Genomic DNA, 72089 nt, shown 5'->3' with positions numbered 1-72089 from the left:
TGAACCATGACACCCAGGTCTCATTGCACCTCCCCCTTTCCTAATCTGCCGCCATTCAGATAATATTCTGCCTTCGTGTTTTTGCCCCCAAAGTGGATAACCTCACATTTAGCCACATTATACTGCATCTGCCATGCATTTGCCCACTCACCTAACCTGTCCAAGTCCCCCTATAGCCTTTTAGCATTCTCCTCACAGCTCACATCGCAACCCAGTTTGGTGTCATCTGCAAACTTGGAGATATTGCACTCAATTCCTTCATCTAAATCATTAATGTGTATTGTAAATAGCTGGTGTCCCATCACTGAGCCCTGCGGCACTCCGCTAGTCACTGCCTGCCATTCTGAAAAGGACCCGTTTATCCCGACTCTCTGCTTCCTGTCTGCCAACCAGTTCTCTCTCCAAGTCAGTACATTACCCCCAATACCATGTGCTTTGATTTTGCACACCAATCTCTTGTGTGGGACCTTGTCAAAAGCCTTTTGAAAGTCCAAATACACCACATCCACTGGTTCTCCCTTGTCCACTCTATTAGTTACATCATCACCTACAAACTCCTGAAAGCAAAATCTCTGCACAAAATAGTGTCAGCAAGAGCCTTTCCCTTAGCCAAGGAAGCTGGTGTACAATGTGTGTATTTATGTGCTTTTATTCAGCTGTCATTTAATGAAATAGTACAATGGCCACTGAGCTCCCACCTTGCCTTCACAGGCGAGCTTCCCGAGGTCCGTGAATCCCATACGCAACCAGTTAAGGTTGAAACCACACATTCAAAAGTCTGTTAAAGGTCTCTCAACGAGCAGTTAAGTACTTGAATGAGGTTGCCTTCCTCTCCTGAATGTGTCTGTGACGCGTTTCGAAACGCTCCGTCGTTAAATGCGGAAGTTGGTGTGGTGACGGTGTGTTCCTGACGTGCTGTCAATTTCAGCGCTTCTAACTGCCGACCCACTCCCAAATCCGCATGCTTTGCAATGTGAAAATTCTAGCCATGGGTGTAAGGTAACCACGGTTGGGAACTAAATATTCCAGGGTACTTGATGTTTCTAAAAGACAGGCAGAATGGAACAGGGGTGGGGGCGAGAAGGGGGGCTGGGTAGCCCTGATAATAAAGCTTGACATAAGGACAGTAATGAAAATGTATCCCAGCTCAGACTAGGAAGTAGAATCAGTTTGGGTGGAGATAAGAACTAACAAGGGGAAGAAGACACTGATAGGAGTAGTTTATAGGTTCAGAGTATTAATCAAGTAATAATAGGAGTTTGGAACAAAGGTAATGCATTAATCATGGGGATTTTAAATTTCATATAGACTCAGCAAATCAAATTGGCAAAGGTAGTCTGGAGGACAATTTCATGGAATGTATTCAAGACAGTTTTCTAGAACAATACGTTGCAGAACCAACCAGGGAACAGGCTATTTTCGATTTTGTATTGTGTAATGGACATGGTTAATTAGTAATCTCATAGTAACGGGTCCTCTGGGGAATAGTGACCAATTCTGAGAGTAACATACTTCAGTCCAAAACAAGAGTCTTAAACTTATATGAAGCCAATTATATAGATATGAGGGGTGAGTTGGAGAAGGTAGATTGGGAAATTAGATTGAAAGATATGACAGTAGATAAGCAGTAGAGAAGTGGACGACGAGGTTCAACACCGCCTCCAGTGCGTCAGCGCAGCCTTCGGCCACTTGAGGAAAAGACTGTTCGAAGATCAGGCTCTCAAATCTGCCACCAAGCTCATGGTCTACAGGGCTGTAGTGATACCCGCGCTCCTGTATGGCTCAGAGACATGGACCATGTACAGTAGACACCTCAAAGCGCTGGAGAAATACCACCAACGATGTCTCCGCAAGACCCTGCAAATCCCCTGGGAGGACAGCCGCACCAATGTTAGCATCCTTGATCAGGCTAACATCCCCAGCATCGAAGCACTGACCACACTCGACCAGCTCCATTGGGCGGGCCACATTGTTTGCATGCTTGACACAAGATTCCCAAAGCAAGCGCTCTACTCGGAACTCCTACACGGCAAGTGAACCCAAGGTGGGCAGAGGAAACATTTCAAGGACCCCCTCAAAGCCTCCTTGATAAAATGCAACATTCCCACCACCACCTGGGAGTCCCTGGCCAAAGACTGCCCTAGGTGGAGGAGGTGCATCCAGGAGGATGCTGAGCACCTCGAGTCTCATCGCCAAGAGCCTGCAGAAAACAGGTGCAGGCAGCGGAAAGAGTGTGTGGAAAACCAGTCCCACCCACCCTTTCCTTCAACGACTGTCGGTCCCACCTGTGACAGAGACCGTGTTCCCCGTATTGGACTGTTCAGTAACCTGAGAACTCACTTTTAGAGTGGAAGCAAGTCTTCCTCGATTTCGAGGGACTGCCTATGATGATGAAATAAGCAGTGGTAAACATTTAAAGGAATATTCCAAAATTTTCAATGAATCTACATTACATTGAGAAAGGAAAACTCCTCAGTAAAAGTGATCCATCCGTACCTAACTAAAGAAGCTAAGGATAGTATTAGATTAAAAGAGGCTTATAATGTTGCAAAAAATAGTAGTAAGCCTGAGGATTGGGCGAGCTTTAGAAATCAGCAAATGATGACTCAAAAACTGATTTAAAAGGGAGAAAATAGAATATGAGAGTAAACCACCAAGAAATGCCTCAGCTGGCGACATTTGCGGTATATCTCAGCATGCCACACATTGCTGCATTAGACAGGTCACTGAAGCTCTGTACGCACACAGGAAGGACTTTATCAGCTTCCCTATGACCAGGGAGGCTCAGACTGAGAGGGCTCTAGGGGCTAGACTTTCCACTTCACATCGCCCATCTAAGGCCTATGGACCTCGATCACCCATTTTGAGGAAAAAGTGGAAGCTCGGCCCAAAACATCGCCGAAAGCCCAAGTTTCAGCTCACATCGCCGAAATGATCGCCGAAATGATCGCCCACACAAGGCCCATCCCAAGTTTTGGCACCTAGCATGCACTTCACTGGGCTGATGCAAGGCCCAAAAGATTGCTGAGAAATAGTTGCTTTTACTGGGCTTAACAGAAGGAAATGGGCACTACTGGCGCCATTTTAAAGATTGGAGGAAGGGTGGAGGCAAGAGAAAAGAAGGAGCTAAATAGTTGTGAGTTATTTAGAGAGTTATTTAAAGATAATTCTACTCAGAATATTAGATCAGTGTATATGTAATATATTAGGTATTGTATAGTTATTTTGAAAAGTGCTTTTATATAGTGAAATTATTTACTGATATTGTTGGGGCCTATTAGACTGACAGGTATACAGCGTAGAGAGTACAGAGAGTACAGAGAGTACAGTGATTAGAGAGTAGAGAGATTAGTTTCATTTAGTGAAAGTAATTATTGATAGTGATGGGGCCTATGCTTTCCCTGCCATTACTCGTAACTGCTCACAAACTGGTTATCGAAAGGATCAATCGAAGAGGTGGCAGAGTAATGCGTAGACGGAGACAAAGAGAGAGGAGGCGACCGTACAGCCAACGAAGGTACTTGGAAAAGCAATCTTACCTAAACTTGTCTGAAAACACTTGCCTTAGGAGGCTGCGATTCCAGAAGGAGGTCATCGATGAGATATGCCAACTCGTCAAGGGTGATCTGCAGCCTTCCAGCACCATCAGAACCGCACTGTCCGTTTAGGTGAAGGTTACTGCTGCCCTAGCCTTCTACGCATCGGGATCTTTTCAGGCTTCAGCTGGCGACATCTGCCATATCTCTCAGCATGCTACACACTGCTGCATTCGACAGGTGACTGAAGCCCTTTACGCTCGCAGGATGGACTTCATAAGCTTCCCAATGACTAGGGAGGCACAGACCGTGAGGGCTTTGGGTTTCTACAGGATATCACACTTCCCCAAGGTACAGAGAGCAATAGACTGCATGCACATTGCCCTGAAAGCACCCTTAAAGAACGCGGAGGTGTTTCGTAACAGAATGTGCAGCTTCTTGTTGACCACAATCAAGCAATCATGACAGTAAATGCTACATTTCCTGGCAGCATCCCTGATGCGCACATCCTACATGAAAGTGCTATCCCTGACCTGTTTGTCAACCAGCCAGAAGGTCACAGTTGGATGCTGGGTGATAAAGAATATGGCCTTGCCAGTTGGCTGATGACCCCTCTGCATAATCCCATCACTGAAGCAGAAATGTTATAATGAAAGTCACATAGCGACACGCAACATCGTTGAAAAGACAATTGGAGTCCTAAAGCAGCGCTTCAGATGCCTGGATTATTCTAGAGGCAGCCTACAGTACCACCCTGACCAGGCTGCTGAGTTTATTGTGGTGTGTTGCATGCTGCATAAACTAGCTATAAGGAGAGGACAAATAATGCCAGATCAGGCTGCATGTTCACCTCCAGAAGGAGGGGAGACAGAAGAGCCAGCCAGTGAGGATGAGAAGGAGGAAGAGGCGGGTGGACGCAGGCGAGGACCTAGGGGAGCGCAATCAGTCTGGCGATCTAGCACCGGACCACCACCCCCCTCCCGAAGACCAGTAGCCAGGGGCAGTTACACGGCTGCTAAACTGTTGCGTCAGCAGCTCATTAATGAACGCTTTGCATGAACTATCATTGTGGATATTCAAATGTTCATTTACAGTTAGGGTTAATCAAAAGTTTCATTTGCATGGGGTTTCATTTTTGTCTTGTCTGCACTGGCCTGGCATTAGCATTAATGCTTACTTTAAGTAAAGTTTAAGTAAAGTACGGCTATAATAAAAGACTGAACAAATAAGGGTGAACAACTGTAAATATGTTATTTAAAATGTTATCCTTAATGTAACTAATGTAACTAAGAGAGAAGGCACAACAATTGAAGCATTAAATATTTTTTTTAATTAACAAACAAACGCATTAATTAAAAAAAATTAGTGAACAACACCCTCTCTCCCCCCGCCCCCAACCCACCCTTCCCCCGAACCCCAAACAACCATGAACAAAATGTAAAACAATTTTCAAACAACAAAACACAATTTAACAATGAAAAACACACACCCCTCCCTACCTGCAGCCACATTTCCCTCCAGGTCCTGTCCCACTCCGTGTTCTTACCCCACCGGCCCGCTTTGGTCTACGCAGACCCACATGAACACGTTGTGCAGTGTGGGACGGCAAGACTTCCTGCCGTGGTGGAGATGAAGGAGTGGAAGTAGAAGCCTGAGGCTCCACTTCCGAGTCAGGAGGAACTGTGTGCTCCGTACTGGCTTGCATGCTAGGGGTCTCGCTGCGAGCTGACACGACACCTTGGGGTGCAGCGCCATGTGCAGCCAGCAATGCATGCCGAAGGGCATTGGTTGCAGCGGTCTGCTCACGTATCGCCTCCAACGTCTCCCGTGCTGTCTGGGTTTGCACGGAAGACCAGTTGGAGAAGTTTGTGCTGAACTCGCTCCAGGTTGTTGGAAACTGGCTCCAGTTCATGGAGAACTGGCTCCAGTTTGTGGAGAAACCCGCGAACCCCTGGATAAGATCGCGACCGATCGCAACTGTCTCCCTGCACAGGGATATCAAGCACTCTGTCTGCCCCTCTGAGGTAGGCGATTGTTCACCCTGCTGACCCGACCTCCATGGGGTCGGTGTTTGCAAAATTTTGCGTCTTGGCATTTTCACCTGCACACCGCTTGGTCCCGGTGCCTCATCCATCTCAATAGAGATGGCCGCAGGTTGTTCCCCCCTCCACAAAAATAACTTCCTTCTCTTCCTCCTCCTCCTCCTCCTCCTGCTCTTGCTCCACACTATCTCTTGCCACTTGTTCCTCCTCTTCCTCCTCTGAGGTAGTTGGTGGTGCAGGAGGAGTGGATGGCTCAACTGACTCCACTGACACAACCTTTTCAGGTTGACCTTAAAAAGACGAATGACATTTCTAAACAACTTATTAGGACATTAACGGTGCTCATTAATAGTAAACATACATCAATATTTTTCAATAACCAATAACATAGCAATACTTTTCAATACCCCATATGCACAAGGGTTCATCACGGCTGCCATGACATCATTCATTCATCAAGAGTACATCAAAACTATATATCATATTGCATTATAATTGCAGGACATTACATTCGTAACTAAGATATATTTTTAAGATGTCTTTAGTAATGTTTGCCACATTGCACAATTCCCCTTACTCGCGAGACTCAAGGGTGGGTTCGGGTTGTGACCGAACGGCTGTCAGGCCCCACTAAGGCGACCGCAAGCTCCTCATATTCTTAGAGCGTCAGTCCCAGAGCAGAGCCGCTGCCCGTCCTCCTCTGCTCTGCCCAATTGATAGATATCTTCTTCTGTAAATTATAAGATAACATGGCATGGCATAAGCTAATGGACTTGGTAATAAACATTTAAGAATGACAGATTTAAATGTTCGATTAGAAATTTGCATTTCATTGCATATGAATAATATTTCATAATATAAAATTCAACTTAGTGTTAGGATGCATAAATTAATTCATAATTTAATTAATTAATTAATACTATAAAGAAATGACATTCACGATTCCAATTAAAATTGGCATGCATCATTAAAATATTACATATGTAACATTTAAAATATAACATGCAACTTACTCTGGCTGCTGCCAACAAGCTGTTTCACCTTTTCCTGCACTGGTCAGGTGTCCGTACTTCATTAGATGCCGATGTAATGACATCGGCAATCTCCGCCCATATTTTGCGATACGCACGGGGTGGAGGTTTCCCATGTCCACCATGTGTCAAGTCATCCCACCTGTCACTCACTGACAATATTCACGAGTGCCTCGTTGACCTCCTCGCTGAAGAGTTTAGCCCTCTTCTTCTCGCTATCACCCTCCATTTTATATTGTCAATATATATCACTATATTTTAATACCAGAAATAATTAGAATTATTTTCAGTTCAAAAAAATAATGCAAAGTAATATAAGATTAATTATTAACTCCAAATACTCAAAACACTGCAACCAGCCACGAAAATATCCTCGTCCTTTCTTCCTTCCTCTCTCTCTCTCTCTCTGACCATCCCTGTGCTTCTGAGCATGTGTGATGACCCCTGACCTCTCAAAACGAGGCAAAGAAACGCAATCACAAAAAAAATCCTACACATGCGCAGAATAGCATTGCTAGGGAAGTTTTTTTTTACTTCCGTTTTCGGTGGGCGATCGTGAGATCGTCGAAAAATCACATCGCCCATTTGACATCGCCGAGGTAAGGCTGAGTGGAAAATCACAAAAAAAAATGGGCCTTATACCAGTGATCAGCAAGGCCAAGACGTCCCACATTGCTGGAACAAGGAACATTTTTTGGGGCCTTAGCCATCTAGTGGAAAGTCTAGCCCTAGGAGTCTACCGAATTGCTAACTTCGCCAAGGTGCAGGGAGCAATAGACTGTCTGCACATCGCGATGTGGGCACCTTTTCAGGACGCTAAAATGGACATTAAGTGGGCGTTATGCATGGCAAAATATTGGAAAATCTAGCCCTTAGAAACTAATGGGACTAAAACTGACAAAATCTCGTGGACCTGATGGCCGACTTGCTAGGATTCTAAAAGAGTGGCTGCAGAGATAGTGGATGCATTGGTTGTGATCTTTCAGAATTCCCTAGATTCTAGAATGGTCCCAGTGGATTGGAAGGTAGCAAATGTAACCCTGCTATTCAAGAAAGGAGGGAGAGAGAACAGGGAACTACAGGCCAGTTAGCCTGACATCTGTCATCAAGAAATGTTAGAATCTATTATTAAGGAAGGGGTAACAGGGTACTTAGGAAATTATAATATGATCAGGCAGAGTGAACATAGTTTTGTGGAAGGGAAATTGTGTTTGACAAATTTATTAGTTTTTTTGAGGATATAACTAGCAGGGTAGATAAAGGGGAACCAGTGGATGTAGTATACTTGTATTTCCAAAAGGCTTTGGATAAGGTGCCACATAAAAGGTTGTTATGCAAGATAAAAGTTCATGGGGTTGGGGGTAATATATTAGCATGGATAGAGGATTGGTTAACAGACAGAAAACAGAGACAAGGGATAAATGGCTCATTTTCCGCTTGGCAAGCTATAATTAGTGGGATGTTGCAAGGATCAGTGCTTGGGTCTCAGCTATTTACAATGGTGGAGAAATTCGGTATCGCCCCATTTGGGGGCCAGTAACAGTCAGGAGGTGCGAGACTTAGCGCCAGGCTAATTCAGGTTACCGCCCCCAGAAGGAAGTGGAGTGTTAAATCAAGCGCTCCACTTTGTTCCTGGGGTGCGAACTGGGCGGACACTTCAGCAGTACTGTACACTGGGCCTTGCAGCACTGCCTCGTCCGAGGGGTCCTTCCCTCATTTAAAGGGAAGGGCCCACACTGCCGACTCTGCAGCAGACATAGGGACCAACTTGGAGCACTATGGAGCGGGAGTGCTGCACGCTCAGCCTAGCACTCAGTGTGCTGGGCTGAGCGATCGCGGCCAAGACTCTGCAAAGAAACCGCATCAGGCGTGGCAACATAAAGATATGGGTTTTTTTTCACTCGACCACCTCGGCTTTAATTTTCATCCCAGTAGCGGCCAGCCGGTAGATACATGTCCCCTGCATCATTATCGGAGCGAAAGACAATTTCGGGGCCAGTGCACTAATGGGGTGATGCGCTCAGCGATGATGTCATGATCTCCAGGTGCAGGAGATCGGGGTGCAATGCTGTAGAGCCACCGCTAAACACCTGCCCAATATGGCGGGAATCGTTAACAGCATTGCACCAGGTCGTTAAGTCATTAGGGCCCCATTAGCTAACGGGAGGCGCAAAGGAGCCCAATCTAGATGAAGGCACCGAATGTAATGTTTGCAGGTTTGCCGATGACACAATGCTTGGTGGGAATGTAAGCAGTGAGGAGTACACAAAGCACCTGCAAAGAGATATAGTCAGGTTAAGTGAGTCGGCAACAAAGTAGCAGATGGAGTGTAATGTGGGGAACTGTGAGGTTATAGTAACTTTGGTAGGAAGAATAGAAAAACAGAGAAATTGGGTGCATTTGCATTTCCTATGGGAAGCTAACAGGACACAAATGCCTTTGCGACCGTGCGCGTGCTGACATCGAATCCCGCCATATTTGGTGGGAGTTTAGTGGCGGCACTACGGCGTTGCGCCCCGATCTTCTCCGCCCGGAGATCATGACGTCATTACTGTGTGCATCGCCCAGACCCGAAATTCACTTCCACCCCCTGCAGCAGTGCTGGGCGAATGCACTGACAGCTACAGGAGGAGTGGATCGGACAGCCGACTGCTTACCGGGGCAATGATTAAAGGCGAGGTGACCGAGGTAAGTAAAAAAAACTTACCTTTCTTGTTCTTTTTTTCGTGGGTTCCTGGCCGCAGTATTTCAGTCTGGCACTCTACTTGTGTGCCGGGCTGATCACGCGGGTTCGCCACTCCCTTGGTGGTCCAGGTAGGTCCCCTTCATATTGCAGAGCCTGCAGCGATGGCCCTGCCTTTTAAAGGAGGGAAGGGCTCTTTGAACGCGGCAGTGCTGCACGGCCCAGTGTGCAGCGCTGCTGAGGTCTCCTACTGTTAGTGCTCCAAGAAGGAAGTGGTGCGCTTGATTTAGAGCTCCAATTCCTTCTTGGAGCACAAATGTTAATTTTTTTAAAGTTTGAAATCGATAGTTCCTGGCGCTAATTTTTCACTTTTATAAATTAATGCCCCAAACGGGAGGATAGTGAACTTATCTCCCAGAATATTTTTTAAATGGTGAGAAACTATTACATGTTGGTGTTCAGAGAGATTTAGGTGTCCTCATACAGGAAACACAGAGAGGTAACGTGAAGGTACAGCAAGCAATTAGGAAGGCAAATGGCATGTTGGCCTTTATTGCAAGGGGGTTGGAGTCATGAATAAGGAAGTCTTGCTACAATTGTACAGGGCTTTGGTGAGACAATGCCTGGAATACTGTGCGCAGTTTTGGTCTCCTTATCTGAGGAAGGAGATACTTGTCTTAGAGGCAGTGCAACAAATGTTCACTAGATTGATTGCTGGGATGAAAGGGTTGTCCTATGAGGAGATATTGAGTAGATTGGGCCTATACTCTCACATTTAGAAGAATGAGAGGGGATCTCATTTAAACATACAAGATTCTGAGGTGGATTGACAAGGTAGATGCTAAGAGGTTGCTTCTCCTGGCTGGAGAGTCTAGAACTAAGGGGCATAGTCTCAGGATAAGGGATTGGCCATTTAAGGCTGAGAGGAGGGAGAATTTATTCATTCAGATGGTTGTGAATTTTTGGAATTCTCTACCCCAAACGGTTAATGATGCTGAATCATTGTATATATTCAAGTCTGAGATAAACAGATTTTTGGACTCTCGGGGAATCAGGGGATATGGAGAGTAGAGTTTAGGTCGAAGATCAGCCATGATCTTATTGAATGGCGGAGCAGGCTCAAGGGGCCAAATGGCCTACTCCTGCTTCTAATTCTTATCCATTCTAGTACTAAGTCTACTTTCTTCTACAACATTGTCATCAAAACCCTTGTTCATATCTGACGAAGGGTCATCAATCCGAAACGTTACTTCTGCTGCCTCTCCACAGATGCTACCTGACCTGCTGAGATTTCCAGCATTTTCTGTTTTTATTCCAGATTCCAGCATCCACAGTGTTTTGCTTTTGTCTTGTTCATATCTTCTTCATTTTGACATCTCTAACATTCGCAAGCCTCTTTGCCTTAAACGTTCACAAGTTACAATTCAGTTGAACGAAGTCCTGCATTTTCATCTCATCCTCTCCAAACTCCACTGGCTCCCCACGTCAGTGAGTTGACTGCAGAATTCATATCCTTGTTTCAAATCCTTCCATGATCTTGTCTCACCCTTACATTAACAATCCCCTTCAGCCTGTGTGTCTGTATAAATATTCCATTCTTTTGTGACCAGGTTTATCCTGGTTTTCAATCAACTATTGGTGGCCACCTATTTTGCCATTACACTTCTGCCCTCTGGATCTCACTCCCTAGCTCTCTTCCCACTTCTCTTCCTGCTTTCAGAAATCGCTTCAAAACCCTTCTCTTCTACTGTGAATTCAGCTCCCCACCCAATCCCTCTCCACTTTCCCTTTTCCCTCCTGCTTGATGTCCATTGTTTATCCTCTATGATGTAAAGTGCTTTGTGACATCTCCTCGCATGTGAGGAATGCAATAGAAGTGCAGGTTGTTGGTGACGTAGTCATCAATAAAAAGACACAGCTCTTCCAGATCTACTCATTCTCCAAACAAAAGAAAATGTCCGTTGCTTACCTCGATACCTCACAATGGAAATAGCATTTAAATACAGGCAACTCTAGATTGTCCGGGGCCCTCAGGGATCGGGCTATTCCGGGTAAGCGATTTTGCCGCTAGGGCGAGTGCATGTACTTGCCGAGAAATTTATACGTTGATGCTTTTCTGCTTCTGTGCACTCCAGGATGGGATTGTCCACCTATTCATTTTAATATAAAGTGAAGAAACCCATGTTATACTGTGTCTACTTTTTCTTAAAATGGCCAGTCTAAATGAATAGAGTTGCAGAGGTGTCAGAAAACGGAAAGACGGCAGAGAAGGGAGGAAGAGTTGGATAAATCCTTTGCCCCTCTGAACTTGCTTCCAGCGTGATGATAAAAGAGCGGGGTTGGGAGCAATGTCTTTGATCTGATAACGTGAGGATGGGTCGCAGGGTATGAGCGGACAGACTGTCCAGGAATCGGAATTAAGAAGGGACCCGTGTGCATAGGCTTGATTCCCGAACTGCGTGCCATCCCTAGTCGTATTTCATTACTGGTTGGATCCATGCTTACAGTTCACAGTTCACAGAATAAGGCAAATATTGCTCTACAAGGATTCCTTTAAGGTCGAGACAGCATTAAACTTTATTATAAAATAAAGGCCTTCCTCTGCGTGTAGTGATAATGCTGTGTGTCAGCGCAGGACTGTGTGTGGGGTGTGTTTAATGGTCGTGTGCAGCTGTACACGGGACAGAATCACAGTTTTTAAAAGTGCCGTTGTAGCGGGTTCTCCGTTAGATCCGTGTACGGATAATCGAGAGTTGCCTGTAGAAGAAAATGAGAAAAGTGTCAAAATTAATTGTAATTATTCGCATTTTGCACCCACCCGCCTGTACCATCATGCCCACAGAGAGCAAATACAAGCTGGGAGAGAAGACCCAATAATATTTATAACTAAATGCCTGACTAATCGTAATGCTGAATGCTTCCTTGGAAGCACCCCAATCACAGTGTTTTCAGCTGTCGGTAGTACTGCCTAACAAACGGCAAGCCAAGGTGATCAACAGCCATGGTAACCTGATTCAGTGCACCCACCAAAATTTCATCAACTGTAACTGCAAGCAGTTCTGCATCTACCATTGGAATGAATTCATGGCTCAAGGTCAAATGAGAGGCCAATGCAGAGCCAGAGCGGAGAGTTTTAAAAGCGCGGGAGCCGGAGCCAGAGCGGAGTTTAAAAAGCACGGGAGCTGGAGCCAGAGCCAGAGCAGAGAGTTTAAAAAGCGCAGGAGCCGGAGCCAGAGCCAGAGCAGAGAGTTTAAAAAGCACGGGAGCTGGAGCCAGAGCCAGAGCAGAGAGTTTAAAAAGCGCGGGAGCTGGAGCCAGAGCCAGAGCCAGAGCAGAGTTTAAAAAGCGCGGGAGCTGGAGCCAGAGCCAGAGCAGAGTTTAAAAAGCGCGGGAGCCAGAGCAGAGAGTTTAAAAAGCGCGGGAGCTGGAGCCAGAGCAGAGTTTAAAAAGCGCGGGAGCCAGAGCCAGAGCAGAGAGTTTAAAAAGCGCGGAAGCTGGAGCCAGAGCCAGAGCAGAGAGGAGTTGAAGAAAGAACGTGGCGGGAAAAAAAAATCAAAGCATGACATCATAGGAGAGCAGGTAGGTGATTGGTTGGGATGTATGACAGCTTGTATTTGCTCTCTAAATTAGGGAAGGGGTTTAAATTAAGAGCTGAGAAACTGTAACTTGCTAGTACTCATTAAATTAATAACTTAGAACAGATAAAATAATTAAACAATAAAACTAAAATATCGATTGACTAAAAGCTTTAACTAATTAATTCATAAATAAAACAAGGTTCGAGATGGCAGGGCAGGTGGTGTATCATAACTGCAGCATGTGGGAGTTGGTGGAGAGCATCGCGATTCCGAGCAACCACATCTGCAGTAAGTGCCTGCAACTTGAGGAACTTCGACTCAGAGTTGTTGAGCTGGAGTACGAGCTACAGACATTATGATGCATCAGGGATGGGGAGTTACCTGGATACTTTCATCCAGGAGACAGTCACACCCCTTAGGTTAGACAGTGCTACAGGTCTGGTTAGTGGTGAGGGACAGGTGGGTATGACTGCAACTCTGGCAGGTAAGGGGAATCCAGGTGCAGTGCTGGAGGAGCCTTGGCCTTTGTCTTTATCCAACAGATATGAGGTTTTTGCTGCCTGTGTGGATGAGAGAAAAGCCTGCAGGGTGAATGAGCAGATTGACAATGGCACTATGGTGCAGGAGGCCATTCAAGTGGGGGAAGTGAAAGGGAATGTATTTGTAGTAGGGGACAGTATAGTCAGAGGGATAGATACAGTTCTCTGCAGCCACGACCTGGAGTTCTGAAGGTTGTGTTGCCTGCCCGGTGCCAGGGTTAAAGACATCTCCTCACAGCTGGAGAAAAACTTGGAGTGGGAAGGGAGGATCCAGTTGTCGTTGTCCACGTAGGAACCAACAATATAGGTAGAACTAGGAATGAGGTTCTGTTGAGAGAGTTTGAGGAGTTGGGGTCCAAATTAAAAAGCAGAACTTGAAAGATAATAATTTCTGGATTGTTACCTGAGCCACGCGCCAATGGATATGGGGATGAGCAGATTAGAAAATTAAATGCGTGGCTCAAAGAGTGGTGTGGGAGGCAGGGGTTTTGCTTCATGGGACACTGGCACCAGTGTTGAGGAAAGAGGGAGCTGTTCCATTGGGACGGGCTCCACTTGAACCAGGCTGGAACCAGTGTCCTGGCGAATCGAATATCTAGGGCCGTAGACAGGGCTTTAAATTTAAACTAATGACGGGGGAGGGCGGTGGGGGGAGGATTCAGGAAAGAGTCAATTTAAAAGCAGCAAGAGAAATGTCAAGGCTCGACAGCAAAGCAGAGTTTGGGGTAAAAATAAGCAGAGTGAGTCAAGATGGGACAGAGAAAGTAACAAAGGTAATAGAGCATCACGAACTAAGGTAACATCACGGAAAAATTTAAAAAAGTCAAAGTTAAAGGCACGATCTGAATGAGAGAAGCAGTCACAACAAAATAGATGAATTAATAGCACAGATAGAAATGAATAGGTTTGATTTAATATCCATTACGGAGACATGGTTGCAAAGTGACCAAAGTTGGGAACTAAGTATTCCAGGATACTTAACCTTTAGAAGAGATAGGCAAAATGTAAAAGGAGGAGGGATAGCCCTAATAATAAAGGATGGGATAAAGACAGTAGAGAGAAAGGATCTTAGCTCGGAAAATCAAGAAGTAAAATCAGTTTGGGTAAAGCAAGGGGCAGAAAATATTGGTGGGAGTTGTTTATAGGCCTCCAAACAGTAGTGGTAATGTAGGGCACAGTATAAATCAGGAAATTAGAGGTCCATGTAACATCATAGGCAGTCCCTCGGAATCGAGTACTTAAGTGGCTGTACAGCCCAATACGAGAGCCACAGTCTCTGTCACAGGTGGGACAAATAGTCGTTGAGGGAAAGGTTGGGCAGAGAGCCTGGTTTGCCGCATGCTCCTTCTGCTGCCTACGCTTGATTTCTGCATGCTCTCGGCGACGATACTCGAGGAGTTCACCGCCCTCCCTAATGCACTTCCTCCACTTAGGGCGGTCTATGGCCAGGGACTCCCAGGTGTCAGTGGGGATGTCGCACTTTATCAGGGAGGCTTTGAGCGTGTCCTTGTAACGTTTCCTCTGCGCGCCCTTGGCTCGTTTGCCGTGGACGAGTTCCAAGTAGAGCGCTTGCTTTGGGAGTCTCGTGTCTGGCATGCGAACTATGTGGCCTGCCCTGCGGAGCTGATCAAGTGTGATTAGTGCTTCAATGCTGGGGCTGTTGGCCTGGCCGAGGACGCTAATGTTTGTGCGTCTGTTCTCCCAGAGGATTTTCAGGTTCTTGCGGCGACATCGCTGGTGGTATTTCTCCAGCAACTTGAGGTGTCTATTGTACATGGTCCACGACTCTGAGCCATACAGGAGGGCGGGTATTACTATGGCCCTGTAGACCATAAGCTTGGTGACAGTTTTGAGGGACTGGTCTTCAAACGCTCTTTTCCTCAGGCGGCCGAAGGCTGCACTGGTGCATTGGTGTTGTATCTTGGCGTCAATGCCTGCTCTTGTTGATATGAGGCTCCCAAGGATCTTGATGTCTGGGGGGCAGTGCTGTGCAGCGAGGACAGGCTGGTGGAGGACCTTTGTCTTACTGATGTTTAGCGTAAGGCCCATGCTTTCATACGCCTCGGTAAATACGTCGACTCTGTCCTGGAGTTCAGCCTCTGTGTGTGCACAGACACAGGCGTTGCCCGCGTACGGTAGCTCGACGACAGAGGTTGGAGTGGTCTTGGACCTGGCCTGGAGACGGTGAAGTTTGAACAGCTTCCCACTTGTTCTGTAGTTTAGTTCCACTCCAGCCGGGAGTTTATCAACTGTGAGGTGGAGCATGGCAGCAAGGAAGATTGAGAAGAGGGTTGGGGCGATAACGCAGCATGTAACAAGGGTAATACAGTTATCATGGGGGACTTTAATCTACATATAGACTGGGCAAACCAAATATGCAGTCATAGTATGGAGGACGAATTCATAGAATATATACCAGTTGGTTTTCTCGATCAGTATGTTGAGGAACCAACTAGGGAACAAGCTATTTTAGAACTAGTATTGTGCAATGAGACAGGGTTAATTAATAACCTTGTAGTAAAGGGGCCTTTAGGGAAGAATGACCATAATATGTCAGAATTTTATATTGAGTTTGAAAGTGATTTAGTTAAATCCAAAACTATGGTCTTAAATCTAAACAAAGCCAACTATGTAGGTATGAGGGGAGAGTTGGCTAAGGTAGATTGGGAAACTACATTGAAAGGTATGACAGTAGACAAGCAATGGTGAGCATTTAAAGAATTAATACATAATTTTCATCAAACATACATTCCCTTCAGACCCAAAAACCCCACAGGTAAAGTGGTCCAACTGTGGCTTATAATGTTGCCAAGCATGGATTGAGGATTGGTTAATGTACAGAAAACAGAGAGTAGGAATAAAGGGGTCATTTTCGGGTTTGTAGTCTGTAACTAGTGGGGTGCCGCAAGGATTGGTACTTGGGCCCCAGCTATTCACAATCTATATCAATGATTTGGATGAGGGGACCAAATGTAATACATCCAAGTTTGCTGATGATATAAAGCTAGGTGGGAATGTAAGTTGTGAGGAAGATGCAAAGGGACTTCAGGGGGATATAGACAGGCTAAGTGAATGGGCAAGAACATGGCAAATGGAGAAATGTGAAGTTGTCCACTTTGGTAGGAAAAATAGAAAAGCAGAATATTTTTTAAATGGTGAGAGATTAGGAAATGTTGGTGTTAACATGAATTACTGAAGGTTAACATGCAGGTACAGCAAGCAATTAAGAAAGCAAATGGTATGTTGGCCTTTAATACAAGAGGATTTTAGTATAAGAGTAAAGATATCTTACTGCAATTATAAAGTGCCCTGGTGTGACCAACCTGGAGTATTGTGTACAGTTTTACCAAAGAGGGAGTGCAACGATGGTTCACCAGACTGATTCCTGGGATGGGGCGATTGTCCTATGAGGAGGGATTGAGTAGACTAGGACTATATTCTCAAGAGTTTAGAAGAATGAGAGGTGATCTCATTGAAACATACACAATTCTTACAGGGCTTGACAGGGTAGGTGCAGGAAGGATGTTTCCTCTGGCTGAGGAGTCTCGAACCAGGGGTCACACTCTCAGAATAAGGGGTTGGACATTTCGGACTGAGCTGAGGAGAAACCTCTTCACTCAGAGGGTGGTGAATCTTTGGAATTCTCTACCCCAAGGGCTGAGGAGACTCAGTCTTTGAGTCCAGACAGAGATCGATAGATTTTTGGATATTAAGGGAATCAATGTGATATGGGGACAGTGCAGGAAAGTGTAGTTGAGGTAGAAGATTAGCCATGATCTTATTGAATGGTGGAGCAGACTCAAGGGGCCGAATGGCCTACTCCTGTTCCTAATTCTTATGTTCTTATGTTCTATACCCTATGCTACAGTGACATGTGCAGTAGAGGGCTTGCAGGATGACAGCACCAGTCAGGTAAGGTCTCATAACAACCTTCAACTCTTTCCAGGCATCCTGCAATGCTGATCTATGAAGGTGTTGTCATGGCTTGGCAAACAGACCTTCCTCATAATCACCTCATGCAGCACCTCCTCCATTCCAGTACTTATCAAACTGGGAATAAAGCGCTCTTGTATCTTTAAAGATATATGCACTAGAATGCCCAAATCTCTTTCTATCTCTACCTTTTTAATACTTTCCCCTAAAGGGTGCATGAATGTTGAGCATTTGCCCTGACCACTTATCTAAGTTAGACATCATTTGTCCAATCTCCCAACACATTAAGATCTGCCTGTCACTTATCGACTGACTCCTGTCTACATTTTTGCTTTCCTTTTCTTTCATTTAGGCCTGTCAAGTTTGTGCCCTGCATCTCTTCAGTCTTGGAAAAGCCTGCAAGAAGATTGAGATGCTTTTTGAGCCTTTCCAAAGGTAATAAGATTTTTTATCCTCCTATTTTGTTATTCTTCATTGAATTGTCCATATCTCTTTAAGTTTCAGCAATGCACAATTTTCCCTCCTATTGCTTGGAGAGCTGTAAATATTGACGCGTATATGTTGACTCATGAAAGTTGAGTGCTATTAACACATTACCATTCTGGAAAGCTTTTCATCAATTCTTAACCATTTAGAACTGACTTGAACAGGTACATAAACATTAGCTCCCTCATGTTCTTAACATTGTTTCATTATTTGCAATGACATTGTCATAAAGTGACGCTTAACTCTTCTCCAATTCTCCAAAAGAGCGATGATTCATCAATGCTATATGTTTATTGCATATGTCCTCCAGGACTGGGAAAATTCCAGTCACCAATTCATCCTGGGAAGTTAATTTCCACCTCTACTGAGCTGAGCAATAGAGACACTCACTGGCTGGCTAGCAACCTTCATATTGTTAAACTGGATTATTCATGGTTGTTGATGTTCTTCCATAACCTAGTAACTAGCTTTTCATTTTCACCAAATTAATACTTTGTTCCTCTTTAGATTTAATGCCTTGTGGTCAAAGTTCAAGAATAGATCTGAGGGAGTAAAATGTTAGATGAAATCAAAATGCGTTCTGCATGCCAAGTGCTGAGTAACATTGAAAACATTTTCCAGCACTGACATCCACAACGTGCACGGACACATTTGATATTCTTATCTCCATATTAGGTAATGATAACCAACATTACCTACACTACTTACACTGAGAATTTTACAAGGTAGTAAGTTGGACATATGGTGAATATTGTTTTACTTTAAAGGAGCCACATGCCTTAATTTGGTGTTGTGAGCAAGGGAATCATTTACGTTGTGATTCTATTCCTAACAATCTGTCAAGTAAAAATGTGCATATGTAAAACATTAATAAGCAAATGCTCTAAGTTAACACAGATTTAATTTCCTGTGATGTGAAAATAACCCCAAACTGACATCTTGTAAAGAAAAAAAAAGTCACAGTTAACATGTTTTTGTTCTTGGGATCTAAGTGTTCCTGGCAAGGTTCATATCACATTTTGGGAATTTTTTTGAGCAATTTTACACAGAAAGGATTTGGAAATGAATTACTTTTGATGTTGTGTTTTTAAAAGACATAGGAGGTTCTGTGGGATCTGCCACTCATTCAACTTTAGCAGACGAGCTGAGGAAACCCTGACTTGACTCTAATTCACCCTCCTTCTCTGTCGTTCCTCAATTCCTTTCTCAATCCTTAAATCTCCACCTTTTTAATACTTTTCCCTGAAGGGTGTATAAATGTTGAGCATTTGCCCTGCCCACACTGCACTTATCTAAGTTATACATCATTTGCCCAATCTAAGATCTGCCTGTCACTTATCTGCTTTGTGCAGCAACATCTAAGGTCGGTTAAAGAGATACATTGTTAGTCCCATTGTTCACTGAGGTCCGAGATACCCTGTTGCCCTCAGAGCACCATTATAAGCTCACACTTCCAGAAATTACGGTGCAAAAAAAATTTGAGCTGAAGGGTGTAGGAAAAAGTCTGACTACGGTGTATGCTACAAGATACCCCGCACCAGCAAAATCTGGGCCAATATATCCAAAGTAATATGCAAGCTGTTTTTTAAAAGAAATAATAATATGAGGAGGATGAACCTGCCGAAGAGTCACTGCGCAAAGGGGAGCAAATAGAAGGAAATGACATTGGGGAAATAAACACTGAGTTAGTGGAATACAAGATCAACTCCTAATCCTGATAATCCAAGCATCAAACAGTATTGTATATTATTTTCCAAAACAAACTGGCTGACATTACTGCTGTCTGTATTTATGCCAATAAATTTGTATAATGAAGATGTCAATTTGAGTGATGTTTATATGTTGTTAATTTCTGAGTTAGACATGGGTTTTCTGAATTTCCAGGATTTCCTCAGATCGCTGCTGTTGCTAATTGGCCAAGTAATAAAGCCAATGCTCTGAAATGCATTATATATCCATGGTCTGCCCTATCCTCAAATGCTCAGAATAGAACTCTGTGAAGCTAGCTCTGATAAATGGCCCTTGTCACTTTTTAAGATGTGGCCTAACTGTTGTCTTTGGCTTGTTTTACTGTCTGCAATGTCCTCCTTGAGTTTCATGATTTGAACAACATCTTTTAGATCAGCGAGCTCAAAGAGAAGTTGTTTCTCTATTCACCCTGATGTTACATTTGTAAAGGACAGAAAGCACAGAATAATTTGAGTAGAGTGGACATTAGTCTTGTTGTGTATGGAGAAAGAGTCAGACTGAACACTGTGAGCTCAAAGTAAAGTGTGACCTTAGTCTTTTATTGCAGATCTCCAGCGTGCCTCTCCAACCTTCTTAAATACCTGTGCTCCCAAGGGATTATGGGATCCCTTGGGACTCTGGAGAATGAGCCCTCTGGAGACTGTACAGAGTAAATACAAGTCCACATATATAACAACATGCCCCCCAAAGTCAATAGTGTAACTATTTACAATGCGAGTCGATCTGGGGCCCTTCTTGCCCTGGTTGATCGTCTCGGTGTGAAAGCTGGTGTTGTTGAATCATTTGTTGGGTCCACGCTGGGCTGCTGTGCAGCAGGCCTTGCTGGGCAGCCTGGTGTGTTGGGCCCTGCAGGGCTGCTGTGGATGATGGGTTCTGCTTCGGTTGCCACTGGTGTGTGTGTTGGGGAATCAAAAAAGGTAAGGTCCAAGGTGGGTTGCTCAGGGTAGTCCGTTAATCTGAGTTTGATTTGGTCCAAGTGTTTCCGGTGAATGAGTCCATTTGAAAGTTTGACCCGGAACACCCTGCTCCCCTCTTTGGCCATGACAGTGCCGGGAAGCCACTTATGACCTTGTCCATAATTTTATATAAATACAGGATCATTGACTTCAATCTCGCGTGACACGTTTGTGCTATCATGGTATGCACTTTGTTGAAGCAGCCTGCTCTCTACCTGTTCATGTAGATCAGGGTGAACTAACGAGAGCCTTGTCTTAAGTGCTCTTTTCATGAGCAGTTCAGCAAGTGGGATCCCAGTGAGTGAGTGTGGTCTCGTGCGGTAGCTAAGCAGGACTTGGGATAGGTGAGTCTGCAGTGAGCCTTGCTTGATGGTTTGCACTGCTCTCTCTGCCTGACCATTGGACGCTGGTTTAAACGGGGCAGATGTGACATGTTTGATCCCGCTACAGGTCATGAATTCTTTCAATTCAGCACTGGTAAAACATGGCCCGTTGTCGCTCACCAGGGCATCGGATCATCATCATCATCATCATCATAGGCTGTCCCTCGAAGTGAGGATGACTTGCTTCCACGCCCAAAAGGGATGAGTTCACAGGTGTTTCAATGAAGGACCTAATATTCCAGATCCCGAACTGAATCGTGTAGGGTGGAAGATGCCTGTGCTTGGATTTTTTTAATGTGTGGTGGCCGTTGCACACCAGCCACCACACGGGCTTGTCAGAGCTAGATCTTGGTCCAGTGGCAAGGATTAACCAAGACTAACTGGAGACCAGCTCTGCTGCACAGACCGAGCGGGCACACATATCGCAGTGTGGGCTGGCCCGCGCAGCCCCTGGGCCCTCGCCTCTTCTGGGCCCCAGATTCACACCTCTCCTGGGCCCCGGTCACTTCCCTCTACAAACTCTTGCCGCTCCTTCGCCCCTCCTGCTGTGCCTGCCCGCACTGCAATCAGCAACCTCGGGTAGGCCGTGTGTGGCAAACATGGCCCGCAGGCTTTCAGTGGTGGCAGCGGATGTGCTAGCCGGCATTATCTCACATTCAATCCACTTGGAGTACGCGTCTACAACCACAAGGAACATTTTACCCAAGAACGGGCCTGCATTGTCGACGTGTACCCGAGACCATGGTTTGGAGGGCCAAGACCATAAAACTTAGCGGCACCTCCCTGGGTACATTGCTTAACTGCGAGCATGTATTACACCTTGAACGCAGGTCTCTAAGTCCGCATCGACACCGGGCCACCACACATGGGATCTGGCTATCACTTTCATCATTATAATGCCTGGGTGGGTATTGTGGAGGTCATTGATGAAGGTGTCTCTGCCCTGTGATATGTCCTTATTATACAGTATAAATGCACACGAGGCCCATACTTGAGAGAAGGTCACTCTGTGACCAGTTACCTTTATTACCAAGACCTCAAGTGATGAAGGTGCGTGGAGGTTCCCCTTTTATACCTGAAAGTCCAGGTTAGGAGTGTCTCCCACAAGTTCACACCCTTGTGATCAATGTTCTCAAGGTGTACAACTTAGGTCAGCTTATACATGGGTTACAATGACAGTTGAATACATGACACCCTGCTTGGGGACCATTACTCGATTGCCCCACAGAAGGCCGTCTGCTTGTATAGACATTTCATTTTTGTGCCGCTGGAATGGCTTTAGCTCTCCCTGCATTTCCACTGGGACATTGGACCAGCTCCCGTGAAGCACACAGCTTTTGACTAAAGATAATAAGGGGTCCTGGCTTGTCCAGGTTTTGATCTGCTGGGCAGTGACGGGTGATTGCTCACTCTCAAATACTTCCATAACCATGGCAAAATCTGCGGGCTGCGCCATTTCCACCCCCGTGGTTGGCAATGGCAGCCTACTGAGCGCATTGGCGCAGTTTTCTGTGCCTGGCCTGTGGCGGATGGCATAGTTGTATGCGGACAATGTGAGCGCCCATCTCTGGATGCGGGCTGATGCATTGGTATTTATCCCTTTACTCTCGGAAAAAAGGGATATAAGTAGCTTATGGTCAGTTTCCAATTCGAATTTTAGCCCAGACAGGTATTGATGCATTTTCTTTACCCCATAGACACACACTAACGCTTCTTTTTCAATCATGCTGTAGGCTCTCTCAGCCTTAGACAGACTCCTGGATGCATAAGCAACCGGTTGCAGTTTCCTGAAATCATTAGCTTGTTGCAATACACACCCGACGCCATGAGAACGCATCACATGCTAGTACCAAACACTTATATGGATCATACAACACGAGCAATTTATTTGAGCATAACAATTTTCACGCTTTTACAAAGGCATTTTCTTGGCTTTTGCCCCAAACTCATTCGCCCCCTTTTCGTAGTAAGACATGTAGTGGTTCTAGCAGGGTGCTGAGACCCAGTAAGAAGTTACCAAAGTAGTTCAAGTGTCCCAGAAACGACCGCAGCTCCATCACGTTCTGTGGCCTCGGTGCATTCTCGATTGCCTCCATCTTCGCGTTGGTGGGCCTGATGCCATCCGCCACAATCCTCCTTCCTAGGAACTCCACTTCATGCACCAGGAAAACGCACGTCGAGTGTTTTAACCTGAGCCCCACATGGTTGAGTTGACTAAGAACCTCCTCCAGGTTCTGCAGGTGCTCGACTCTGTTCCGACCTGTGACCAAGATGCCGTCCTGGAAGACCACGGTGTGCGGGACTGACTTCAGTAAACTTTCCATGTTTCTCTGGAATATTGTCGCCGCTGATTGGATTCCAAATGGGCATCTGTTATAAATAAAAAGACCTTTGTGCGTGTTGATGCAGGTGAGGGCCTTCGATGATTCCTCCAGTTCCTGCGTCATGTAGGCTGAAGTCAGATCCAGCTTCGTGAACGTCTTTCCTCCCGCCAGCGTTGTAAAGAGATAGTCGGCTTTTGGTAGTGGGTATTGGTCCTGCAGGGAGAAACGATTGATAGTTACTTTGTAATCGCCACAGATTCTGACGGTGCCATCTCCCTTGAGGACTGGGACAATAGGACTGGCCCACTCGCCGAACTCGATCGGTGAAATTTTGCCCTCTTGTTGCAGCCGGTCTAGCTCGATCTCTACCCTTTCTTTCATCATGTACAGTACTGCTCTTGCCTTGTGATGGATGGGTTGTGCCCCCGGAATTAGGTGGATCTGCACTTTTGCTCCTTGGAATTTCCTCATGCCTGGTTCAAATAGTGAAGGAAATTTGTTTAAGACCTGGGCACACGAAATGTCGTCAGTGGCCGATAGTGCTCGGACGTCGTCCCAGTTCCAGCGTATCTTTCCCAGCCAGCTCCTGCCGAGCAGCGTGGGACCATCAACTGGTACCACCCAGAGTGGTAGCTTGTGCACCACTCCATCATAGGAGACCTTTACAGTAGCACTGTCGATTACAGGAATCAGTTCTTTCGTGTAAGTTCTTAGTTTCGTGCGAACTGGAGTTAAGACTGGCCTTGAGGCCTTGTTGCACCACAACCTTTGGAAAGTCCTTTTGTCCATGATGGACTGGCTCACGCCTGTGTCAAGCTCCATTGACACCAGGAGTCCATTTAGTTCAACATTCAGCATTATCAGGGGACAATTCGTGGTGAATGTGTGCACCCCATGTACCTCTGCCTCCTCTATCTGAGACTGTGGTTCATAGTGACCCTTCGTAGATCTGTTCTTCTCTGCAATGTGGTGGTTTGCAGGTTTAACAGGCTTAGCAGCTCGCCTGCACATTCGTTGGAGGTGTCCCATTGTTCCACAGACCTTGCAAACGTATCCTTTGAATCGGCATGAATGGAAACGATGATCACCCCCGCAGCGCCAGCAAGGTGCTAATGGCCTTGCATTCATCACACTTGATGGTGGACTCTGAGATGTGTAGCTGCAGATATGTGTGACCTGCCCTGTACGTTACGATTCGTAAACAACATCACTTTGTTCACAGTACTTGTAGCAGCACGTGTGTGCTGAGAGATTTGCTTAGTATTGTCACTGGTGGCAATGAATGCCTGGGCTATCGCTATGGCCTTACTCAAGGTTGGCGTCTCTACAGTCAAAAGTTTGCGAAGTATGGTTTCGTGGCCAATGCCAAGTACGAAAAAGTCTCTGAGCACGTGCTCCAAATGTCCTTCAAATTCGCAATGTCCTGCAAGGCGTCTCAGCTCGGCGACATAACTCGCCACTTCCTGGCCTTCAGACCTTTTGTAGATATAGCACCGGTACCTTGCCATCAGCCTGCTTTCCTTCAATGTTATTAGTGTTTGGATTCTAACATAATTTGGTGGGACATCAGAAACTAAAATGTGTGATGTTTTTTCTGACACTAAATGAGTTGGGGAAAATCAGATCTGAGAAAACTGTATCCATTAATTCTTGCTTTAAAAATCTGTCAATGCAATTCTAAATGTAAATTATTTAAGCTAGTTACTATCCCAAGTATAAATGGAAAGTAAAAGGAGAGGTTCTCCCACAGATAATGTAATCGGAATCATCGGACCAATGTGCACAAATCGTCGTACGATTTCTCCGTGGGTTTCGCTGGAGAGAGCAGATTCTTCATGAGGCCATACGTTGGTGCCCCACAGACGGTGAGGAGGATCGCTCTACGTTTGGCAGCGTTCTCTTCCCCATCTAGCTCATTGACCATGAAGTATTGGTCAAGTCACTCCACAAAAGTTTCCCAATCATCTCCCTCTGAAAATTTCTCCAGGATGCCCACTGTTCTCTGCATCTTTGGGTTCGCTATCTGTATCTCGTCGCCAGTTATTGTGTATGGAGAAAGAGTCAGACTGAACACCGTGAGCTCAAAGTAAAGTGTGACCGTAGTCTTTTATTGCAGGTCTTCAGAGTGCCTCTCCAACCTATGAAGCCTTCTTAAATACTTGTGCTCCCAAGGGATTATGGGATCCCTTGGGACTCCGGGGAATGAGCCCTCTGGTGCCTGTACAGAGTAAATACAAGTCCACATATTTAACAAGTCTAAGTACACGCTCACAGAAGTGACATTTTATGAAAAATCATAATCAATATAAACGTTCTGTGGAACGATGATTCCGATTACATTATATGTGGGAGAACCTCTCTTTTTACTTTCCATTTATACTTGGGATAGCAACTAGCTTAAATAATTTACATTTAGAATTGCATTGACAGATTTTTAAAGCAAGGATTGATGGATACAGTTTTCTCAGATCTGATTCTCCCCAACTCATTTAATGTCAGAAAAAACATCACAAATTTTAGTTTCTGATGTCCTGCCAAATTATGTTAGAATCCAAACACTAATAACATTGGAATATGATGATGATTTTTAAATTCTGAATAACATACAGTTGATAGAATCATGGGGCTAAATTTTCCATTATTTTTGCATGCATAACGCCCACTTAACATCAATTTTAACGCTGAAATGAGATGAAACGTCCAGATATCACCCATTTAGCCACAAAATTGAAACTGACGCCCATTCTTTGGACATATAACTCTGAGCGTTACTTTCACCATGTTCGTAGCGCTGGGAAAAAAATAATACTGCCCACCCACCTTTTTTGGGCTGAATCATCAGAATGGGTGAACCTAACACCGTTAATATCGCCCAGCGTTACTTTCGGCATGTAATTAACACCGAGATTGAATAATACCGACCACCCACTTTTTTTTGTTGTATATATCACTTTTGCTGAAACTATCACCCAGTATTTCGCGCAGTTTCACTTTCAGCACCTCGCAGACATCTCGCCCACAATATCACTCGCCGAAAACACCACTCTGAAAAAGTTGAACTGTTCTGAACTAATCATAGCGGTGTGGATGCCATTATGCAAATCGCAGGTCACTTCATTGAAAAGGATGCTTCAACTTCGGGGGAAGTTTAGATTGACTCTGGAGTTCTTCTCAGGTGATGTGACCATCTGAACAGACATCTGTTCATACTGTGGACGATTAGGTTTTATTGTAGGTGTCTTTCAGTGTGAAAATTTATTGCTTGTGAACAATCGGCATTATACTTTTATTGGAATGGGGCCAGCCATTCCTCAGCCTGCATCGATTACAACGCAGATGCTGCAGAGTGCAAATGGCACAACATCTAATCCACAGCATTATGTATCCAATCTAAGACGTACCAGACTGAGAAGGAAGTCCAGACCATACAAACCCTGCACTGACAGGGAGAAGCGGTCTTACCTCGACTTATCCGAGAACACCCGCCTTCGGAGACTGCGCTTCCACAAAGTGGTTATCAGTGAAATATGCCAGCTCATCAGGGCAGATCTGCAGCCTGCCAGCACCTTCAGGACATCACTGTCCGTCGAGGTCAAGATCACCGGAGCACTGTCTTTCTACTCATCCGGTTCCTTTCAGGCCTCCATGGTCGACATTTCCTCTCCGTCTCAGCATGTCACACATTGCTGCATTAGACAGGTCACCGCGGCCCTGTACACGCATAGGATGGACTTTGTCAGCTTCCCTATGACCATGGAGGCTCAGACTGACAGGGCTGGAGCATTCTACCACATTGCTAAGTTCCCCAAGGTGCAAGTAACAATACAGTGTACATACATCGCCATGTGGGCACCTTCTCAGGACACAGAGGTTTTTCGCAACAGAAAAGGATTTCACTCCTTGAAGGTCCAACTGGTTGTCGACCACAACCAGATAATTATGGCAGTGAATGCCAAATATCCGAGCAGCTTCGATGGGGCTCACATCCTGCATGAGAGCGCTGCCTCTGACATGTTTACCAGTCAGCCACACGGTCAATGCTGGATGCTTGGTGACAACCGATATGGCCTAGCTACCTGGCTGATATCCCCCCCTGCGTGACACCCACACCGAGGCCGAGAAGCGATACAACGAGAGCCAGAGAGCCACACGCAATGTGGTCCAGAAAACAATTAGTGTGCTTAAGCAATAGTTTAGATGCTTGGAGCACTCAGGAGGGGAGCTACAATACAACCCTGGACAGGTAGTTCAATTCATGGTCGTGTGCTCCATGCTGCACAACCTGGCTATCAGGAAGGGACAAGAATTGCCAGAAGGGACTAATGGTCCATCTCAGGAGAGAGAGAAAGAGGAGGACGAAGGGCTGGACGCTGACCTTGGGCCAGACAATCAGGCTGATTATGCAACCATGCAGCCCCCCCCCCACCTGACCGCAGGAAAGGGCCCGTGGTGGCTACATAGCTACAAGACTCTTACGTCAACAGCTCATAAATGAGCGATTTGCCTGAAAGAACGTTGCTGTTATTGACAAAGCTGACACACTGATGTGTGTGCAGCTCAGACATCAATGGTGGGCATCACCTTGGTGCCAGTTAAAGTTTAAGTTGATTCAAGTTAAGTGTAATTATACCCTTTCATGTTAAGGAATCAGCAGTGTGTAACGGTCCAGCTATCTGAGACAATGCACAACAACGTTATTGTTATATATGTAAACTTGTATTTACTCTGTACAGCCACCAGAGGGCTCATCCTCTGGAATCCCAAGGGATCCCATAATCCCTTGGGAGCACAGGTATTTAAGGAGGCCTCACAGGTTGGAAAGGCACTCTGGAGATCTGCAATAAAAGACTAAGGTCACACTTTACTTTGAGCTCACAGTGTTCAGTCTGACTCTTTCTCCATACATAACAACTGGCGACGAGATACAGATAGCGAACCCAAACATGCAGAGAACAGTGGGCATCCTGGAGAAATTCTCGGAGGGAGATGATTGGGAAACTTTTGTGGAGAGATTTGACCAATACTTTGTAGCCAACGAGCTAGCTGGCGAAGAGAACACTGCCAAACGAAGGGCGATCTTCCTCACCGTCAGTGGGGCACCAACGTATGGCCTCATGAAGAATCTGCTTACTCCAGCAAAACCCACGGAGAAAGTTGAAAACCCACTGGTCCGAGAGCATTTGAACCCAAAGGAAAGCGTTCTGATGGCGAGGTACCGGTTCTGCACCTACAAAAGGTCTGAAGGCCAGGAAGTAGCGAGTTATGTCGCTGAGCTAAGACGCCTAGCAGGGCATGGCGAATTTGAAGGACATTTGGAGCACATGCTCAGAGACTTTTTCATACTTGGTATTGGTCATGAAACCATACTTCGCAAACCTTTGACTGTCGAGACCCCAACCTTGAATAAGGCCATAGCGAGAGCCCAGGCGTTCATTGCCACCAGTGACAATACCAAGCAAATCTCTCAGCACACATGTGCTGCTACAAGTACTGTGAACAAAGTGATGTTGTTTTCAAATCGCAACATACAAGGCAGGTCACACATACCTGCAGCTGCACGTCCACAGATGTCTCAGAGTCCACCATCAAGGGTGATGAATGCAAGGCCATTAACACCTTGTTGGCGCTGCGGGGGTGATCATCGTTTCCATTCATGCCAATTCAAAGGGTACGTTTGCAAGGGCTGGGGAACAATGGGACACCTCCAAAGTATGTGCAGGCGAGCTGCAAATCCTGTTAAACCTGCAAACAACCATGTTGCAGAGGAGGACAGATCCACAGAGGATCACAATGAACCAGAGCCGCAGACCAAGGAGGCAGAGATTCATGGGGTGCACACATTCACCACGAATTATCCCCCAATAATGCTGAATGTTGAACTAAATGGACTTCCGGTGTCAATGGAGCTGGACACGGGAGCGAGCCAGTCCATCATGGGCAAAAAGACTTTCGAGTAACTGTGGTGCAGCAAGGCCTCAAGGCCAGTCTTAACTCCAATTCGCATGAAACGAAGAACTTATAAGAGGGAACTGATTCCTGTAATCAGCAGTGCTACCGTAAAGATCTCCTACGATGGAGTGGTGCACAAGCTACCACTCTGGGTGGTACCGGGCGATGGTTCCACACTGCTCGGCAGGAGCTGGCTGGGAAAGATATGCTGGAACTGGGACGATGTCCGAGCGCTATCGCCCGCTGACGACACTTCGTGTGCCCAGGTCTTAAACAAGTTCCCGTCGCTGTTCAAACCAGGCATCAGGAAATTCCAAGGAGCAAAAGTACAGATCGACCTAATTCCGTGGGGGCGACTCATCCATCACAAGGCAAGAGCAGTACCGTACATGATGAGCGAGAAGATGGAGATCGAGCTAGACTGGCTGCAACGAGAGGGCATCATCTCACCGATCGAGTTCAGCGAGTGGGCCAGTCCGATTGTCCCAGTCCTCAAGGGAGACGGCACCGTCAGAATCTGTGGCGATTACAAAGTAACTATCAATCGTTTCTCTCTGCAGGGCCAATACCCACTACCAAAGGCCGCCGACATTTTTGCAACGCTGGCAGGAGGAAAGACATTCACGAAGCTGGATCTGACTTCAGCCTACATGACGCAGGAACTGGAGAAATCATTGAAGGCCCTCACCTGCATCAACACACACAAAGGTCTTTTCATTTATAGCAGATGCCCGTTTGGAATTCGATCAGCGGCAGCAATATTCCAGAGAAACATGGAAAGCTTACTGAAGTCGGTCCCGTGCACCGTGGTCTTCCAGGACGACATCTTGGTTACAGGTCGTGACACAGTGGAGGACCTGCAGAACCTGGAGGAGGTTCTTAGTCGAATCAACAGTGTGGGTCTCAGATTAAAATGCTCGAAGTGCGTTTTCCTGGTGCCTGAAGTGGAGTTCCTGGGGAGGAGGATCGTGGCGGACAGCATCAGGCCCACCAATACGAAGACGGAGGCAATCAAGAATGCACCGAGGCCACAGAACGTAACGGAGCTGCGGTCATTTCTAGGACTCCTGAACTCCTTTGGTAACTTCTTACCGGGTCTCATCACACTGTTAGAACCACTGCATGTCTTACTGCGTAAAGGGGGCGAATGGGTTTGGGGCAAAAGCCAAGAAAATGCCTTTGGAAAAGCTAGAAAATTGTTATGCTCAAACAAATTGCTTGTATTGTATGATCCATGTAAGCGTTTGGTACTAGCATGTGATTCGTCGTCATATTGGGTGTGTATTGCAAAAAGCTAATGATTTTGGGAAATTGCAACCGGTTGCTTATGCATCCAGGAATCTGTCTAAGGCTGAGATTGAAAAAGAAGCATTAGCGTGTGTCTATGGGATAAAGAAAATGCATCAATACCTGTTTGGGCTAAAATTCGAATTGGAAACTGACCATAACACACCCATGTCCCTGTTTTCCGAGAGTAAAGGGATAAATACCAATACATTGGCCCTCATCCAGAGATGGGCGCCACGTTGTCCGCATACAACTACGCCATCCGCCACAGGCCAGGCACAGAAAACTGTGCCGATGCTCTGAGCAGGCTGTCATTGCCCACCACGGGGGTAGAAATGGCGCAGCCCGCAGATTTTGCCACGGTTATGTAAGCATTTGAGAGTGTGCAATCATCCGTAATTACCCGACAGATCAAAACCTGGACGAGCCAGGACCCCTTTTTGTCCCGAGTCAAAAATTGTGTGCTTCACAGGAGCTGGTTCAGTGTGGAAACAAAGAAACATAGAAAATAGGTGCAGGAGTAGGCCATTCGACTCTTCGAGCCTGCACCGCTATTCAATGAGTTCATGGCTGAACATGCAACTTCAGTACCCCATTCCTGCTTTCTCGCCATACATCTTGATCCCCTTAGTAGGAAGGACTACATCTAACTCCTTCTTGAATACATTGAGTGAATTGGCCTCAACAACTTTCTGTGGTAGAGAATTCCACAGGTTCACCACTCTCTGGGTGAAGAAGTTTCTTCTCATCTCGGTCCTAAATGGCTTACCCCTTATCCTTAGGCTGTGACCCCTGGTTCTGGACTTCCCTAACATTGGGAACATTTTTCCTGCATCTATCCTGTCTAAACCCATCAGAATTTTAAATGTTTCTATGAGATCCCCTCTCATTTGTCGGAACTCCAGTGAATACAAGCCCAGTTGATCCAGTCTTTCTTGATATGTCAGTCCCGCCATCCCGGGAATCAGTCTGGTGAACCTTCGCTGCACTCCCTCAATAACAAGAACGTCCTTCCTCAAGTTAGGAGACCAAAACTGTACACAATACTCCAGGTGTGGCCTCACCAAGACCCTGCACAAATGTAGTAACACCTCCCTGCCCCTGTACTCAAATCCCCTCGCTATGAAGGCCAACATGCCATTTGCTTTCTTAACCGCCTGCTGTACCAGCATGCCAACCTTCAATGTCTGATGTATCATGACACCCAGGTCTCGTTGCACCTCCCCTTTTCCTAATCTGTCACCATTCTGTCTCTCTGTTTTTACCACCAAAGTGGATAACCTCACATTTATCCACATTATACTTCATCTGCCATGCATTTGCCCACTCACCTAATCTACCAAGTCACTCTGCAGCCTCATAGCATCCTCCTCGCAGCTCACACTGCCACCTAACTTAGTGTCATCCGCAAATTTGAAGGTACGACCTTTAATCCTCTCATCTAAATCATTAATGTACAATGTAAACAGATGGGGCCCCAGCACAGAACCTTGCGGTACCCCACTAGTCACTGCCTGCTATTCTGAAAAGTACCCATTTACTCCTACTCTTTGCTTCCTGTCTGCCAACCAGTTCTCAATCCACGTCAGCACACTACCCCCAATCCCATGTGCTTTAACTTTGCACATTAATCTCTTGTGTGGGACCTTGTCGAAAGCTTTCTGAAAGTCCAAATACACCACATCAACTGGTTCTCCCTTGTCTACTCTACTGGAAACATCCTCAAAAAATTCCAGATGATTTGTCAAGCATGATTTCCCTTTCACAAATCCATGCTGACTTGGACCTAACATGTCACTGCTTTCCAAATGCGCTGCTATGACATCCTTAATAATTGATTCCATCATTTTACCCACTACCGATGTCAGGCTGACCGGTCTATAATTCCCTGTTTTCTCTCTCCCTCCTTTTTTAAAAAGTGGGGTTACATTGGCTGCCCTCCACTCCATAGGAACTGATCCAGAGTCTATGGAATGTTGGAAAATGACTGTCAATGCATCCGCTATTTCCAAGGCCACCTCCTGAAGTACTCTGGGATGCAGACCATCAGGCCCTGGGGATTTATCGGCCTTCAGTCCCATCAATTTCCCCAACACAATTTCCTGACTAATAAGGATTTCCCTCAGTTCCTCCTTCTTACTAGACCCTCTGACCCCCTTTATATCTGGAAGGTTGTTGGTGTCCTCCTGAGTGAATACCAAAGTACTTGTTCAATTGGTCTGCCATTTCTTTGTTCCCAGTTATGACTTCCCCTGATTCTGACTGCAGGGGACCTACGTTTGTCTTTACTAACCTTTTTCTCTTTACATATCTATAGAAGCTTTTGCAGTCCATTTTAATGTTCCCTGCAAGCTTCCTCTCGTAATCTATTTTCCCTGCCCTAATCAAAGGCTTTGTCCTCCTCTGCTGATTTCTAAATTTCTCCCAGTCCCCGGGTTCACTGCTATTTCTGGCCAATTTGTATGCCACTTTAATACTATCCCTGATTTCCCTTGATAGCCACGGTTGAGCCACCTTCCCTTTTTTATTTTTACGCCAGACAGGGATGTACAATTGTTGTAGTTCATCCATGCAGTCTCTAAATGTCTGCCATTGCCCATCCACTGTCAACCCCTTAAGCATCATTCACCAATCTATCCTAGCCAATTCACGCCTCATACCTTCAAAGTTACCCTTCTTTAAGTTCTGGACCATGGTCTCTGAATTAACTGTTTCATTCTCCATCCTAATGTAGAATTCCACCATATTATGGTCACTCTTCCCCAAGGGGCCTCGCACAACAAGATTGCTAATTAATCCTCTCTCATTACACAACACCCAGTCTAAGATGGCCTCCCCCCTAGTTGGTTCCTCGACATATTGGTCTAAAAAACTATCCCTTATGCACTCCAGGAAATCCTCCTCCACTGTATTGTTTCCAGTTTGGTTAGCCCAATCTATATGCATATTAAAGTCACCCATGATAACTGCTGCACCTTTATTGCATGCACCCCTAATTTCCTGTTTGATGCCCTCCCCAACATCACTACTACTGTTTGGAGGTCTGTACACAACTCCCACTAGCGTTTTCTGCCCCTTGTTATTCCGTAGCTCCACCCATACCGATTCCACATCATCCAAGCTAATGTCTTTCCTTACAATTGCCTTAATTTCCTCTTTAACTAGCAACGCCACCCCGCCTCCTTTTCCTTTCTGTCTATCCTTCCTAAATGTTGAGTACCCTTGGATGTTGAGTTCCCAGCCTTGGTCACCCTGGAGCCTTGTCTCCGTGATGCCAACCACATCGTATCCATTACCTGCTAGCTGCAGTTAATTCATCCACCTTATTCCGAATATTCCTCGCATTGAGGCACAGAGCCTTCAGGCTTGCCTTTTTAACACACTTAGACCCTTTAGAATTTTGCTGCAAAGTGGCCCTTTTTGTTTTTTGCCTTGGGTTTCTCTGCCCTCCACTTTTACTCATCTTCTTTCTGTCTTTTGCTTCTGTCTCCAATTTGTTTCCCTCTGTCTCTCTGCATTGGTTCCCATCCCCCTGCCATATTAGTTCAACTCCTCCCCAACAGCACTAGGAAAAACTCCTCCTAGGACATTGGTTCCGGTCCTGCCCAGGTGCAGACCGTTCGGTTTGTACTGGTCCCACCTCCCCCAGAACCGGTTCCAATGCCCCAGGAATTTGAATCCCTCCCTGCTGCACCACTGCTCAAGCCACGTATTCATCTGAGCTATCCTGCAATTCCTACTTTGACTAGCACGTGGCACTGGTAGCAATCCTGAGATTACTACTTTTGAGGTCCTACTTTTTAATTTAGCTCCGAGCTCCTTAAATTCGTCTCGTAGGACCTCATCCCATTTTTTACCTATATCGTTGGTACCAATGTGCACCACGACAACTGGCTGTTCACCCTCCCTTTTCAGAATGTCCTGCACCCGCTCCGAGACATCCATGACCCTTGCACCAGGGAGGCAACATACCATCCTGGAGTCTCGGCCGCAGAATCGCCTATCTATTCCCCTTACAATTGAATCCCCTATCACTATCACTCTCCCACTCTTTTTCCTGCCCTCCTGTGCAGCAGAGCCACCCACGGTGCCATGAACTTGGCTGCTGCTGCCCTCGATTGATGAGTCATCCCCCTCAACAGTACTCAAAGCGGTGTATCTGTTTTGCAGGGGGATGACCGCAGGGGATCCCTGCACTACCTTCCTTGCACTACTCTTCCTGTTGGTCTTCCATTCCCTCTCTGGCTGTGGACCCTTTACCTGCGGTAAGACCAACTCACTAAACGTGCTATTCACGTCATTCTCAGCATCGTGGATGCTCCAGAGTGAATCCACCCTCAGCTCCAATTCCGCAACGCGGTCCGTTAGGAGCTGGAGGTGGATACACTTCCCGCACACGTAGTCTTCAGGGACACCGGAGGCGTCCCTGATTTCCCACACAGTACAGGAGGAGCATAACACATGTCCGAGCTCTCCTGCCATGACTTAACCCTTAGATTAACTTAAATTGGCAACAACAGTGTTGAAAGTTACTCACTGATATAGAAGAGAAAAAAGAAAAAACTACTTACCAATCACCAGCCAATCACTTACCCCCTTGGCTGTGACATCGCTTTTCTATTTCTTTCTACTTTTTTGCCTTCTCCCTGTAGCTACACAAGCTGGGCCTTTATAGGCCTCTCCACGCACCTCCTCGACGCTGCTCCCGACTCAGCGACGCACCGCCCGACCTCGTGGCCTTTTATAGGCCTCTCCACGCACCTCCTCGTCGCTGCTCCCGACTCAGTGTCCCAGGGGAAATGCAGGAAGAGATAAAGCCATTCCAGCAGCACAAAGATGAAATGTCTATACAAGCAGACTGCCTTCTGTGGGACAATCGAGTAGTGGTTCCCATGAAGAGCAGAGACACATTCATCAGTGACCTCCACATTATCCACCAAGGCATCGTAATGATGAAAGCAATAGCCAGATCCCACGTGTGGTAGCCCGGAAATAGAATAGTGGATGCATTGGTGATCATTTTCCAACAGTCTATCAACTGGGGATCAGTTCCTTTCGACTGGAGGATAGCTAATATAACACCACTTTTTAAAAAGGGAGGGAGAGAGAAAGCGGGTAATTATAGACCGCTTAGCCTGACATCAGTGGTGGGGAAAATGTTGGAATCAATTATTAAGGATGAAATAGCAGCGCATTTGGAAAGCAGTGACAGGATTGGTCCAAGTCAGCATGGATTTATGAAAGGGAAATCATGCTTGACAAATCTTCTGGAATTTTTTGAGGATGTAACCAGTAGAGTGGACAAGGGAAAACCAGTTGATGTGGTGTATTTGGACTTTCAAAAGGCTTTTGACAAGGTCCCACAAAAGAGATTGGTGTGCAAAATCAAAGCAAATGGTATTGGGGGTACTATAATGACGTGGATAGAGAACTGGTTGGCAGACAGGAAGCAGAGAGTTGGGATAAACGGGTCCTTTTCAGAATGGCAGGCAGTGACCAGTGGAGTGCCGCAGGGCTCAGTGCTGGGACCCCAGCTATTTACAATATACATCAATGATTTGGATGAAGGAATTGAGTGTAATATCTCCGAGTTGCAGATGACACTAAACTGGGTGGCGGTCTGAGCTGTGAGGGGGACAGTAAGAGGCTGCTGGGTGACTTAGACAGGTTAGGAAAATGGGCAAATGCATGGCAGATGCAGTATAATGTGGATAAATGTGAGGTTATCCACTTTGGGGGCAGTAAAACGAAGGCAGAATATTATCTGAATGGCGGCAGATTAGGAAAAGGGGAGGTGCAAGGAGACCTGGGTGCCATGGTTCATCAGTCATTGACAGTTGGCATACAGGCGGTAAATAAGTCAAATGGTATGTTGGCCTTCATAGCTAGGGGATTTGAGTATAGGAGCAGGGAGATCTTACTGCAGTTGTACAGGGCCTCGGTGAGACCTCACCTGGAATATTCTGTTCAATTTTGGTCTCCTAATCTGAGGAAAGATGTTCTGGCTATTGAGGGAGTGCAGCGAAGGTTCACCAGACTGATTCCTGGGATGGCAGGACTGACATATGAGGAGAGACTGGATCAACTGGGCTTTTATACATTGGAGTTTAGAAGGATGAGAGGGGATCTCATAGAAACATACATGATTCTGACGGGACGGGACAGGTTAGATGCGGATAGATTGTTTCCGATGTTGGGGAAGTCCAGAACCAGGGGACACAGTTTTATGATAAGGGGTAAGCCATTTAGGACTGAGATGAGGAGAAACTTCTTCACTCAGAGAGTTGTTAACCTGTGGAATTCACTGCTGCAGAGAGCTGTTGATGTAGGTTCATTGGATATATTCAAGAGGGAGTTAAGATATGGCCCTTATGGCTCAAGGGATCAAAGGGTATGGAGAGAAAGCAGGAAAGGGGTACTGAGGGAATGATCAACCATGATCTTATTGAATGGTGGTGCAGGCTCGAAGGGCTGAATGGGCTACTCCTGCACCTATTTTCTATGTTTCTATGTATCGATGCGGACTTAGAGTCCTGCATTCACAGATGTAATAAATGCTCGCAGTTAAGCAATGTATCCAGGGAGGCGCCGCTAAGTTTATGGTCTTGGCCCTCCAAACCGTGGTCTGGGGTACACGATGACTACACAGGCCTGTTCTTGGGTAAAATGTTCCTTGTGGTTGTAGAAGCGTACTCCAAGTGGATTGAATGTGAGATAATGTCGGCTAGCACGTCCGCTGCCACTACTGAAAGCCTGCGGGCCATGTTTGCCACACACGGCCTACCCGATGTCCTGGTGAGCGACAAGGAGCCATGTTTTACCAGTGCTGAGTTCAAAGAATTCATGACCCGTAACTGGATCAAACATGTCACATCTGCCCTGTTTAAACCAGCATCCAATGGTCAGGCAGAGAGAACAGTGCAAACCATCAAGCAGGGCTTGAAGAGGATAACGGAAGGCTCACTGCAGACTCGCCTATCCCGGGTCCTGCTTAGCTACCACACGAGACCCCACTTACTCACCGGGATCCCACCAGCTGAACTGCTCATGAAAAGAGCACGTAAGACAAGGCTCTCGTTAGTTCACCCTGATCGACATGAACAGGTAGAGAGCAGGCAGCTTCAACAGTACATGCCATGATAGCGCAAATGTGTCACGTGAGATTGAAATCAATGATCCTGTATTTGTATTGAATTATGGGCAAGGTCCCAAGTGGCTTCCCGGCACTGTCGTGGTCAAAGAGGGAAACAGGATGTTTCGCGTCAAACTTTCAAATGGACTCATTCACCGAAAACACTTGGACCAAATCAAACTCAGATTCACAGATTACCCTGAGCAACCCACCTTGGATCCTACCTTCTTTGACCCCCCAACATACACACCAGTGGCAACCGGCACTGTGGTTGGCCACAAAGCAGAACCCATCATCCACAGCAGCCCAGCAGGACCCACCACACTTGGCAGCCCAGCAAGGGCAGCTGCACAGCAGCCCAGCGAGGGCCCAACAAATGATTCACCAATACCAGCTTTCACACCGAGACGATCAACCAGGGTAAGAAGGGCCTTAGATCGACTCACCTTGTAAATAGTTACACTGTTGACTTTGGGGCGGGGCGGGGGGGGTGTTGTTATACATGTAAACTTGTATTTGCTCTGTGCAGCCACCAGGGGGCTCATCCCCTGGAGTCCCAAGGGATCCCATAATCCCTTGGGAGCACAGGTATTTAAGAAGGCTTCACAGGTTGGAGAGGCACTCTGGAGACCTGCAATAAAAGACTAAGGTCGCACTTTACTTTGATCTCACAGTGTTCAGTGTGACTCTTTCTCCATACATAACAGTTACTTTGAATAAAAAACATTTAATATGACCATTGGTTTGAAATCATAAGTATCACAGGGAAAAACACCTCAACCCCACCCCACTTTTTCGAACATTGACATCAATTAAATTGGTCAACATGTCCAGCAACACAGGAAACAAATGCAAACCAACAGGGTGGCCCCCTCGCCCCATAGAAACATAGAAACATAGAAACATAGAAAATAGGTGCAGGAGTAGGCCATTCGGCCCTTCTAGCCTGCACCGCCATTCAATGAGTTCATGGCTGAACATGCAACTTCAGTACCCCATTCCTGCTTTCTCACCATACCCCTTGATTCCCCTCGTAGTAAGGACTTCATCTAACTCCTTTTTGAATATATTTAGTGAATTGGCCTCAACAACTTTCTGTGGTAGAGAATTCCACAGATTCACCACTCTCTGGGTGAAGAAATTCCTCCTCATCTCGGTCCTAAATGGCTTCCCCCTTATCCTTAGACTGTGTCCCCTGGTTCTGGACTTCCCCAACATTGGGAACATTCTTCCTGCATCTAACCTGTCTAATCCCGTCAGAATTGTAAACGTTTCTATGAGGTCCCCTCTCATTCTTCTGAACTCCAGTGAATACAAGCCCAGTTGATCCAGTCTTTCTTGATAGGTCAGTCCCGCCATCCCGAGAATCAGTCTGCTGCACTCCCTCAATAGCAAGAATGTCCTTCCTCAGGTTAGGAGACCAAAACTGTACACAATACTCCAGGTGTGGCCTCACCAAGGCCCTGTACAATTGTAGCAACACCTTCCTGCCCCTGTACTCAAATCCCCTCGCTATGAAGGCCAACATGCCATTTGCTTTCTTAACCGCCTGCTGTACCTGCATGCCAACCTTCAATGACTGATGTACCATGACACCCAGGTCTCTTTGCACCTCCCCTTTTCCTAATCTGTCACCATTCAGATAATAGTCTGTCTCTCTGTTTTTACCACCAAAGTGGATAACCTCACATTTATCCACATTATACTTCATCTGCCATGCATTTGCCCACTCACCTAACCTATCCAAGTCGCTCTGCAGCCTCATAGCATCCTCCTTGCAGCTCACACTGCCACCCAACTTAGTGTCATCCGCAAATTTGGAGATACTACATTTAATCCCCTCGTCTAAATCATTAAGGTACAGTGTAAACAGCTGGGGCCCCAGCACAGAACCTTGCGGTACCCCACTAGTCACTGCCTGCCATTCTGAAAAGTCCCCATTTACTCCTACTCTTTGCTTCCTGTCTGACAACCAGTTCTCAATCCATGTCAGCACACTACCCCCAATCCCATGTGCTTTAACTTTGCACATTAATCTCTTGTGTGGGACCTTGTCGAAAGCCTTCTGAAAGTCCAAATATACCACATCAACTGGTTCTCCTTTGTCCACTCTACTGGAAACATCCTCAAAAAATTCCAGAAGATTTGTCAAGCATGATTTCCCTTTCACAAATCCATGCAAACACTGGCTCTGCCTTCATTCCCCGCAATGAGGCACCGCCTAAGGAGCTCCTCGGCCAGGCGGCATGGAGCGAGAAGGAGATGGGGTAGAGGTGAGGAGAAGAAGGGGAGGGGAGACGGAAAGTGAGGTGCATGTCCGCAGGTGATGGCTTTGTTTATCTTTGAAGATAAACAAAGCCATCACCTCAAAGCCATCACCTGCGGACATGCACCTCACTTTCCGTCTCCCCTCCCCTTCTTCTCCTCACCTCTACCCCATCTCCTTCTCGCTCCATGCCGCCTGGCCGAGGAGCTCCTTAGGCGGTGCCTCATTGCGGGGAATGAAGGCAGAGCCAGTGGTTGCATGGATCTGGGAGCGGGGGGTGCCGAGGTGGGAACATTCTCAGATCCGGAAGCAGGATCTTGCTCCTGCCTCTCATGTGTCGTTGGCACTGGGGGTGCAGAACCTAGGGGTGGAGTGCCGCGCTCCCGGGACCACTGGGAGGCCTGTGCCACAAATGTTCCTGGCTATCGCCTCCGCCATCCGCGGAACATACTCCGTCATGGTGCCGGAGATGCTGGCCAGTTGTCGGGATATGCCCCCCAATGCATGTAGGATCTGGTCACCTATGTCTACAGTCTTCCTGGACAACTGTGCCATCTCTCCACTCTCATTCTGCACTCTTGTAGCAGACCTGCGTGTCCACGAAACCTCCGTGGGGTCGGCGCCATCCTGGGGACACCTGGGGTGCTTGGGCCCGGTACCTCCAGAGTGGAGGTGGGAATGACCGGAGGAGCACTAGATGGCCTTGGGGTGGAATGCCTTCTGGAGCCTGGCGATGTCGACTCCTCAAAGTCGGCGCTCTCATCCGTGGAGAATAGACCCAGCTGATTGACAGGCGAGAATCGGAGCTCCTCAGCACCAGATGAAGGATCGTCCACCGAGTCCGGCCCCACGCCCCCACCTTCTGGCCTCTGTGGTTTTGCCTGGGGCCACGCTGCTGGCTGAGCTGCAAAACACAAATGAGGTTATTTGGGGAGAAGCGAGTGCTGAGGTCACAAGGTGAGTCCAGCGCTACACACAACATATGCACAACAAAAGCACCACCGCTCACAAATCATTGCAGACATCACATTTCATGTCCATCAACACATTCTACATTGCAATGATTCTCATGAGGCCAGCATTATTTATAGGACACTTTTAGAAATCATCTATCATGTATTATTGTTCGGATATGAGTGGGTGTGGCATCTATTGACTTTACATCACGCAATGGTGTATACTTTACTCACGTGGCATCACTTCAGGGTCTGCAGCCGCCTGCGTGGCCGATCGGGGGTGGGTCCCCACTAGTGAGAGCACCCGCTCTTCCATGTCAGTGAGGTCGCTGATGACAAGTGGCCCCCCCACCCATTCACCTCTGCTTGGACTTATTCGTCGCCAGCTTCTTCTGGAAAAGGTAACAGGACGATATGGCATGAGATAATTGCGTGATATCATTGCTAGGTACTGTCACAGAGACTGATACAACACATAACCGACAAATGTAATCATGATTATTGTGATAATTATCATTCTTTACCTAAAGATGTGCACCGTGACCGCAGGCTTTGAGTAAAAGTGAAAGACTCACATCTGACTCACTCCTGACTCTTACAAATCAAGTTATATAAATACATAAGTACATGTAAATAAATGTAATACTTACTCTTGCGGGTCCAACAAGGTCGTTGCATCCCTTGCGGCATTGGTTGCCCTCACGCACCTCGTTGGTCACCGACGAGACCACCTCTGCTATCTTGGCCCATATCCTCTGGTAGGCCTTTGGGATGGGCTTCCCACGCCCTCCCTGTGTCAAATCACCCCAACATGACACGACCTCCTGCATGAGGGAGGCATTATCCTCGTCTGAGAACCTCCTCGCTCTTTTGCGTCCTCCAATGAGCTCCTCTCCCAGCTCACTACTCTCGCCAGCGTCAGTCTGCACAGCGTGCTGTGTCGCCTCCTCCACTCCCTCCATTATAGGCACCAAATTTGAGAAAATATCTCACTGGTAACAGCTAAGTTTTTTTGGCACAATTTGCTACAAAGCTCAAAACTCTCCCTCATTCCTCCCAAAGCAGCCACACCACACCCACACACAGTGCCTCTTAGCTCCCTCTCTCTCTCTCTCCTTTTATGTGCATGTAATGGTGACCCTTGACCTCCTGAATCGCGAGAATCGATCATTGCCTTGCCATTGCTAAGGATGGCGACACTTTACGGCAGAAAGTCAGAGAGGTTTAACGCTAACATCCATTTCAGATCACTCGCGGCAACGCCCATTTTTAAAAATGGAGACTCGGGGCTTTGAAAATGGGCGACAAGCCAACGATCTGAAAACCCATTTTTACCGTCCACGCCGGAAATAACGCCCATTTTTGAGCGATCTGCACAGAAGTGTAAAATCTAGCCCTAGAATTATACAATGGTTACAGCACAGAAAGAGGCCATTCGGCCCATCGAGCCCCTGCCGGCTCTCTGCAAGAGCATCTCAGCTAGTCTCATTTCCCTGCTCTTTTCCCATAGCCCTGCAATTTTTTTCTTTCAAGTACTTATCCAACTCCTTTTTGAAAGCAGTGATTGAATCTGCCTCCACCAGCCCCTCAAGCAGTGCATTCCAGATCCTAACTTCTCGCTGTGTAAAAAATGTTTTCTTATGTTGGCTATGATTCTTTTTCCAATCATCTTTAATCTGTGTCTCCTGCTTCTCGTAACCCTTCTGCCAATGGGAACAATTTTCTCAAAGTGCGGTGCCCAGAATTAGACACAATATTCCAGTTGAAGCCAAACCAGTGTGTTATATAGGTTCATCATAATTTCCACACTTTTGTACTCGATACCTCTACTCATGAGCCCAGAATCCCGTAAGCTTTTTTAACCGCTTTCTCAACCTGCCCTGCCACCTTCAACAATTTGTGCCATATACCCCTAGGTGTCTCTGTTCATGCACCCCCTTTAGGATTGTACCCTTTAGTTTATATTTCCTATCCTCATTCTTTCTACCAAAATGTATCACTTTGCACTTTTCTGTGTAAAATGTCATCTACCACATGTCCACCCCATTCCACCAGTCTGTCTATGTCCTCTTGAAGTCTATCACTATCCTCCTCACTATTCACTATACTTCCAAGTTTTATGTCATCAGCAAAGTTTGAAATTGTGCCCTGTACACCCACATCCGAGTCATTGGCCCTGAAATTCCGGCCTTCCCCGGGTCCGTACGGAGTTCCTACAGACCCGGGAAGGCATCGGAAATGCCGGTTTCCAGCGTGCAATTCCAATCTGTCAAATTTCAGGCTTGACAGATCGTAGCCAGATCGGGAGCGAGGACTTTTGTAAGTGTAAATTTCCGATATTTACGCTTACAGGCACAAGTGTTTTAAAAAACACAAAAACATCGAAAAATAAAGTTATTAAAACATATATTATCATTAAAAACCCTCCCCACAATGGTAAGTTAGTTTAAAAAAACTTTTTTTAAAAATTGGGAAATTATTTTTTTTAAGCCATTAATAACTTTAATTTAAATGAAAGTAGTGTAATTATTTTCTATTTTTTATTCGTGTTTTGGGTGTTTGGGGCTGTGTTTTGGGTGTTTTGGGTTTATCACAATCATAGTAATAGGAGTTTAGGACCCTGCGGAACTCCTATTACTATGCTTCCTTACCTGATTGGCTGCCCAGAGCCATGTGACGCCAGCTCCAGCACTGCGCATGTCCCCACGTGCACACGCTGTGACTGGCAGTCGAAAGAGGCCACAGGCTCGGAAGTGCGGAAGGCTCGGCAGCAGCTTAAGGTAAGTGCGGATTTTTTCTCTAACATGCCTGCGGGAAGGCCAAATCGGAATTTCAGGGCCAACAATATATATCAAGAAAAGCAGTGGTCCTAGTAACGACCCCTGGAGAACACACCACTGTATACCTTCCTTCAGTTTGAAAAAAACACATCCACCACTACTCTTTGGGGGCCGAAATTGCCCACTGCCGAACATAAGCGCACCTACGTTTTCGATGTGTTCTGGCCGCCCCAACCGTCGAAATTTAGCACTTCGGAGATTTCTTTGGAGTGGGGCGCAAGTGTCATCATGACGGGGACGGACATGGGAGCAGGGCGGAGAGGCCGTCAATAGCGGAGCGGAAGTGGGGGTGGGGTGGAATGGCAGGCGCATCATTACATCTCTCCCCTTCGGTTAAAGGGGAGAGCTGCTGCGAACTCTGCAGCCACTTTAATGGCAAACACTGGGCCAATAGGGAGGGTTCCGGATGGACCAGCGGCCTGACACCAAGAAGGCATTCCAGGCTGAACCTGCAGCCATAATTGTTGGCCCGACCTGGCAGTCGGCAGACAAAAAAAATTAACACGGCAGCCGCAGCTGTGCGCCCTCCTCTTAAAGGGCGGCCGCACGGCCAAGGCACCTAGAGCGAAAGCCTTTTGAAAAGGGGCAATTTCCCGAGGGGCAATTTCACAAGGGGGTCCCCACGAGTCGGAAAGGAGTCGGCGCATGCACACCGTGACGGGAAAATGAGCGGACACCACTCCAAACCTGAGGTAAAGCAATTTTTAAAATGGCGGCTCCTGCGGAGAGTCAGCGGCCAGTGCACGCTGCCCAGTGGCCGCCATTTTCAGGCAGCCAGAGGCCTAATCGGAAGGGCCAATTTCAGCAGCTGTAACCTGTCACTTAGACAATTTCATATCCAGGCTGCTATTGTCCTTTTTATTCCATGGGCATGGCGGCCCCGACCTGCGAGAGACCATCAGCGGCAGGTCGGGGCCATTAAAGGAGCGGCGAGCGGCGGCCATGGGCAGCGTGGCGGCGTACCACTGCAAGGTACAGCGCAGACTGGTGCAGGAGGTGACAACAGCAAAGAGGGACATCATCAAAGTCCAGGTCGGTGATTGGAGCGTGGGCAGATACAGCAAGAGCGGCGAGGTCGGGGTGAAGGAGTGGCGAGAGATTGTGGTGGGATGTAATCGGGGCCCAGGAGAAGTGCAAGTTCGGGGCCAGAAGAGGCATGGGCCCAGGGGCGGCACGGGCCAGCCCACACTGCAATATGTGCGCACTAGGCCCGTGCAGCAGAGCAGGTCTCCAGTCGTCTTGGGTAATCCTTGCCACTGGACGAAGACCTAGCTCTTTCAAGCCTGTGTGGTAGCTGGTGTGCAACGGTCACCACACATTAAAAGGACCTAATATTCCAGGTCCTGAACTACACTGTGAAGGGGGAACTGAAGGAAATCCTTATTAGGCGGGAAATTGTGTTAGGGAAATTGATGGGATCGAAGGCCGATAAATCTCCGGGGCCTGATAGTCTGCATCCCAGAGTACTTAAGGAAGTGGCCCTAGAAATATGGATGCATTGGTGATCATTTTCCAATAGTCTATCGACTTTGGATCAGTTGCTATGGACTGAAGGTTAGCTAATGTAACAGCACTTTTTAAGAAAGGAGGGAGAGAGAAAATGGGTAATTATAGACTGGTTAGCCTGACATCAGTAGTGGTGAAAATGTTGGAATCAATTATTAAAGATGAAATAGCAGCACATTTGGAAAGCAGTGACAGAATTGGTCCAAGTCAGCATGGATTTATGAAAGGGAAATCATGCTTGACAAATCTTCTAGAATTTTTTGAGGATATAACTGGTAGAGTGGACAAGGGAGAAACAGTGGATATGGTGTATTTGGACTTTCAAAAGACTTTTGACAAGGTCCCACATGAGATTGGTGTGCAAAATTAAAGCACATGGTATTGGGGGTAATATACTGATGTGGATAGAGAACTTGTTGGCAGACAGGAAGCAGAGAGTCGGGATAAACGGGTCCTTTTCAGAATGGCAGGCAGTGACTAGTGGGGTGCCGTAAGACTCAATGCTGGGACCACAGCTATTTACAACATACATTAATGATTTAGATGAAGGAATTGAGTGTAATATCTCCAAGTTTGCAGATGACATTAAGCTGGGTGGCAGTGTGAGCTGTGAGGAGGATGCTAAGAGGCTGCAAGTGACTTGGACAGGTTAGGTAAGTGGGCAAACGCATGGCAGATGCAGTATAATGTGGATAAATGTGAGGTTATCCACTTTTAGGGCAAAAACAAGAAGGCAGAATATTATCTGAATGGCGGCAGATTAGGAAAAGGGGAGGTGCAACGAGACCTGGGTGTCATGGTATATCAGTCATTGAAAGTTGGCATGCAGGTACAGCAGGCGGTGATGAAGGCAAATGGTATGTTGGCCTCCATAGCTAGGGGATTTGAGTATAGGAGCAGGGAGGTCTTACTGCCTTGGTGAGGCCTCACCTGGAATATTGTGTTCAGTTTTGGTCTCCTAATCTGAGAAAGGACGTTCTTGCTATTGAGGGAGTGCAGTGAAGGTTCACCAGACTGATTCCTGGGATGGCTGGACTGACATATGAGGAGAGACTGGATCGACTGGGCCTGTATTCGTTAGAGTTTAAAAGGATGAGAGGGGATCTCATAGAAACATATAAAATTCTGACGGGACTGGACAGGTTAGATGCAGGAAGAATGTTCCCGATGTTGTGGAAGTCCAGAACCAAGGGATATAGTCTAAGGATAAGGGGTAAGCCATTTAGGACTGAGATGAGGAGAAACTTCTTCACTCAGAGAGTTGTTAACCTGTGGAATTCCCTACCACAGAGAGTTGTTGATGCCAGTTCATTGGATATATTCAAGAGAGAGTCAGATATGACCCTTACGGCTAAAGGGATCAAGGGATATGGAGAGAAAGCAGGAAAGGGGTACTGAGGTGAATGATCAGCCATGATCTTATTGAATGGTGGTGCAGGCTTGAAGGGCCAAATGGCCGACTCCTGCACCTATTTTCTATGTTTCTATGAGGCTATTTGCGCTGCACCTCACCAACCTTGTTTTCTATGATTTGTGCGTTCACATACATACACTGTAAACCCATCTTCGACCATCCTCTTAGTCCGGCCCCACCTAATACCTTACTATTTCTTGCTTTAGTGCTTTCCGTCTCTCCGAATCCTTTGTGCCCTTTGTTTCTCCTTTTTAATGCTACATCCTGGTGCCCATCCCCCTGCGAATTTAGTTAAAACCCTCTTCAACAGCAAACCTTCCTGTGAAGATATATTGTCCCGATTCTGTTGAGGTGCAACCTGTTCATCCTGAACTGGTCCTACCTCCCCCAGAACTGGCCCCAATGCTCCAGGAATCTGAAGCCCTCCCTCCTGCACCATCTCTCCAGCCATGCATTCGTCTATGCTATCCTCCTATTTCTATACTCACTCGTGCGTGGCACCAGGAGTAACCCAGATATTACTATCTTTGATGTCCTGCTTTTTAATCCCTTTCCTAGCTCCCTAAATTTGCCTGCAGGACCTCTTCCCTCTTTCTACCTATGTCGTTGGTACCAATATGGACCACAACCTCTGGCTGTTCACCCTCTCCCCTCAGAATGGTCTGCAGCCACTCAGTGACATCCTCAACCCTGGCACCAGGGAGGAAACATACCATCCTGAAGTCAGCAACTGTAGAAATGCCTGTCTGTTCCCCTAACTATTGAATCCCCTACCACTATTGCCTCCCCACTGTACAGTTGAGACACCCATGGTGCCATGGACTTGGATCTGGCTGTACTCCCCAGAGGAACCATCGCCCTCACCAGTACTCAGAACACAATACTGGTTGGAGAGCGAGATGCACTCAGGGGAATCTTGCACTACCTGCTTGGTCCTCCTCTTCTGTTTGGCAGTCACCCATTCACTCCTTAGCTGCGAGGTGACCACCTCCTGAAACGTGCTATCCATTTAGCTCTCAACCTCGAGGATGCACCGCAGTGATGCCAGCTGTTGCTCTGAAACACGGAGCTCAAGCTCCTCCAGCTGATGATACCTCCTGCACATGTGGTTGTCCAGGACACAGGAAGCATCCTCGAGTTCCCACATGACACAGGATGTGCAGTCCGCTGGACCAAGCTGCCCTGCCATGCCTTTATTTAGTCAACTATTAACTAACTTTTCTTTAAGTAACTTAACAGAAATAAACTTAAGATGTAAAAAAACCCCAATCACCAACTACTCATGAATCAGCTCCTTCCCTTGCGCTGATGTCACTTACCTTGATCCCTGACACTCGCACTCCCTCCGGGCTCTTGGGCCTACCTTTATCTGCAGCTGCTCCTGTCGCTGTCACGCAGATCTGCTCTCATGTCTATTAAGTTAGAGACCTCATACCTTTGTAGTCTCCTTTATGTAAGCTTCGTACTCTGGTTTGAGATACAACTTTCTCGCTCTCCATCTGAATTTGAAATTCAACCATGCCATGGTCACTCATTCCAAGGGGATCCTTTATGTGATATATTCACAGAGCACAGCACACACAGCTTCTTAACATGGCAGGCAGCTCTCTCGGAAGTCTCCGGAATCTGCCTGGTTCTGGTAATTATTAACCCTGCACTTGCAGTACACAATACGTCCACATCCACAGTGTGGAGCTACAAACATTACAAGCTTACAGACATTACACTTCTCCCTCCTTAATGAAGAAGTTATTATAACAAACATCATACATAACTTTCAGACAGAAACTTCTAAAGTCTTCTGTCGGCTGGCTGAATCCTTCACCAACAAAATTTCAGCTTTAAATCATCCGAAAAATCCCATCCTCGTCGCCAAATGTGATATATTCACAGAGCACAGCACACACAGCTTCCTAACACTGTAGGCAGCTCTCTCGGAAGTCTCCGGAAATCTGCCGGTTCTGTTTATTATTAACCCTGCACTTGCAGTACACAATACGTCCACATCCACAGTGTGGAGCTACAAATATTACAAGCTTACAGACATTACACTTTACTAGGAAATTGTTTATTAACCTGTCTCATTACACAGGACCAGATCTAAGATAGCCTGCCCTCTGGTTGGTTCCATTACATACTGCTCAAGGAACCTGTCCCTTATGCACTCTATGAACTCTTCCTCAAGGCTACCCTGACCAATTTGATTTGTCCAATCAATATGGAGGTTAAAATCACCCATGATTATTGCTGTTCCCTTTTTACAAGCCTCCACTATTAGGTTCTGTGGCTCCACTCCTCCTTTTCAGTCAGACGTCTTCACTGCCTTCCTCCTCAGCATCGAATTCCTGCACTCAGAACATTCCTCACTCTGCTTGTGAATCTCCCAGTTCTGTCTTTAGCTCCATGCTTAAGCTGATAAGCTAATTAATTGATTTAGTTTTTGAAAATATGAAAGCAACAGTGTCGAGGAATTTGCAATGTCGTAGAGGTTATACTAAAATGTTCACAGGCTCAAAAGTAATATAAAACTATTGATTCCTGTGCTACAAAAGTCATGTTTTGTATTCAATTTCCTTAAAGTAATTTGCACCTCCCGTTTACGCCTGTGGGAGTTACCGACCGGCACTGACAATTCACTGACATCTGCGAACTTCCCTGGCAGTTTTGCGCTGGCACTAACACTTACCGCCTCGCTCTCTTGCACCCCGTAAACTGTGACATCATCCGGTGCGCAACACCCCATTAGCGCCCCGATGCAATATTAATTCCCGCCCCCTGCAGCATTGCCGGGCATCAACAACAGCAGCAGCAGGAGGCGTTGTCACCTCAGCTGGCCGCTTGGGGAGCGATATTTAAAGGCAGTGGTGGTCAGGCAGAGCAAAGTTTATTTCTCTCCCCAGTCTGGTGCCTCTTGATTTCTTTTGATACAGCGATTCCTTAGTCCTGCCCGCCCTTAGAGTGCCCGGGGCTGCTATGTAAGTAGCACAGGTCCTGTGGCCCAACAGACAGAGCATGAAGCGTGATTGAACCCATCATTGGCCCTTCCCGTTAAGGGAGGGAAGGAGCCTCTCGAGACGGCTGCACGGCACTGAACATTGTTCAGCACTTCGCCGCTATAGCCCTCTCACTCTCACGCTCTAAGGGAAGTGATGGCGCTTGATTTAGCGCTCCACTTTCCTCTTGGAGCACTAAAGCGGAAGTTCCCAGGAGCAAAAAATCTTCTTCGCCTGCCGATACTTTTGGACTCCTTCAAAAGTTATCGCCTCAAACGAAGCCCTATGCCATTTCTAGCCCATGGGTCGAAATTTGGAACAGGGGTATGGCCGTTTTTGAGGCGGTGTCACCGCCTGAGTGCTGATTTTACCGCCAGGCTTTAGGTGCAGGCCCAAACAGACAAATTCAGTTTTTACACCCAAAGATGAGAGAGCAGCGCTAAAAATTGCCGTTGTACACTCATCCTCGGCGCCAACGAGGCGGGAGCTCAGGAGGGCGACTCAATTTCACAACGGGAGGCTGCCTCAACGGTTGATTGAAGAAACAGGAAGAAAAAAAACGAAACCTTCGCCAACCCTCACACACACTTCCCCACAGTTTGCAACTAATGAAAATATGCAGAAATAAATAAAGAAAAAAACCTACCTTTCTCTCTGGGCGATTCCACCCAAAATCCACTGTACTGACCATTTTTTCAGGCTATAAGAACACCTGCCGGGAACGCCACCCTGGAGACCAAATATCGCGAGAGCAGCACCAAGTTGCATGCTGGATGACATCACCATGTGGGTGGTGTTAGAGAATGCAGCGTTACCTCTTGGTGCCTCTACCAAAGACCCAACTGAACTTCTCCAGAGGTGTGGATGCCACTTACCACTGGCAGTAGGACATTGCCGCCTGTTAGTGTTAGTGTTTGTCAGAAGAATCACTCAACACTCAGAGTCGGTTCCAATGCCAGAGCGGCCTTTATTTACGCCAGCGGGGAGGAAATCAAAAGACTGAGTCCAGGCTTCTCTCCGCTGAACAAAGGGTTTCATACAACAGTTTACTACAGTTACATTAGACCAATAGCATTAGTCTCTAAACGTAAAGTGGCTCAAGTGTTGCCAAGAGATATGTTGCTAAGGGGCGTGTTGCTAGGGATGACTCATGTGTCTTGTAACATGGCCTGGGCCTCTCTTATCTTACTGTCCTTGGATGCTGGCATTGGGTAGCCTCCTTATCACCATCCTGCTACAGAGCTGTATTGTTACTAGAACATTTGGTCCTGAGGCCTAGCTGATTAGAGACACCTGCAGAGCTTGCTTGCTGGTCCTGTGTGTGGGAAACAACAAGTATCAGTCTCCAGGAATGCGGTCTATTTCAGCTAGCATAAATCCCTTGAGGCTTCACTGGTAGCCATTTTATGGTACAAGTTACATATTTAATTCTAACCTTATCCTACAGGTGCCATTGCCCTAGGGTGCCTAATACCTACAACAATTCCCTCCTTTCGGTAAGGGGACTAGTCCTAGTCCCCCTTTAACCGACCGCCCTACTTATGTTAGATTTTGTGCACGGCCCGGTACTCCCTGCCTCAACGTGCTGGCCAGTCACGCGGTTTCAGGAGTCCCGGTTGCTTAGATCAAATTAACTAAGGTCAAATCCTCCTTCTCTTTTATTAGATTTGGGGACCAATCCTGGGTCCCTCTTCATTGTGCATGGTGTCTGCATGCCTGGCAGGCCATTATGCCCCATGTTATTGTATCCCGACAAGTATGTGTGAAATTATACGAATCCAAGGATGGATGTTCACATTTCTACCCCAGTCCCAGACCTTTCTCCACCAACTCTGACTTTGTAAGTCTACATCGATATCTTCTTCCAGTACTTTGATTTTAGTTTGCAGTTGGTGGTAGAGCTTTACGGATTGACCCACCCTGAGCCTCAATAGGGACCTGATCTGGCTCATCATAATCCTGCAAATGATCATGCAGCTGATCGGTTACATCAATAGCTTCAGGCTTCCGGCGCCTAACCTGGGTGATATGCGCTTGCCCGATCGTGACAGTTCGTAGTGGCGTAAAGCAAAAGTTTGGCTGTGGTATAGGGCACTGCAGGTTATTATACTGGTATGAATGTTCTGTGGTAGAGACGCAGTATCTTCCTTTTCCTCCATAACCTGACCTCGCGAAGTGCCTATGTGCGGGCACTATTTCTAGTACACCCCCATCGGTTCGGTTAAACCCGCACTCGTCTAGCTCCCCTCGGCCTACCGGGTGAGGGCATTTTCCCGTATTACTCCGATATTCTCTAGTTGGTATAGGGGGAATGGCCCTGAGTCCGGCGTGGCTATAGGGATCATCAGGACTATCCCTATCCCAGTATTCCTACACATCTGGCAATCTGGAATTGCTGGATATACTCGGGTCAGTCCCTTCAGAGTACAATTATCCAGTGTTCCCCTCTGGTTAGCCAACTGAGCCAGATGTGAACTGTCTATCCAATCGGTTACTTCCCCGCGTTGGATCTGGTCGAGATTGTGGCGGATCTGTCCTACCATCCACAGACCATAAGCGTGACAGAGTTGCCCCTGTCTTTGCTTTCCTGTATCTTCTTTTTCTCTATCAATGAGGTGATTGATGGTTTTGGCGTGAGCTTCCAGGACTGAGATGCCATCCAACTGGATTTCGGCACCCTCCTTTCCTAGGTTGGCTTGGTCTTCCTGGTTTTGCTCCACCCTCTCGAATAACCCCTTCATCACCCTTCTAAGCTATTCCATCCTCTCATTTAACCCTTGTATCTCTATTTCCCTCTTTATCCTGGGGGCTGACCCCTGTCCTCGGAATCTACTGGCACCCATTGCATCGGCAGCCTGCTGCATTACAACTTTACTTAATACATTGTACATTTTCCTTGACTGTTCTGTACAGTATTCCGGCATCTGGATGCCTGAAATATTGATCAGGACAGGCACAATTTCATGTTTAACATTATCATACAATAATTCCCCTTCGTTGTACATTACAATCCCATTTTCTGGTCCCTTAGCAGTTATGGGACAAGGCAGTTCCTCGGGCAATGTAGTGGTTCTTACGGGGCGCGGTGTCGGAGGGGGTGAGAAGCATACATACAATGATATTGCAGCCGCCCCCACCTCCTCGTAGTATCCACACAGCCCCACTCCCTTTTTGTGGATGACTGATTGCTGGGATTGTCCCAGAGGCGCGCAAATTATGTCGAAAGTACATTCATCAGGCCCTTTGACATCCCTCCGTTTAATGCAGCTGCTCCTTATATCTGTGGAGCACTGTACACATACTCTTATTCTTATTAGGATTCTTATTAGGATTCACTTGTAACCATGCATTGAAATAAGTCCTGTCCTTGCTCCAGTCCTTGGCTTCTGGGATGCACATTCCATCCGTTAAATTAAACAAGACGCCATAGTTCATGTAGTTGTTTATTTCCTGAGTGCGCTGCAATCGGTCGGTGTCGTCCATGGTACGTGTCTGTCGCAGGGCTATCCATATTACGAGGAGTGCCGTTCGTATTCCCATTCTGGTAGGTATTATCTGTAATTTTAAACAGACGGTCTGGTCGTCACCAGGGGTTAGGTTTTGCTCTACGTGTATCCCTGTCACCCTGCGAAATCAGAAGCACAAGATTATAATCGAACCATTTCGAGTTGAATCTGTGGGGCGTGTGCCCGTGCCTTTACCCACTTAAATATTACCCAAACTCCTATTATGACCAAGGCCAAAGCTATTCCTCCGAACATCGTTGTCTGCTTTACCGTTAGGTTGGGTTTGTGGACTACACCTACCCACTGTGGGGTACATTGGCTCTATTGCCATAGGTGATGGTGCTATGGCTGCGCACTGCACTATCCGTCTAGTCCCGTTATCTCTTCCAGCCTGTTTATCTTATCTTTTAACTCTTCAATTTGTTTTATTGAGTATCTATTTCTTTATTGTATCAGGCAAGTATTATTACATAAGCTAGTTCTGTTTTTATTTCATGTTTCCTCTGTTAGGTGAGTCTTTTTTTTTTCTATTAAGAAATCCAAACTAATAATGTTCAGTATCTTAAACGGCTGTCAATGGAAAGGGTTTGTAAGAAGACCTGATGTCATTACGTGACTTCACGTAATCATCTGAAAAAAAAAGTCTTTGTGCCTTCAAAACTTACTTAGAAATTAGGAATCCGTTAAACAGCATAAATAATAAAAAAATCTTCTCATCAGGGAAGACGGCATTTTAGAGTAAACTCCAATTTTTTTTTTTTTTAATTTCTCTCTCAGCAAAAATCTAAACTTCTGTGCCAGTTCCATTTTCTGTAAGAATTTAAGAATTCAGTAAGATTCTCTAATTCCCAGTTTTTTTTTCTCTGTGCTGAGTTCGCATAGCTTAGACTTTAAAACCCTCCTGCTTGTTTAGACTGTTCGGGACTTTTCTTGATAAACACTGTCCATTTTGGAAATCTTCTCAAACTGCATTGAAACTTTCTCATAATTTAAAATCATTATCAATGTTGAGTGTTTTTTTACCTCTTCCAAATTTTTTCTTTTTCTAATTAAACCAATATCTTTTTCACAGCAAACATCAACTAGTATTTAGTAAGTTATGTCCTTTTCCATCACAAACACATTTTGTTTACTTTCAAAGTGGCGTCTTTATCTTTTTCTTTTTTTTCATAACTGGAATGGAGTCCAGCTTTGAGGGTTTGAGGGCTGCTTTTTGTTATCTTCAAAATGCTCCAGTTTCAAAGTCGTTACTAAAGCTTGCTGTTTTTAACATTTTCCAAAAGTCCCTTTTACACCTTCGCAGATAGCTCGCCACTTGCCCAGGAATTTGACCTGATTTAATCTTTTTCTTTTTTAAATCCACCTCAGTATTTTCTGTGCCTTCTCTGAATATCTCAAAATCCCAATTCAAACTTTGTCATTTCAATCTTTATTTAAAACCTTTTTTTTTGCTAGAAGCTCTTTTTTTTTTAAAAAGCATTCTTTATCTCATTCCAAGACTAAAATTATGTCTTTCAACCCAATCAATCATTGCATGTTTTCTTTCGACAAGTAAATTCTTTTTTTTTAACCACCGGGACCATGTATTTTTTATCTTTTGCTCAACAAACCTATCCTTTGTACATTTTCTAGCTCCGTAACTTATCATCCGAATCATCCGAATAAATCCACACCTGCGTTTCTAACTTAAAATGTCTTAAAGCTTCCCACATACAGGACAACACTACAAAGGGTTAGCTAAAATAAACAGACACTTGCATTCCTCTTCCAACCAGGCTTTCAGAAACATGACAACATAAAAATTCATTCCGCAGTCACAAAATCACACAGGCACTTCTCATTTAAAACAGACGTTCACAAAAATCTCTCTTCTTTCCTATTGTTTTGGCCGGCTCTATTCCTCTTCCATACTTCACTTAAGACAATCACCGTCAGTTTCTTTTATTGATCAACTTCCTATGTTAATTTACATGGGCTCGCAGTATCAAGACCACAGCCTTTTTTTTTTACTTTCCGTTCCTTCTCCCACCATTCCCGTTGGGCTGCTGGCAGGTCCTGTGTATCCCACCCTGCTCTAATCATTTTCTCGATTAGTTTCTTTTGCTTTTCCGCCAGATGGCGGGTAATGGACCCTTCTGATCCCCACTCGAGTTTACTTGCTTTCATGGCCATTCCTGGGTAGGACTAGATCCGTTAGGTATCTACTCTCAGAGGTCTGCTTTCTGCCTAGCTTTACTTGTAGTAGACCATCTCCTAGCTACTGTCAGGTCACAAGTTCTGCTGTTACACAGACTTATACAATTCTTAAAACGCGTTTAAGCAATTCCCGCAGTGCTTACGTTAACCTTAACGACTACCTACCACCGCTCTTGCCCGTTGGTCCGACCCTGTTCACAGGTTTGGATTCCGTTAGCCGCTGTACACCGCTTGGTTTTACCCCGGGGTATATCTCAAATTACACTACTGGGTCCGGAAGATGTCTTTCGGTATCACGATCCCACAGTCCAAGTGTGTTCCCGGCACCTACTTAATTCCTGGCCATCACGTGGGACTAAAGTCCTCTTAATTCAGGCTCAGGCTAGGTGTTTGAGATATTGGACCGTCTCCTCGTGTCGATCAACTAGCATCCACCTTCCGCACCTTTATTTTTATAAGATATACTCACCCGGTTTCTCCAAGAGCGTCAGCGACCCCGAAGTCCTGTTCGTGACACCACTGTTAGTGTTAGTGTTTGTCAGAAGAATCACTCACCATTCAGAGTCGGTTCCAACGCCAGAGCGGACTTTATTTACACCAGCGGGGAGGAAATCACAGGACTGAGTCCAGGCTTCTCTCCGCTGAACAAAGGGTTTCATGGATCTTTATATGTTTTACAACAGTTTACTACAGTTACATACAAGAGTTTACTACAGTTACATTAGACCAATAGCGTTAGTCTCTAAATGTAAAGTGGCTCATGTGTTGCCAAGAGATGTGTTGCTAAGGGGTGTGTTGCTAGGGATGAATCATGTGTCTTGTAACATGGCCTGGGCCTCTCTTATCTTACTGTCCTTGGATGCTGGCATTGGGTAGCCTCCTTATCTCCATCCTGCTACAGAGCTGTATTGTTACTAGAACATTTGGTCCTGAGGCCTAGCTGATTAGAGACACCTGCAGAGCTTGCTTGCTGGTCCTGTGTGTGGGAAACAACAAGTATCAGTCTCCAGGAATGCGGTCTATTTCAGCTAGCATAAATCCCTTGAGGCTTCACTGGTACCATTTTATGGTACAAGTTACATATTTAATTCTAACCTTATCCTACAGGTGCCGTTGCCCTAGGGTGCCTAATACCTACAACACCGCCCTTTAGCTGCCTCCCGCCAGTGGTAACGGGTGGCGTTAGAAATGGAATTTCGACCCCGATGTGCTCCAGCTGTTAAGCAAATCTTCTGAGGAAGGAGCCAAGTGAAACTGAATAGATTCCCCTGAGAGAGGGATATAAAATCTGAAATTCAACCAGAATCATAGAATCATAGAGATTTATGGCACAGAAGGAGGCTATTCAGCCCAGCATGTCTGTGCCAGCCGAAAAAGAGCTATCCAGCCGAATCCCACTTTCCAACTTTTGGTCCATAACCTTGCATATCCAAGTATTTCTTAAATGAGATGAGGGTTTCTGCCTCTACCACCCTTTCAGGCAGTGATGTTGCAGACCCCCACCACCCTCTGGTTGAAAAAGATTCTCCTCAACTCCCCTCTAATCCTGCTGCCAATTACATCAGATCTATGCACCCCGCCGCCTCCCCTCCACCCCACCCCCACCCCAGGTTATTGACCTCTCAACAAAAACAACAACAACTTGTATTTATATAGCACCTTTAACATGGTAAAACGTCCTAAGGTGCTTCACGGGAGTTACTCAAGAACAAGTACATTATTACAAAACAACTATTTACAGGTGCACTGATAATATGGGATGGCATCTGCACATGGTTATGCAATCCCTTAATGGGACTTGCCCATAGATTTCTCCCCCCTTCCCTTTATCGCCCTCCCCATGATGCTGCTGCCTCCTCAATGAGGCCTCAGTGTCTACAGCAAGGCTGTTTGAGGGCTTCTGTTTTACGGGGGCAGATAGTACAGAAGGTGTATGATGAAACCTTGGACCAGCTCTGGGCCTAGAAGGCCCGGCCATGGACTGCTGTGCCTCAGCATCGGTGGAAGCAGTCTCTGGTGGCCCAAGTGTGGACCAGGTAAGGTGCATGGTGGGAGAGTCAATGGTGGGAACCGGAATTCTGTCATCCTGTGGAAGGACAGCGTCTTCCATTTCCTGGGAGCCACTGACTCTCCAACGGGGCTGGGCCTCAGCAAGATGTGTCACCACAACTTGTTGGCCTGCTTCGGCTTCGTCACTTCCCCGTTGGACAGTGGGGAAGACAGAGAGGATGGCAGCAGTCAACGACCGTATGACATCACCAAGCTGCAGTGTAGCTTGTGCCTGTGATGCGATCGCTGCTGCGATGTGATCAATGGCATGTACCACACACTCTGGCATGCCACGGTCCTTGCTGGAGGCCACCTGCCTCTGTGAGTGGGCAAGGATGGCCTCGCTGGAGTTCTGAGTTGCACGGACAATGCATGAGGCAGCCTCCACAACACCCACAGCAAGCTTGTCTATGCTCAATCTTAGCAACAAGGAAGTCCATGAGCTCTTCACATTTGTTGGCGGAGGTGAGGGTGGAGGAAACAGGGGAGAGGGGTTTAAGAAGATGGTTAACAATGGGAAATCTTTGCATTGCAGAATGATTCTAGAATAGTGAGCAATTTTGGCAGACGAGAGCAGGACCAGATCTGGTGGTGAATGGCTAAACCAGTTGTCCACATATCCATTCAAGTCTGTGTCCCTTGGAATTAAGGGAGCGAAGATGAGGTCCATACCAGGGGGAGTAGCCAGGGTGAGACACTAAGGGATTGAAATCGGTCCCGCCGTTTTTGAGGCGGTGTTACCATCTAAATGGAGATTTTACCGCCAGGTGGCAGTTGCCACCACCAACTGTAAAATTCAGTTTACCCGCCTGAAAAGGGGATTGCAGCGTTAAATCAGGAAGTGGTATACAGCGGTAAGTGGGGTGTCAAGTGAGGCGGCAACATCCAGGCGGCAAAAATCATTTGTAACTGCGCCACAGACATACTGCCGCCACCTGGATTCAATCGATTGGGTGAAGCACCGTCTCGCGCCTATCGTCCCTTCCTACACACTCACTCACAGGGTGAAGATGTCAGATGCAGCAGCAGCTCACCGCTTCTCCGATGCCGATCTCCATGCACTGCTTGATGCCCTGGAGAGGTGTTGAGAATTATTGAGGACCGGGGGGTAGAAAGAGGCCACAACCCCAAACGTTTCACAGGCTCTGGCGGGAAGTCACTGAAATAGTGTCAGCAAGTGACACGGTCCCCAGGACAGTGACCCAATGTCATAAGAAGTGGATTGACATGACTCGGTTGCTGAGGGTGAGTATATTTTACATTAACCTGAGCATGTCATGCTCTGAGCTCAATGTGCAGTCTCTCATCAATGTGAATGTGTCGGGCCCCATGCTCTATGTGGGTGAGGCCAGATGCAAGGCTCACATTTGCAGCCTGACCCACTCCATGGCCTGCATGCGCTGTTAGCCTTCCTACTCCATTGTGGAGACCCATCCCTCATCTTATTACCTCCTCAGTCTTCATATGCGTCTGGAAGATGCTATCTTCACAGTAACTGTTACGTCCTCGCTTCCTCATTCAAGCATTGCAACACCAAGTACTCGCAGCTAATGGAAGTTACATCGACCTTTAAATACTTTCATACACTAACATGTTGTGAACTATGTAAGGCACTTTGGACAGACGGATAGAAGGGCACTAACTCTGACGTTCCCTTTAATGTTGCAGGCCAAGCTCATACAGATGAGACGAGACCAGATGCAGACCGGAAGACGGGACCCTGAGGTGCAACCCCGAACTTCTGTGGAGGAACGCGTCTCGGCCCTGATGGGTGCACAAGTAGGTGCGATGGCAGTGGGTGATGCCGACCCCTCTCGGGACAGTGACGGTATGTTGAGTTCCTTTGCAGCCTCTAGCAGGCCACTTAGCCCTGAACCACAATCTTTCACCACTTTCCATGAGACTGGCATTTCCAAACGCCTTTCCCAGTCCTGGCCCCCTCCCCCGCAGCTAACCACTCTTCTCTGGCTTTGTGCTTTCAGATAATGACTCAGACGGCCCGGGACCTTCACATCAGCCTTTGACTGCGGGTGACGGTGGAGAGGAGGAGGAGACAGAGGCCACCTCTCTGGATGTCATGGAGGATCTAGCGGCCTCAGAGAGCGGGGCCAGCAGCTTTCTGGTGGAAAGCGTGGTCGAGGAGTTGAAGGTGGGTGATGCTTCGGGCCTGCAGCCATGGCACGGGGGAGGAGAAAGCAGGGGACTAGCTCCCTGGAGGTTGAGTGCGTGCCTGAGTGATGCTCAGCAGCAGTCTGATGATGAGCCCAAATAAGAAGATGTCGCAAGACAGTCATTGGGGATACACAATGATCTGCTGGGTATATTGTCAAGGGTGCCCGAGAGTGCACTAGCTGTGAGGATGGAAGAATCCACCTCAAGGTTTGCACCTGCCTCTCAGTAGCCCGTGGAGCCCATCCTTGATAGATACCAATGGATGTTGGATGCGACAAGTGACCATGGTGGTACGGGATATGGCTGATGTAACAGTAGCCATTGAGCACCAGGCTGATGCGAAAGTAGGCCTGCAGACTGTCATATTGTCAACGTGTGGTGGCATCAATCAGCTCTGTGATGTGCTGCAGACAAAGTCTGCCCTGATGCAGTTTGATGCCACACAGGCACTGATCGCTGCCATCGTTTTTGGGGCTCCATCGGTTCCACAGGGACCTAAACTTGCCGAAATAGGGCAGCAATCTTTGCTCACCCAGATTGCTCCAGATGCTGAGGCTCTGCCCTGGGGGAGTAGTAGCATGTCGGGCCTGTTGGAACGTGATGCCCTCGCTCAGGATGACATCATTCCACCCTTGCCCCTGCCGCTCTCTGCAACCCATCCACCACAGAGTGCTGCCGTCCATGCTGAGGTGATGCAGTCTGCAGCCGGGCCTTCTCGGGCCCGAGCTGGTGTGGAACATCCTGTTAGGCCATCAGCTGTTGCAGTGGTGCCAACAGAGCGATCTTCTACCAGCCTTGCTGCAGACACTGAGATCCTATTGAGCAGGAGCAATAGGCATGGGAGAGGGGAGAAGGGAAGGGGTGGGAAAGCACTCAGAAAGACCAGCTAAAGATGTGTCTGCTAGTGGCCGGAGATGGTGACCTTGCTCGAATATGAACTAATGTAAATAGTTGAACGTGGATATGGGTGAGAATGTTTCAAGGGGTCTGGTTTCAATTATTTTTTGCTGTGGATGATGCCGTCCTCTTGTGCTTCTTTACAGCACATTATGGTTTTTGTTATCAACAAAAATTATTTTAATTTCACATTCTTGTCTTGCCATTTATATACACGGAGGCTTGGAGGGTTGGGCGCGATGTCTTCTGCACAGCGCCAGGTGAATAGGTTGTCTATTCAGCACAACTTGCCTCATTCACTGGAATCGATGCACGATGAGTATCTGACAAGCAGCCCTTGTAGCCACAACAGTGTCAGGCTGCCTCCTTCGCTGAAGCTCCTCGTTTTCCTCCTCATCGTCGTCGTCCTCCTGAGGTGGATCATCCATCCCTGCTGGTAATGGCTGGACCCTCATTATGGCCAGGTTGTGCAGCATGCAGCACACGACGGTGAAGATGGAGACTCTATCAGGTGACTATTAAAATACCCCACCAGAGTGGTCAAGGCAGCGAAAACGCTGCTTCAGAAACCCGATAGTTTGCTCTAGAATGGTCCTGATTGCGATATGGCTGGTGTTGTAGCGCTGCTCGGCAGGCAGAGATGGTGGGATTGCAGAATGGTGTCATCAGCCAGGTGGCGAGACCATATCCTTTGATGCCGATGAGCCAGCCATGCCCTTCATGTGCTGGCTGGAACAGTCATGGCACACTGCTCTCCTGCAGAGCGAAGGCATCATGGCAGCTGCCAGGATATCGGGCATTGACAGCGAGGATCATCTGCCAGTGATCGCAGACCAGCTGAACGTTGAGGGAGTGAAATCCCTTGCAATTGCCAAACACTTCTCCATTGTGAGGCGGTGCCCGCAATGCCACATGCATACAATCAATGGGCCCCTGAATCATGGAAAAGCCCGCTATCCTGGCGAAACCACGGGAGCGGAGCACTCATCCTGGCTTTGCCTGGACAAGCTGAACTTTTAATGGTCCATTCGTCGGCTGTAGAGAGCATCGGTCACCTGGTGAATGCAGCAATGTACTGCAAACTGCGAGATGTTGTATATATCGCCTACAGGAGACTGGAAGGAGCCGGTAGCATAGAAGTTGTGGGCTACTGTCACGTTCACTGCCACTGACAGCAAGGTCCTGGTGCCGATGTCAGCTGCAAGGTTTGTCTGCAGGAGGTGGCAGAACTTGATGACCACCTCTTTGCGGAACTAAAGCCATCTTATGCACTGCTCCTCGGACATATCAAGGTAAGAATAATGTACACGGTAAACCCTGCATCTGTACGGCCTCCTGCCCGACGTCTGGGGCCTCTCCTCTGGCGTGGACCCATATTGGCCTGAAGCCGTCTCTGTAGATGACGCCTTTGAAGTCTTCGCCACAGGACAACGTGGTGTGCCATCACTGCTCCCATTAAGTTGCAGAAGGGAGCCGTGGTATGCTAGTCGCCCATGGATGCGAACTGAAACCCACCAATGTTTGCGAAATGCTAGTTGTGAAGCTGAGTGGTCGCAGCACGCCAACATCTACACACTCTGCGAGGAGAGAACGCAGCACTGACCGCGACCTCTGTGGCCCGGCTGCAACGCCCTTTAAATACCTCCCTGGAATTTTTACCTCAACTTGTAAAGCTAACTTATTGTGCCGTGTTCCCCGCCAGCCGGTAAGTGAGGCGGCAGAAGTGAATTTGCCGAGACCGACACCAAGGAGGCGTTACACGCGTACTGATGTCAGGATTTCCATGGCAGTTGTCGGTGAGGTGGCAAATCTTTGTGCCTTTGAAAAAGCAGAACTGAATTTCTCATCAGGCGGCACCCCGCCTAACGCCACCGCCTAGCCACTTACGCTCCATTACCGCCTCTCCCAGGCGGTATCAGCTGGTGCTAGCAACTGAATTTCGACCCCTAATTGTTTTAAAAGGGACTAGAGCATCAAACATGGTGGTAAGGGTGTGGTTGATCAGATCGGTAGCTGCAGGAATGTCGTGGTGAATGGAGGGCCAAAGGCTGGACAGTTAAGATTTTGTAAGTGCAGTTGTAAGAGTGTCAGGAGAGAGTTTTTTCCAGGGGCGGACACAGAAGGAGGTAGGTGTGGGGGGCGGTGTGGGAGGGGTGGTTGGGAGGTGCAGGGGGATGTGGGTGGAGAGCGATATGAGGAAGTGGTCAGAGATGACCTTATCTATTATTGACACGATGGAAGTAACAAGGCCATGAGAGATGGCAAAGTCGAGGGGCTGACCGTGAATAAGGGTTTGTGAGTTTACATGGAGGGAGAGATTAAGGGAGGATAGGCAGGTGGTGAATTCAGAGGAGAGAGAGCATGATGAATTGAAATGGAGGTTGAACTCACCAAGGATGATAAATCACTTGCTGAGGGAGGAAAGCAGTAAAGATATCTTGGTAATAACATTTTTATGGTACTTGGGTGGGCGATAGAGAACAAAAGTTTTAAATGAGAGATGAGAGGGATGGAATAAGGTGAGAGGCTCAAAGGACGAGAAAGTGCCGGAGGAGTAGGGGAACAAACGTCACCATGCCAGTATGAGCGGGGAAAGTGGTGGAAGATATACCCAGGCAGGGAGGCTTCAATTAAGGCGTCATCACCCCTTAGCCAAGTTTCCGTCAGGGCCGTGATGTCAATGCAATCATCCATGATAAGCTCATGGATGGGAAGGACCTTGTTCGTAAGTGAACGGACATTCTGGAGGGTGATGCAGAGAGGGTCAGTGATGGTTACCCAGCATCCATGGGGTCAGCGCTGGGAGGGGCGAGTTGGATCGGGAGGAGATTGTCAAGATTAGCCCCCAGTGGGCGCGCAGGGCAGGAAGGTCGGTGAAAGAGTAGGATGGGACAGTTGGGGTTGCTGCTCATAAGGAGGCAGCAAAGAGTGCCTCGATGGACCCTTTGTATGATATCAAGAGAGGCACAGAGGGAAGCTGTATGATGATGGTGAAATTGACACAAGTTGGAGGTCACTGTAGATCAGAGTAGTGGAGAAAATGTAAAACCACAAACCAGCAACCAGCGAAGCCAAAAAACTGTAGAACAAGTCACCAGACAGCAAGTGAAACAGCAGCTGCTAGCTAGAAGCCAACAAGGCTGCAAAACCAGTAGAACTAGTTCAGCAAAGAGACAGCAGCAGTTTAAAAGTTATTTCAAAATGTGACGACAAGGTCTTCTGCGTCCGGTCGGGAGCTTCAGGTCAGGTTTTGTGGCGGTGCTTACAAGCACCACCAGGAAGAGCCGCGCCTCGTGTGTAACACCTCTCATTGTGACACCGCCGCGAGTTTTGACTCGCACCCGACCCGTACGCCCCAAAGCGCGCCCCGCGATGATCGGCAGGTAAAACAGATGGTCCAGCCATGCAGGCGGCGGTGAGATAGATAAAGTGCAGAAAATGTAAGTGCGAGTGTTTATTCTTTTATTTTTTTGTAGCAATTTGTGTTGTGGTGGTGTGGGCAACGTATTTGGAATGTTTTGGTGATTATTTTGGGATGGGTCCCCCCCCCCCCCCCGCCCCCAAGGCCTCTCTCGGAGCACTATCGGCCCTGCACTTTAGTTGGCGAGGTTCCCACTTTTGCTCCGCGAAAGTTGTACAGTGCCTCCCTTCGCGCTGCGCCCCTGGTGCAGGGCCCAGATGGCAAAAATTTCTCCTCAGAGTGCAGATGTTCCCCGGGTGGTAACTTTCCCGCCCCACCTCCGTTTTCGCCCCAAAAATAGCAAAACCAAAAATCCTGCCCACAGTCTAGAGGTTCAGAGAAGTTCAGGAGATCGGAAACCAATTTGAGAAAATAATTCAGCAGCTTAAGACTTAAAGCGATTTAATAGCCAAAGGAAATAGGTGCTTCCTATCTTCTCTATCTAAGCCCCTCATAATTTTATATACCTCAATTAAATCTTCCCTCACCCTCCTCTGTTCTAAAGAAAACAATCCCAGCCTATCCAATCTTTCCTCATAGCTAAAGTTCTCCAGTCCTGGCAACATCCTCGTAAATCTCCTTTGTAACCTCTCTAGTGCAATCACATCTTTCCTGTAATGTGGTGACCAGAAATGTATGCAATATTCTAGCTGTGGCTAGATTCTCTTCTAACACTGATCAGCTAGTGCAGAGTAGTGTTGATGGAGGTCCCACAACAGGTTGTTTGTCGATTGCCTTGGGCAGGATGGCAAAGGAAATATGAACAGAAAATATGCTGGAAATACATAGCAGGTCCATCAACATCTGAAAAGAGGAAAGAAAGCTTAGCATTTCAGGTAGAAATTACTTATCAAAACTCAAATGGCAAAGGAAGCTGAGTTGGGGCGGGTGGGGGAAGAATAACTTAAACTAAGGATAGTTCTGATAATTTTGCTTCTTTTGGGATATGGAGAGAAAGCAGGAAAGGGGTACTGAGGGAATGATCAGCCATGATCTTATTGAATGGTGGTGCAGGCTCGAAGGGCCGAATGGCCTACTCCTGCACCTATTTTCTATGTTTCTATTTTTCTATGTTTCTGGCTCCATGGCTAGAGGGAGCTAATTCTACAGAATCCAACGTCAGCATCATTGTTAAACATGATTAGTGAGTGTCCTGGACCTAATCTGAAAAAATGTTTTCTTTGCAAAGGACAGCTATTTTGATTTAAAACGCTTTTAGAAAATTTATGAGGCATTTATGAGAATCTGGGACATTAAGCAATGCTTGGTTATAAATACAATAATATTATATATAAGGGTCTGCTTTAGATATCTTCTCTGATTCAGTGCCATCAGTCATTCCTGGGAGCAAATTACACATCGTGTATGTTCTAAAGTTGGCTCACAGTTGTCAATATAAACTTATACAGTAGTATAACTCAGCAAATATAACAATGTTCCCTCCCTTGACAAACAAACTGGATATTAAAGTCTTTCACATTTGTCCTAATATTTGATTCTACAATCTTTCAATAAATAGACTCTTTAACTTTCGTGAGATGGGACCAGAACAAAATATTAAGATGTTTATTTGTCAGACAGAAAGTTAGCATATAGAGCAACTTAATTCAATCAGTACAAGTTGTCTTAATGTAACAATGCAAAATAATGAAGAAGCTATTCTTCCCCACGTTAGTGGGTTGCCTTGCATAACTTAAACTAAATAACTTATTGCACCTTAACATTCTGAGTATGGGCACAGCCTGCCCTAGAAGCTATCTGTTAAAAAAAAACTTGACTCTTAATGTGTGTTGTGGTCCATGTTTTATCTCACTATGTTGCCAATTAGCGGAGAGCCCTATGCCAGGCAACCCCTACCAAGCATTTGGGATCAGTGACTTCCCAACACAGTGGATGTGAGCTGTTTATCAATTACTGAGATAGGGTAATGAATTGAAATTGTTTTCGGTTTTTGGAAAAACAGCCTCAATATTAGCTTTTTAACCATCCTTTTCAAAATGTGTGTGAATACACTTTGCTTTACCTGACAATCCAAGGAAACTAATAATGAACCAAGGACTGGAACTCACTAAAGTTAATGTAATCAAGAAAACAGTATTCGAAAAAATAATTGCATTAAAGACAGATGGTTTCCACCCCAGGGTTTTAAAGGAAGTAGGTGAGGTAATTACAGCTGCTTCAGCCATAATCTTCCAAAGTTCTCTTGATTCAGGAATTGTCCCTTTATATGGCAAAATTGCAAATGTAATTCCATTATTTAAGTCGGGTAAGAGAGAGAAGCCAGGAAATTACAGATCTGTTAGTTTAACATCTGTTGTGGGGAAGTTACTGGAACTAAGGACAGAGTGACTGAGCACAGAAATTTGAGCTGATTAGAAAGAGTCAACATGGATATTTAAAGGTCATGTCTAATCATGAAATCATAGAATCAGAGGGCCCAAATTTGGTCCCAGCTACGGCCCGCCCATTTCTCGGCAGCCCCCAGGCGGGAGGTCAGTTTTTGCCGCCTGCTGCTGCCGGGTCCCATCGGGAGCCATTTTCAGCTCCATTATGTGGGCAGCAGTGGGAGCGGCACTCGGCGGCCAACGTCACTACTGTGCATCAGTTGGAGGCCTCTCCACTCGGGATCTTCAGAGGGCCTCCACTGCGTACGCCCGAGATTTCGTTTTTTTTTAGTTTTCTTGATCCAATGTGTAGTACTTTCGTGGCCCTTGGATGCTGATGGGGAACTGCGCATGCACATAAAAGGAGAGCACTTTATTCCACCTGTGAGTGTGAGAGGAGACAGTTGGAGGTAAGAGAGCAGAGAGGTGGCATTGGAGAGGGGGCAGTGTGAGTTGCAGAGGGGGCAGTATGAGAAATTTAAACCCACAAATTCTTCAGCAGCCATTCCTCTCATCATTGAGGATGTGGCCAGAAACCAGGCCCAGAGCTCCGTGGTTCAATGAACAGGAATTGGAGGAGCTAGTGACAGAGGTGGAGCGCGGGTACAGCGAACTCACCCAGGATGGTCGTGGCAAGTATCCACCAGCCCAATACAGCCAAATTTGGATGGACATCAGTGAGATGGTGACTGCAATGGGCAAAGTTGAGCGGGATGGGGACCAATGCCGTAAATGTTGGAACAATTTGCTGGCGTCAGCTAGAGTGAGTACAAATTTATTCACCACCTCCTCTCCAAGGCCAAAAACATTGTGCGCCAGATGTGTGTGTTTGGGAGTGTGTGTGGGGGGGGGTGGGGGTGTGGAGGGACATCAGCAAAGGGGCTAAAGGCCGCAACATTTCTTTGTGCAGAAAAATCAAGCAGCCAAGGAAGCAAGTCTGAGTGCGACCAGAGGGGGCCCAGAAGAGGTGGTCGAATTGACCAGGCTGGAGGAGCGTGCGTTGGCATTGGTGGGAGACCGCTGCCATGTAACCACACACATTGATGCAGATCCGGTGCTACCGCGTGGTAAGGTTATACTCATCTCTGGTGTCAACAACCCTCATGGTATGAAAGTACATGCAATGTTAAGGCACTCGCGGTTGAACGCACACTTTGTCGCCCATTATTAGTGTGAACATGTAGAGATGGAACACCTTGCTGGCATAATGTGAGATGGAATGGCTCACATCTCAGATTGACCACCACCACCCTCCCCCTCCCCCCCCCCCCCCCCCCCACAGACTGAAATGCTGTCCTCTACTTGCAGATCCTGAGTCGGACAGCATGGATCTAGAGAGACCATCGACCTCTGGCCTTCACAGAAGCTATCAGATACCTGCATCTCCCACCCCGACGTTCTCCACACCCAAAGACACCGAATATTTCCTGCACCCCCACTGACCCCACCGCCGACTGCCCCTGCACCCCCCACAGATCACCCATTTCCACTGCTGCGAACTCCACCATCCAGAGCCAGGAAGAACAGGAGAGAGACGAGGCAGAAGGGCCCATTTTTCTGCCTCTTGACCTGGAGGAGCCAGAAGCCATGTGAGCCAAGTATCTGCAGAACCTCGATGTCGAGCTCCAATTTCCTGGGCTTTCCAATGGACTCCACAGACGCAAGCTCTACCACGCGCAGAAGCCTTGGCTCAAAGGGAAGCAAGGCGCCAGCACCCAGCAGCAGCGAGCCACCACCTGCGGATGCATCACGGCTCTCTGTACTCAACCAGATGGTTCAGCTATCAAGCACTGTCGTGGAGATAGGTCGCGACATGCTGCAGACCATGGCTGGGATAGCTGGCAGCATCGCCTCCTTCACCCAGCAGTATGATCAGAAGATGGACCGGCACATTACAGTATTGGAGTGCACAACGGAAAGTGTTGAGGCCATGAGGCCAGAGATGGCTTCTGTACGCGTAGTGTAAGCCCCCGACCCCACACCCTCAAGGCAGACAGATCCGGAGGAGCAGGAGATCCCGGCGCCTTCGGTCCCATGCCCTACCTTTTCACCAAGACGCACACATCTGCAGACATGACGGTGCCCTCCTGCACAACCTTCTCAACCAGAGGCAGTGATGGGCAGGGGATCGCCATACCGTCGTGTAGACGTGGGGAGGAGGAGGACATCGGGCATCGGTGCAAGGGGGGGACGAGAGATGGTGATGCCGGGAAGAAGGGTGGGTGTTACTCCTGTAAATTTATGTAAATGTAATAATCTTATGTAACCTTTGTTATTATGCACTTGTAAATACACTCACATTGCTGACTTTCTGTTTCTGCGTGTGTCATTTTAACGTCATGTGTGGTGTATTGCGAGAAACACCCATCTGTCCCTCAGGTCATCTGCTTTATCAGGAATATCTTCCCATCCACATCTGACTGCAGTGTATAATGGATCCTGTCATCAGGCCATCACAAGGCGACAAGGAAGGGTCACCAATGCAGGAAGCCTGCCATTCAATTACTCTCACTTTACCTACTTGCAGAGCAGATCTTAAGGCTTACACTTCAACCCTATTTTTTTGAGGCCAAACATGGAAGAGTGCCACCCCTGAGATGAAATGGTCATCAGTAACATTGCAGTACATTGTGCGAGACAATTAATGAATCAGCTTGTGTTGGATCTCTTAATTCCCAATGAAATACGAACTCCGATTGTAGTTTTAATGTAACTTTATTCTGGCAGCAGCAACAAGCTTCTGGCTTTAAGCCAGGCTTTAAGCCAGGCTTTGTCCTTCTGAGACCACATGGCCAAAATGGCTGTTTTTATACCTGGTTCAATTTACAGAAAAGAACTCGCCTTCTTTGACCTTATTGGCTCAATTAATAGTCTGTTAACCTTTTAATTGGCTCGCGACACAAAGGTCCTAAAATGTCAAGTTGATTGATGACTTAATGCAACATGCTGAGTTGCACGTAGCAGCTTTGACTTGGGGGTCTGTGAATTTTCACAGCCTGACAATGCAGCCTTTTTGAATTCTCTATCAATCCCCCCTTTGATTCTTTCACAAACTGAATCATAAAACATCACGTATCACTGGTTAAACATTCTAAAAAATAATTTCATACATGTTAATAGAGTTTCCTTCTAAAATTTGTTGATGTGTTTCGCCACATGACCGGACGAGTAGCTTTCACACAAATTTACACCATCCCGAGTTCCATCGTGGCCACAATGGAAGTCTGGTTTTAGCAGGTTAATTAACCTTATTCCAATTTAATCCAAATCAATATCTTAATTCAACCAGTAAACAACCTTCCCTTAAGCATAACATACCCCTGTGCCACGTACAGATGGTCTGCTGGGTCCTGCTAGGCATCTCACCTGCGGGACAGCAGCTACAGCTGCCTGGTTGCAGCAACATTTAATCAACATAAACAAACAATATAAAAGTAAAATAATTACAACAATAGAATTAAACTTTCCACCAATGAAGTTCCTATTGAACCTAGCCATTCAGTGGCTCTGCTCCACAAAGTGAATGATGGGGGTTGCTTAAGTTTTTCTACCTCCTTTTGGATATGCTCCGCTAAGTGGGTAATTTCTTCGGAACTATCTGGGATATACGTGCAACACTCAGTTCCGAGTAGAGTGCAAGTACCTCCCTTTTCAGCCAGGATGTAATCAAGGGCCAATCTATTCTGTAGGGCTACTGTGCGGATTGCTACCATTTCTGCATTGATTTTAACTAGGGCCTCTGAGGTATCATTGGCTACCCGTTCCACAACAGATGCCATGTTAATGGATTCCCTTGCCAGTCTGGCGGTCCCATGCCTGGGGATCAGAATGGCAAAGAACCTCTCTGTTTCTGTGATAGCTCTCTTAGGATGGTGTAAATGTTCTGACAGTGACTTTATATGATACATATATGGCACAATGTAGGCTAAATAGGAGGATCCCGTCCAATTCTGGAGCAGCCAAGGGTAGGCCTTGTGGCCACACACCCAATAGGTGCCATTATAAGCAATGAAGGTTAGCTGTTTCTTTGTCAGCAACACTCCGGGGCCTGTCCAGGCTTTTCCATCTGTTTTATTCAGAATCCCTGTTGCGTTAAAAACTCCCACATTGGCCCAGTTTGGACGGTTCCGTGGCTTGATTATATTATAATTCCGGGAGCAGTTACTATACCCCATATTTTGGCATCCTTTGATGTTTCTAATCAGACAGACCGATTCCCCCGGTCTTCCTATTCCCGTTGTATTAATGATAACAAAAAATGGGGGCCGTTTGGAATTATTGTAGCACGGTTGGTATCTCCCTTCAAAGGTAGTCAGATTGTAACCTGCTGACTTCCATTTACGTGCCCAGTTTTCCGTATCCTGAAACGCATTGCCTGTTTGGTTTTGATTAATTATCCACTCAGCAATTTCCGAGATATTCAAGGGAACTGGCCTCAAGGGAATCCCTCCCTTTGAGTGAATAGGAATATGCGCTCACACCCAACAACTAGAAATGTTACTTTGTTTGGCATAAATGTATGACATATATAAAAAGGTATTTACATGTAATTCCCTTGGTACTCTACTATTTCCCTTTGGTGCAGAGGGTCGGCTCGAAAGAACAGAAGAACATAAGAATTAGGAACAGGAGTAGGCCATCTAGCCCCTCGAGCCTGCTCCGCCATTCAACAAGATCATGGCTGATCTGGCCGTGGACTCAGCTCCACTTACCCGCCCGCTCCCCATAACCCTTAATTCCCTTATTAGTTAAAAATCTAAGAAGTAGGCCTATGCCTAGAATGGCTACAATCAGTAATACAGTAAATATATACATTTTGGCAAAAAGTAATTTATACATTTTGGCAAAAAATAATTATCCTTATTAGATTTCAGCTTCAATTACAGGTGCTCATTTAACGTGTGAAGCGTGGATCCAGGCTTTCTTTCCTTGGATTTTAACAGCTGCCTGGGTGGTCAATAACACTTGATAAGGTCCCTCCCACTTGGCACCCAAAGGTTCTTTATGCAACTTTTTCACATACACACAGACTCCCGGGATGATGTCGTGTCCTCCTTCGGGTGGATTACCCCAAGCTGCCGATACCTGTCGGGAAACAGAACTAAAAGCATTGGTTAGGTTCTGACAGTATGATAACAAACTGTCACTCATTAAGTGAACATCAACTTTCCGTAAATCGATAGTTCCTGGCAGCGACATGGGTCTTCCTGTTATAATTTCAAATGGGCTTAGACCTGTAGTTCTGTTCGGGGTTGCCCTGATGCTACATAGCACTATTGGTAGTGCCTGGGACCATGGTGTTCCTTCTTGGTGATATTTTGCAAGCTGTTGTTTCAGAGTTCGATTCATTCACTCTACTTGTCCTGATGATTGTGGATGATAAGGACAGTGTAAATCCCACGTAATGTTCAGTAACCTACAGACTTCTTGGCAGACAGCACCTGTGAAGTGTGTTCCCTGATCTGAGTCAGTGCTACTCGGGACTCCCCATCGGGGAATGAAATCCTTACACAAGACCTTTGCAGTGTGATTGGCTGTGGCTCTTTTAGTTGGGAAAGTTTCTACTCATCTAGAGAATCTGTCGACCATGACGAGAATGTTAGTGTATTCTTGGCATGAAGGAAGAGATATATAATCAACCTGCAGATGCTGGAATGGTCCGACAGGGGCAGGGGGCCTCAGTTGGGGCATTACCGTGATGGGTCCAGAATTATTTTTCTGGCAGACCACACAGCGGTCTGCTACCAGCTGGGCATGTTTTTTAAATGCCCGACCCCACCAGCTTTTCTAGAACCGTGCCGTCATCTGTTGTGAGGCCAAGTGTCCCCACGAGTGGATCTGT

General features: G+C 46.8%; 1 protein-coding gene across 1 annotated transcript; it reads left to right on the top strand.

The window, feature by feature from the left end:
- The first annotated feature begins 41188 nt into the window (after window positions 1-41188).
- LOC139267155 (uncharacterized) lies at window positions 41189-68535 on the top strand. The gene is made up of 5 exons (XM_070885025.1): window positions 41189-41231; window positions 59003-59162; window positions 59317-59483; window positions 67158-67314; window positions 67556-68535. The coding sequence occupies exons 2-5, from the start codon at window positions 59018-59020 to the stop codon at window positions 67687-67689; spliced, it is 603 nt and encodes a 200-aa protein (XP_070741126.1). The 5' UTR covers window positions 41189-41231; window positions 59003-59017; the 3' UTR covers window positions 67690-68535.
- Window positions 68536-72089: the final 3554 nt, after the last annotated feature.

The sequence above is a fragment of the Pristiophorus japonicus genome, chromosome 7 (genome assembly GCF_044704955.1).
Source record: "Pristiophorus japonicus isolate sPriJap1 chromosome 7, sPriJap1.hap1, whole genome shotgun sequence".
Classification (NCBI taxonomy): domain Eukaryota; kingdom Metazoa; phylum Chordata; class Chondrichthyes; family Pristiophoridae; genus Pristiophorus; species Pristiophorus japonicus.
The sequence above is the reverse complement of the archived record's forward strand: the minus strand, read 5'-3'. Positions and strand labels throughout refer to the sequence as shown.

Bases quoted from the DNA above. Each gene is read 5' to 3' on its own strand.
- LOC139267155 (XM_070885025.1), top strand. From the start codon at position 59,018: ATGAGACGAGACCAGATGCAGACCGGAAGACGGGACCCTGAGGTGCAA. The intron at 59,163-59,316 runs GTATGTTGAGTT...TTGTGCTTTCAG, and splicing joins CCCCTCTCGGGACAGTGACG to ATAATGACTCAGACGGCCCG. The intron at 59,484-67,157 runs GTGGGTGATGCT...TTCTTTGTGCAG, and splicing joins GCGTGGTCGAGGAGTTGAAG to AAAAATCAAGCAGCCAAGGA.